This window comes from Lepisma saccharinum, unplaced genomic scaffold (assembly GCF_977018435.1).
Source record: "Lepisma saccharinum unplaced genomic scaffold, izLepSacc3.1 HAP1_SCAFFOLD_459, whole genome shotgun sequence".
NCBI classification, from domain to species: domain Eukaryota; kingdom Metazoa; phylum Arthropoda; class Insecta; order Zygentoma; family Lepismatidae; genus Lepisma; species Lepisma saccharinum.
In genome coordinates this window covers 27,759-99,847 of record NW_028143154.1, presented here as the reverse complement: position 1 = coordinate 99,847, position 72,089 = coordinate 27,759, and the positions used below count along the sequence as shown (strand labels likewise).

General features: G+C 30.3%; 9 pseudogenes; 4 read left to right on the top strand and 5 right to left on the bottom strand.

The window, feature by feature from the left end:
• Positions 1-12,586: 12,586 nt before the first annotated feature.
• On the top strand, positions 12,587-14,090 carry LOC145982867 (NADH-ubiquinone oxidoreductase chain 5 pseudogene; annotated as a pseudogene).
• A 10,447-nt stretch (positions 14,091-24,537) lies between these two features.
• Positions 24,538-28,955, top strand: LOC145982866 (NADH-ubiquinone oxidoreductase chain 5 pseudogene; annotated as a pseudogene).
• A 2,324-nt stretch (positions 28,956-31,279) lies between these two features.
• LOC145982864 (NADH-ubiquinone oxidoreductase chain 5 pseudogene) lies at positions 31,280-37,885 on the top strand (annotated as a pseudogene).
• A 1,060-nt stretch (positions 37,886-38,945) lies between these two features.
• LOC145982857 (cytochrome c oxidase subunit 3 pseudogene) lies at positions 38,946-39,715 on the bottom strand (annotated as a pseudogene).
• A 995-nt stretch (positions 39,716-40,710) lies between these two features.
• Positions 40,711-42,209, bottom strand: LOC145982863 (cytochrome c oxidase subunit 2 pseudogene; annotated as a pseudogene).
• Positions 42,208-44,494, top strand: LOC145982862 (NADH-ubiquinone oxidoreductase chain 5 pseudogene; annotated as a pseudogene).
• A 1,060-nt stretch (positions 44,495-45,554) lies between these two features.
• LOC145982858 (cytochrome c oxidase subunit 3 pseudogene) lies at positions 45,555-46,324 on the bottom strand (annotated as a pseudogene).
• A 995-nt stretch (positions 46,325-47,319) lies between these two features.
• On the bottom strand, positions 47,320-50,256 carry LOC145982861 (cytochrome c oxidase subunit 2 pseudogene; annotated as a pseudogene).
• A 21,348-nt stretch (positions 50,257-71,604) lies between these two features.
• The window catches only part of LOC145982860 (cytochrome c oxidase subunit 2 pseudogene), an 856-nt pseudogene continuing 371 nt past the window's right edge, over positions 71,605-72,089 (bottom strand).

The window sequence follows — 72,089 nt, the reverse complement described above, 5'->3', positions numbered from 1 at the left end:
GCTTCAAATCCGAAGTGATGTGTTGGTGAAAAATGGCATAAGATGTGTCGAGCTAAACATACCCCTAGGAATGTTGATCCAATAATAACATGTAACCCATGAAATCCTGTTGCTATAAAGAATGTGGATCCATATACTGCATCAGCGATAGTAAAGGGGGATTCATAATATTCATATGCCTGAAGAATAGTAAAATATATTCCTAATATTAGTGTTAATATAAGGGCTTGCGTTGTATGTGAGTGGTTTTTTTCTAATAACCCATGATGGGCTCATGTTACTGTTACTCCTGAGGCTAGTAAAATTGCTGTATTTAATAAAGGTACTTGTATTGGGTTAAATGGAGTAATTCCCCTTGGTGGTCATAATATCCCCAGTTCAATTGTTGGGGATAATCTTCTATGGAAAAATGCTCAAAAGAAGGATACAAAAAATAATACCTCTGAGATAATAAATAGAATTATGCCCCATCGTAGTCCTATTATAACTTGATATGTTCCCTCTCGTGAAATATCTCGTCATCATTGAATTATTGTAAGAAGTATAGTTGTTATTCCTATTGATAATAGAATTATATTTTGTTGGTGAAATCATCTAATTATCCCTGTTGTTAATATTATTGCTCTAATAGCTCCTGTTGCTGGTCATGGGCTTTGATCTACTAGGTGATATGGGTGGTTTTGGTTTGCTGACATTGTTTATTTTGATTCTCTAGAATAAATAGCAATTAATAAGGCAAATACATAAGATTGGATAAATGCTACGGCTGTTTCTATAATAATTAATATAATTTGTGCTAAAATTAATATTGAAAGTCCAATAATTTCTAATATTGTTCCTGTATTTCCAATTATTGATATTATTAAATGTCCAACTATTATGTTTGCTGCTAGTCGCACTGATAGAGTTATTGGACGAATTAGATTTCTAATTATTTCAATACCTACTATAATTGGTATTAATAGTGCTGGCACACCTTCCGGTACTAGGTGTGCTAATATATGTTTTGTATTATTGATTCACCCAAATAATATAAATGATAATCATATTGGTAGGGCCAGGGTTAGGGTAAATACTAAGTGACTTGATCTAGTAAATACATAGGGTAGTAATCCTATTGAATTATTAAATAAGATTATTGAAAATATACTAATAAATATTAGGGTTCTTCCCTGGTGACTAATTATCCCTAAAAATGTTTTAAATTCTTCATGTAACTTTATTATTATTATGTTATATAATATAGAGGTTCGTGATTGTATTAATCAAAATGGGGCTGGGATTATTAATAATCCCAGGAATGTTCTTATTCAATTTAGTGATATATTTATAATTGATGATGTTGGATCGAATGATGAAAATAATCTTGTTATCATTTTCAGTATTTAATTTTTGGTTTATTTTCTATTTTAAAGTTGTTACTATTTAATAATTTATTATAATTATAATAATTGATGATTATAAATAGAAAATAAATTGATATAAATATTATAAATAGAATAATTCAATTTAATGGGTATATTTGTGGAATAAAAAAGTATCTATAAAGATAATTTAGGTTTGACATTCCTATGTTATAGATTAACTAACTCTTTTCATTAGAAGTAGTTGTTATATTACTATTTTGTGGTTTAAGAGACCATTACTTACTTTTCAGTCATCTAATGATTCTTGTATAATTTTTATTAGTCAATTAATAAAAGATTTGTGAGTTGTAGTTTCAACAATAATTGGTATGAATCTATGATTAGAACCACAAATTTCTGAACATTGTCCGAAAAATAAGCCAATTCGACTAATATTTACTCCTGCCTGGTTAAGTCGTCCTGGGGTGGCATCTATTTTAATCCCTATGGATGGTATGGCTCATGAGTGTAATACATCTGCAGATGTAGTTAGTACTCGGATATCTATGTTAATTGGTAATACTGTTCGATTATCTACATCTAATAATCGAAATGAGTCTATAGATATTTCATTTGTTGGGGATATATATGAGTCAAATTCTGCCCTTATAAAATCGGAGTATTCATAACTTCAATATCATTGATGTCCAATAGTTTTAAGGGTCAATGAAGGTTGATTAATTTCATCTAATAAGTATAATAAACGTAGAGAGGGTAGGGCAATAAAAACTAGGGTAATTGCTGGTATAATTGTTCATATTGTTTCTAATGTTTGTCCTTCTAAAAGTATTCGGTTTGTTAATTTGTTATTAAATAATGATGCTATTAAGTATCCTACTAATACTGTAATTATAATTAAAATTAATATTGTGTGGTCATGGAAAAATATTATTTGTTCTATTAATGGGGAGGATCTATCTTGTAATCCTACTTGATTTCAGGTTGCCACTTTTAAGTAAGGGATATTCCTTATATTTGAAGCTTAAATTCAATGCACTTCTCTGCCACCTTAAAAATTAGTTGTTAGTAAGTAGTATTGGGAGTTCTGAATATGTATGTTCAGAGGGAGGTGACATTTGATACCATTCAATTGATGATGCTTGTTGTAGATTAAATAATGTTGGTCGGGCACTTGTCATACCTTCTCAGGTAATAAATATTATAATAATTACTGCTGTAAATGATAAGATTGATCCTAATCTTGAAACAACATTTCATATTGTATATGCATCTGGATAATCCGAATATCGTCGCGGTATTCCTCTTAATCCTAGAAAATGTTGTGGGAAGAATGTTAAGTTAACTCCAATAAATATTGAGATAAATTGAATTTTTAATCAATCTGGATTACTCCTGTAAATAATGGAAATCAATGTACTAGTCCTGCTATAATAGCAAATACTGCTCCTATAGATAATACATAATGAAAATGTGCTACAACATAGTATGTGTCATGCAGCACAATGTCTAGTGATGAATTTGCTAATACTACTCCTGTTAATCCCCCTATTGTAAATAAGAAAATAAATCCTAATGCTCATAATATTGATGGAGAGTAATTAATTTGTGTTCCATGTAGTGTTGCAATTCATCTAAATACCTTAATTCCTGTTGGTACAGCGATAATTATTGTAGCTGCAGTAAAATATGCTCGAGTATCAACATCTATTCCTACAGTAAATATATGATGTGCTCATACAATAAATCCTAGGAACCCAATTGCTATTATTGCATAAATTATTCCAAGAACTCCAAATGTTTCTTTTTTACCTCTTTCTTGAGTTACAATATGTGAAATTATTCCAAATCCCGGTAGAATTAGAATATATACTTCTGGGTGTCCAAAGAATCAGAATAGGTGTTGATATAAGATTGGGTCTCCACCACCAGATGGGTCAAAAAATGAGGTATTTAAATTTCGATCTGTTAATAGCATTGTAATTGCTCCTGCTAGAACTGGTAGTGATAATAATAGTAGAACTGCAGTGATTACTACTGACCATACGAATAATGGTACTCGTTCTATGGATATTCCTATAGTTCGTATATTAATTACTGTTGTAATAAAATTTACTGCCCCTAGAATAGAGGATACTCCTGCTAAATGTAATGAAAAAATTGATAAATCTACAGAGGCTCCGGCATGTGCAATTCCTGCAGATAGGGGAGGATATACTGTTCAACCAGTTCCTGCACCACTCTCTACAATTCTTCCTGATAATAGTAGAGTTAATGATGGAGGTAGTAATCAAAATCTTATATTATTTAATCGTGGGAAGGCTATGTCTGGGGCTCCAATTATTAAAGGTACTAGTCAGTTTCCAAATCCCCCAATTATAATAGGTATTACTATGAAAAAAATTATAATAAATGCGTGTGCAGTTACAATCACATTGTAGATCTGATCATCTCCAATTAAACTTCCTGGTTGGCCTAATTCTATACGGATTAAGATACTTAATGATGTTCCAACTATTCCTGATCATACTCCGAAAATTAAATATATTGTACCAATATCTTTATGGTTAGTAGAAAATAATCATCGTTGCAAGAATGAGATGACTGAAGTTATAGGTGATAAACTGTAAATTTATGTATGAGTTTAAAACTCTCTCATTAAATTTTGGCTTTATAGTTAAGAATAATAATTTTGAACTGCAATTTCAGGGTGATACATATATGTATTAAGGCCTAAAAGAGTACCCCTTATTTATGACTTTGAAGGTCATTAGTTTAAAATTAACTTAAGACCTTATAAAGATTTTATAGAGATATGTAAATTGGTTGGATTATAGGTAGTCCACATACTGAGAGAAAAATTGTAACTACTGATAATACTTGTTCTTTTAATTTTAAGTAATGATATTCCATATATTAGTTTTATAATTTATTAAAATTGATGTAAGTGAGGTTCGTAAGTAATAATATAAGGTTAGCAACGATATGCTAATTAGGATTATAATTATAATTAATTGCTTAAAGTTGGTTGTTTGGATAATGACTATCCATTTTGGTAAAAACCCTAGTAGAGGTGGTAGTCCACCAAGAGATAATATTGATATGAATAAAGATATTTTTTTAATGGGCGGAAGTTTTAATATAAACAGTTGATGGACGTAGTATGTTTTGTTTATTGAAAATAACATAATGGTAGAGGTAGTTATAAGGATGTATAGTAGTAAATATGTTAACCAGGTATTATCTTCTGATGTTATTCTTAGAATAATTCATGATATGTGGTTAATTGATGAAAAGGCTATAATTTTTCGTAACGAGGTTTGATTTAATCCTCCAATTGCTCCAATAATTGCTGATGTTCTAATTGTTAAAATTAAAATTATGTTTAAATTGTCAATTACATAACTAAGCAATGTTGATGGAGCAATTTTTTGAATAGTTGTTATTACTAGGCAGTTAATTCATGTTATTCCTTCTATAACTTCTGGTATTCAAATGTGAAATGGAGCAGCTCCTATTTTTATTAATAAAGCTATGGTTAAAAGCTGGATCTGTATATTGAAGTTTGCAGCATTAATTATAATTAATGCTGCAGCCAAAATTATTGATGATGCTAATGCTTGAATTAGGAAGTATTTAAGTGATGCTTCTGTATTTCGTTGATTATTTGGTGTAGAAATTAATGGGATAAAAGATATTAGATTAATTTCAAAGCCTATTCAGGCTGCATATCATGAGGTGGAAGAAATAGAAAGGAGGGTTCCTATTGTGAGGGTCAATAGGAATATTATTTTCTTGGGGGTTGTGAGCATTAAAAAGGGAAGGATTAATTATAGACCTTCATATGTGGGGTATGAGCCCTCTAGCTTAATTAGCTTACCTTTTTATTATATTTTGGTGTATGATGCACTATGGGGTTTGATACCATTGGAGAAAGTTTAATTCTTTCAATTATAAAAATTCATTTTTGTTACAAATAAATTAATAAGAACATGTTAAATTTCATGTATACTTTACCCTATCATGGTAATCCTTTTTCAGACATCTTATTTATATATAAGTTATAATAGTGGGTTAATAATACTATTTATTAGACTTTTATTGTTATGATCAATAAGTAGAACCTATTTATTAAATAATATAAAATACTTCAGAATCCTTTTTAATTTTATCCAATTTTTTTTAAGTTTTTGTAGTCTAACTTAAAGTAATTGACTTAATTAACATGTCATTTTAATACTTATTGAGTCTAGAGAAAAAAGAAGTTAATATATCTATATAGAACACAATTTTGAGGGAAAAAAAAATGTGTTCTATATAGTATGGGAAAGTGAGTAAAAATAAAAAGGGAGGAAATTTTCGTGAGATAATTTCTAATTATAATTTAATTTAATATAATACATACTATATAATAATAAAGAACCTCTCTTTATATTTTAGAACTAAAGTTTTATTCTAGCTTAAAATTCCCTAGTTAAATTTTACATATGTATTTATTAAAGAGAGGGAAAATTTCCGCCAATTTTTTATGGGTTGAGACGGTGTATTTGAATTTAGTTCGCAGTGTGTGGTTTTGTTTAATTTTAATGTAAATTAGATTACAGGATTTTAAATTTTAATATTTATTTTGTCCGGCTAAATTCGTGCCAGCTGCCGCGGTTAGACGTGGGGACATAAGTGGAGAGTTGTTGGCTTAATTGTAGTAATAATTGATTTTTGGTTGTTTATATTTTATTTATTAGGTGAAATTTTTAATATAATTTGTTCTTTATTTTTATTAATTCTATAAAGGTGATATGTTAAACTAGGATTAGATACCCTATTATTATCATTGTAAATTTGGTTTGAGTAGTATTAGTTATGATCTTGAAACTCAAAGAATTTGGCGGTGCTTTATTCTATTTAGAGGAACCTGTCCCGTAATCGATATTCCGCGTTTTATTTGACCTATTATTGTAAAGTATCAGTTTGTATACCACCGTAATTTGAATATTTAAATATATATATTCTTTTTTTCTGTTGAAATATATTTCAGGTCAAGGTGCAGCTTATTAGTGGGTGGAGATGGTTACATTATGTTGATTTGGATAATATATTGAAATTATATTTGAAATTGGATTTAATTGAAATTTTGTTTTAGAATAACATTTTGGTTTATTAGCTCTAGGGCATGCACACATCGCCCGTCGCTCTCATTTATATAGGTGAGATAAGTCGTAACATAGTAGGTGTACCGGAAGGTGTACCTAGTTTGAATATAATATCAAAATATTTCTGTTAGTTAGAATATTCATTTACATTGAGTAGTTAGTCGTGCAATTCGACATATTTTGATAGAAATTTTATTACTATTTGAATTTAGTTTATAAGTTGATTTTATATGAAAAGTAATTTTATTGGGGTTGGTTATATACTTAGTGTATATGAATTAGTTTGTTATAGGTTATTAGTACAGTGTTGGGATTTATTAAATATATGAAATATTGATTTTTATTATAGGAGATGTCAATAATCGTACCTTTTGTATCAGGGAGGATTAAATTTTAATTGAATATTCTATTTTCTCGAAGGGTGAGGAGCTAGTAGACTAATTTTAAGGTAAAAGTGTTATATTTTTCTGTTAAAATTGTTATTTGTAATAAAATGTTATTCGACTTACCTTATATCTAGTTATTAGGGAATTATATTTAATATAGCTTTGCATTTTAATATTTTTTATATTAATATATATATATTATAATATTAATGTTTAGTTATGACTAGGGGGATGTGCTTCTGGTTAATATGTTGGTTATAACTTTATATTAAACTATTATATTTATTGGTTTGGAGATTGCTAATTTTTGTAATTTTGTTATAATTTATTTGAAATTTTATTAAAAATTTAGTTTGGTTTTACTTGCTTACTTAATTATATGTTTTAATTGATTTTATTTTGAAATTATGATTCTATTAGTATATTTACTTAATTAATTAAAGGAATTAGGCAAAATTTATTCTCGCCTGTTTATCAAAAACATCTTTTCATGATTTTTTATATGAAGTATAACCTGCCCAATGACATTTGTTTAATGGCCGCGGTATTTTGACCGTGCGAAGGTAGCATAATCATTAGTCTTTTAATTGGGGGCTAGAATGAATGGTTGGACGAGGAATAGACTGTCTTTAGTTAATTAATATATAATTTTACTTTAGAGTGAAAAGGCTTTATTTTTTTAAGGGGACGATAAGACCCTATAGATCTTTATATTATTTTAATGATGTTTTGATTAGTAATATAATTATATATATTATTAAATAGTATTTTGTTGGGGTGATGGGAAGATAATAATTAGCTCTTTTTTATTTAATATTCAATAATTTTTGTTATTTGGATCCATTTTTAGTGATTTAAAGAATAAGTTACCTTAGGGATAACAGCATAATCTTTCTTGAGAGATCATATCGACAGGAGGGGTTGCGACCTCGATGTTGGATTAAGATATCATTTGGGGGTAGCATTTCAAATTTGATGGTCTGTTCGACCTTTAATTTCTTACATGATCTGAGTTCAAACCGGCGTGAGCCAGGTTGGTTTCTATCTCTTAATATTAAAAGTGTTTTAGTACGAAAGGACCAAATACTTATATTATATATATAATATTGATTAATAATAATTACTATTATGGCAGAGAAGTGCATTGAATTTAGAATTCAATAATGAAGATAAATTTCTTTTTATAGTAGATGATATCAGATTTATTTATTGGAGTTATTTCTTTTATTATTTTAGTTGTATGTGTTTTAATTAGAGTTGCTTTTTTTACTTTATTTGAGCGCAGGGTTTTAGGTTATATTCAAATTCGTAAGGGGCCTAATCGGGTTGGGATTTGTGGTATTTTTCAGCCTTTTGCTGATGCAGTTAAATTATTTACTAAGGAGCAAACATTACCTACTTTGAGAAACTATTATCCATATTATATATCTCCAGTTTTTAGTTTATTTTTGTCTTTGGTTGTTTTTCCATATCACACCTTATTATTTAATTTTTATTTGGGGGTATTTTTCTTTTTATGTTGTATGAGAATAGGAGTGTATAGAGTAATATCTGCTGGGTGGGCATCTAATTCTAATTATGCGTTACTTGGGGGTCTTCGAGCCGTTGCTCAAACTATTTCTTATGAGGTTAGATTAGTATTAATTTTACTATCTTTTATTTTTTTAATTGGTGGCTATAATTTACTTTTATTTAATGTTTTTCAGGATTATTTATGGTTTATCTTTATTGCTTTACCGTTGGCGTTAGCCTGATTGAGTTCTTGTTTAGCTGAAACTAACCGGACTCCTTTTGATTTTGCTGAGGGGGAATCTGAACTTGTTTCTGGGTTTAATGTTGAGTATAGCGCTGGTGGATTTGCTTTAATTTTTATATCTGAATATGCTAGTATTTTATTTATAAGTGTTTTATTTAGAATTTTATTGTTGGGGGGATACCACTTTTCTTATTTTTTTTACTTAAGGGTTATTTTTTTAGGATTTATTTATATTTGAATTCGAGGGACACTACCACGATTTCGTTATGATAAACTTATATATTTAGCTTGAAAAGTTTTCTTCCGGTTTCTTTAAATTTTTTTTTTTTTTTTTGGTTTTAGGGGGTTGATTGTATCAATTTATATTTAGTTGCATAATAATTAGAATGTGAAGACTTCTAGAATATTTATATTCTATTTTATGTTTTCAAGACATACACTTAAAGTTTCAGTCAAGAAGTCATTTTTTTAAGATTTTATCTCATAGTAGTAGGGTTGCTGGGGATATAATGAAATATATAAAATATATAATTGTTAATACTTGCCCAGTAGTAATGTATGGAGTTTCTACGGGTCGGGCTCCAATTCAGGTTAATAAAATAAAGGTTGCAAATATTAATCAAAATAATACTTGATTTAATGGATAAAATTGTAGTCCACGAAAATTTCTTTTATGGTGTATTGGTATAATAAATAAAATTATAATAGATAATACTAGTGCTACTACTCCTCCAAGCTTATTTGGGATTGATCGTAGAATGGCGTATGCAAACAGAAAGTATCACTCTGGTTGAATGTGTACTGGGGTTACTAGTGGATTTGCAGGGGTAAAGTTTTCAGGGTCTCCTAGGGTTGTTGGAAATATTAATGAGAGTTGTATTAGTCTTAAAATTATAAGTATAAACCCTAATATATCTTTTATTGAGAAGTATGGGTGGAATGGAATTTTATCCATGTTGCTATTAATAGATAGTGGATTATTAGACCCAGCTTGATGCAAGAAAAGTAGATGAATTATGGATATTGCTATTAAAATAAATGGTAATAAAAAATGAAAGGCGAAGAATCGAGTTAGTGTAGCACTATCTACTGCAAATCCCCCCCAAATTCATTGGACTAACGTAGTCCCTAAATATGGAATTGCCGAGAGTAAATTAGTAATTACTGTGGCACCTCAAAATTATATTTGCCCTCATGGTAATACATATCCAACAAATGCTGTTGCTATTGTTGCTAATATAATTATAACCCCAATAGATCATGTGTGAAAATATAAGTAGGATCCATAATATATTCCTCGTCCAACATGTATATATATACAAATAAAAAATATGGAGGCGCCATTAGCATGAATAGTTCGTAGTATTCACCCATAATTCACATCTCGGCAGATGTGTATTACTCTAGAAAAGGCTAAATCTGTTCTTGAAATATAATGTATTGCTAAAAAAAAGACCTGTTAAGATTTGGATTGAAAGACATATTCCTATGAGTGAGCCAAAATTTCATCAATAGGAAATATTTAGTGGGGCTGGCAAGTCTACTAATGCATTATTTGCTAATTTGAGTAGAGGGTGATAAATCCGTGCTGGTTTTGTCATTTGTAATTATTTAATTATTTTTAGAGGCCCATGTGAAAGTCTAGTAATTTTTACAATTGCAATTAATGTAATAAATAGATATACTACTGTTATAGTAGTTATTATTATAATGGATTCATTGTATAATTTTATTCCTGGTAAGGGTGGTGTACTTCTTCAGGTTGTATAAGTATCTATATTTTGTAGTATTGAGGGGGTTAATAATGGGTCTATTATTATTAATATAAATAAACATAATAATATTAAAGTTACACTCATAATTATTATTTTTGTTCTTATTTTAAATATTTCATTTGGTGTAAGTCTTGTTGTATAAATAAATAGAACTAATATTCCTCCTAAAAATACTAGAAATAATACATAGGAAAGTCATGTGGATTTTAAGAATGTGGATATTGTTAGGCATGCAGTAATAGTTTGTATAATTAGTGTGATCCCCATAGACAGTGGATGTTTTATGTATAATATTATTAGTGCTAATAGTAATATAACAGTAATTAGTATTAATTTTATTTTAATATCAAGGGGTAGTTTAATAAAAATATTGGCTTTGGGAGCTAATGATGATGTAATTATATCTTCCTTGATGTTTTTAGAATTATTAATTCATTAATGATTTACAAGACCATTGTTTTTATTAAACTATAAAAACTTATGTTAAGAGTATTATTTATATTATTTATTTTATTTACTAGATTTTTATGCTATATTTCTCATCGTAGGCACTTATTAGTAACTCTATTAAGACTTGAATTTATTGTGTTATCCTTATATTTATATATAACTTATTATTTTATTAATAATCAGGAAGAAGCTTATTTTTGTTTATTATTTATTTCGTTTTGTGTATGTGAGGGGGCTCTTGGTCTATCTGTTATAGTATCAGTTACACGTACTCATGGTAAATATTATTTTAATTCTTTTGTATTATTGAAATGTTAAAATATATTTTTTATTTTATATTTTTAATCCTTTTGAGATTTAATAGTTCTTTATGAATGGTGGTTCAAATTTCTATTATTTTTGGTTGTTTTTTGTTTTTATTAATAGTATGATTTGGTATCGGAGTATGGGGGGCTGGTTATTTTATTGGCTTAGATGTGATGTCTTACTCTTTAATTTTGCTTAACATTTGAATTATTTTTTTAATAATAGTGGCTAGAAATAGTATTATATCTTTTTATTTTTATCCTTTTAGATTTATATTTTTGTTAATTATTTTATTATTATTGTTAATATTAACTTTTATAAGAATAATTTTTTTTTAATTTTATTTGTTTTTGAGGGATCATTAGTACCTACTTTATTTTTAATTTTAGGGTGAGGGTATCAGCCAGAACGAGTACAAGCGGGGGTATATTTACTTTTTTATACATTACTTGCTTCTTTACCTCTTTTGGTTGGTATTTTTATGTTAAATTATAAGGTGGGGGGTTTATATATTTATATATTTAGATATATTAATATTGATATATTAGAATGGTGTTTGCCTTTTTAGTAAAAATACCTATATTTTTGGTTCATTTGTGATTACCTAGGGCTCATGTTGAGGCTCCAGTTAGTGGGTCTATGATTTTGGCTGGGATTTTATTAAAGCTCGGAGGGTATGGGATTTTGCGAATTATTTCTTGTATTGAGAGATTAGCTGTTAAATATAATATTTTTTGATTTGGTATTAGCATTGTTGGAATTTGAATAATTAGTCTTGTTTGTATACGTCAAATTGATTTAAAGGCTTTGGTTGCATATTCATCTGTAGCACATATAGGTCTTGTTTTGATGGGGATTATAACTATAGGGGCATGAGGAATAAATGGTAGTCTTACTTTAATAGTAGCACATGGTCTTTGTTCTTCTGGAATATTTTGTCTAGTAAATATTACTTATGAACGATTAGGTAGTCGTAGTATATTAATTAATAGGGGGATAATTAGTTATATTCCTAGATTATCTTTATGATGATTTATATTGAGAATTACTAATATAGCTGCCCCCCTTCTATTAATCTGTTGGGTGAAATTAGTCTATTAAATAGAATTATTGGGTGATCCTACTTTAGTTTTGTAGGTGTTGCATTACTCTCCTTTTTAAGTGCTGGTTATACTTTACATTTATATTCTTACACTCGACATGGAATATACTACTCTGGTGTATTTTCTTGCTGAAGAAGTAACATTCGTGAATATTTATTATTATTTTGTCATTTATTTCCATTAAATTTTTTAATTGTTTTTTGTTCTCCAATATTTCATTGAATTTAAATTATTTAAGTAGTTTAAGTAGAATAGTAAGTTGTGGACTTACTGGTAGCTAAAAAGTTCTTAGATCAATGGTTTTTAATTTTTTTATTACAAGTATAGTATCAATTATTTTATTAATTAGTAGAATAATTTTATTATTATTAGGGATAATATTTTTAATTAGGGATATTACAATTTTTATTGAGTGAAATATTGTTAATTTGAATAGTTCTAGTATTATCATAACAATATTATTTGATTGAATATCTTTAATTTTTATAGGATTAGTTATATATATCTCTTCTATGGTTATTAATTATAGAGGTTCTTATATAGAAGGGGATTATAATATAAATCGATTTATTATTTTAGTTTTATTATTTGTCGGGTCTATAATGTTTTTAATTATTTCTCCTAATATTATTAGAATTATTTTAGGATGGGATGGTCTAGGACTAGTTTCTTACTGCCTAGTAATTTATTATCAGAATGTTCGTTCCTATTCTGCTGGAATATTAACTGCTTTGTCTAACCGAATTGGTGATGTATTTATTTTATTATCTATTGCTTGAATATTAAATTATGGTAGCTGAAATTATATCTATTATTTATGATTAGTTTCTGACTTTGATATAATATTAATTACTAGATTTATTATTATTGCTGGGATAACAAAGAGTGCACAAATTCCATTTTCTGCATGATTGCCGGCAGCTATGGCTGCACCCACCCCAGTTTCTGCATTAGTTCATTCTTCTACTTTGGTTACTGCTGGAGTTTATTTATTAATTCGTTTTGGAGATATACTGATATATATATACTGTTTTTGGTAGGATACTCTTATTACTGTCAGGGTTAACTATATTTATAGCTGGGGTTGGTGCTAATTTTGAATATGATTTGAGGAAAATTATTGCTTTATCTACATTAAGACAACTTGGGTTAATAATGTTAACATTATCTGTGGGGTTAAAGGAGTTATCATTTTTCCATTTATTGACACATGCTATATTTAAGTCTTTATTGTTTTTATGTGCCGGTGTAGTTATTCATGTAATAGGGGATGTTCAGGATATTCGTTGTATGGGGGGTCTAATTAATAAAATACCAATAACTATTTCTTGTATAATAATTTCTAGTCTTGCCTTATGTGGAATACCGTTTTTGGCTGGGTTTTATTCTAAGGATTTAATTTTGGAAATATTAAGTATATCTTCTTTTAATTTAGTAATATTTGTTTTATTATGAGTTTCTACGGGTATAACTATAGCCTATAGTTTTCGATTAAATTATTATTTAGTTGGTAAATCTTATAGAGGTATATCATTTCAATTCTTTTCAGATGATGGGGGATGAGGCATATTTAAAGGTATGTTAGGCCTATTATTCTTATCTATTGTAGGTGGTTCTGGGTTAATATGATTAATATTTCCTTCTGTTTTTGTTATTATTATCCCACTTAGTTTGAAAATAGGGGCAATTATATGTATTTTATTGGGAGGGTGAATTGGGTATAATATTACATCTTTCTTGTTCGAAATTTATCCATTTTTTAATAATAAAATAATATATTATTTATTAGGGGGGATATGATTTTTACCTTATTTATCCTCTGGTGGATTAATTGGTAGTTCATTTATTACTGGAGGTCTATATATTAAGGCTGTTGATTATGGATGAAGTGAACTTATGGGGGGACAGGGAGTCTATAAATATATAAGGAGTGGTTCTTTAAATATCCAATTAATACATTCTAATTATTTTAATATTTATTTTATATTTTCATTTTTAATAGTAATTTTATTAATAATTTATATGTGTTTATATAGCTTATAATAAAGCATAATATTGAAGTTATTAGGAAGGATAAAATAATTCTATAGGCATTTCTTGAACTTATTTAAAGTTCAGCTTTATCATGAAAAGATAATGTAATTTTATACTAAAGAAATAGTGTGAGAGTATTAATGGAGTTTCACCACTAAAGATGGAAGTTAGCAGCCCCCACTTAATAATATACCCCTTAACTGAGGAGATAATCCTAATTTTATTATTAACATTAATATGCCGCCTTCCTTTGGCTTCAGTCAAATAAGCAAGGGTAATATATACCAATTTATTCAGGTCGAAGCTGATTGCTTTTGCTTCTTGCTCAATAAAGTAAATTGAACTATTCAATACCTTTTGAATGCAACTCAAATATTATTATTAACTATTACTCTAGCATGCTCATTCTAGTGATCCTTGGGTTCATTCATGATATAAACCTAAAAGCAAGATTAATAGGAATAGGAGTCTAACACATATTCAATATATTAGTTTTGAATTAGTAATAATAACTGTTATTGGTAATAGTAATACAATTTCTACATCAAAAATTAGAAAAATTACTGCAATTAGAAAGAATTTTATAGAGAATGGAATTCGTGCTGAGGATTTTGGGTCAAATCCACACTCAAACGGTGATCTTTTTTCTCGGTCTGTAATTATTTTTTTTGATAGTAATGTGGATAATATTATTACAATTGAGGTAATTATTATAATTAATAATGAGGTACTTATGATTATATTAATTATTTACTTTATTTTATTATAATCTTTTTAATTGGAAGTTAAGCGTACTTTAAATATACTAAGTAAATTATCTACCTCATCAGTAAATTGAAATATAAAGGAATAATCATACTACATCTACGAAATGTCAATATCAGGCTGCTGCTTCAAATCCGAAGTGATGTGTTGGTGAAAAATGGCATAAGATGTGTCGAGCTAAACATACCCCTAGGAATGTTGATCCAATAATAACATGTAACCCATGAAATCCTGTTGCTATAAAGAATGTGGATCCATATACTGCATCAGCGATAGTAAAGGGGGATTCATAATATTCATATGCCTGAAGAATAGTAAAATATATTCCTAATATTAGTGTTAATATAAGGGCTTGCGTTGTATGTGAGTGGTTTTTTTCTAATAACCCATGATGGGCTCATGTTACTGTTACTCCTGAGGCTAGTAAAATTGCTGTATTTAATAAAGGTACTTGTATTGGGTTAAATGGAGTAATTCCCCTTGGTGGTCATAATATCCCCAGTTCAATTGTTGGGGATAATCTTCTATGGAAAAATGCTCAAAAGAAGGATACAAAAAATAATACCTCTGAGATAATAAATAGAATTATGCCCCATCGTAGTCCTATTATAACTTGATTTGTATGTAATCCTTGATATGTTCCCTCTCGTGAAATATCTCGTCATCATTGAATTATTGTAAGAAGTATAGTTGTTATTCCTATTGATAATAGAATTATATTTTGTTGGTGAAATCATCTAATTATCCCTGTTGTTAATATTATTGCTCTAATAGCTCCTGTTGCTGGTCATGGGCTTTGATCTACTAGGTGATATGGGTGGTTTTGGTTTGCTGACATTGTTTATTTTGATTCTCTAGAATAAATAGCAATTAATAAGGCAAATACATAAGATTGGATAAATGCTACGGCTGTTTCTATAATAATTAATATAATTTGTGCTAAAATTAATATTGAAAGTCCAATAATTTCTAATATTGTTCCTGTATTTCCAATTATTGATATTATTAAATGTCCAACTATTATGTTTGCTGCTAGTCGCACTGATAGAGTTATTGGACGAATTAGATTTCTAATTATTTCAATACCTACTATAATTGGTATTAATAGTGCTGGCACACCTTCCGGTACTAGGTGTGCTAATATATGTTTTGTATTATTGATTCACCCAAATAATATAAATGATAATCATATTGGTAGGGCCAGGGTTAGGGTAAATACTAAGTGACTTGATCTAGTAAATACATAGGGTAGTAATCCTATTGAATTATTAAATAAGATTATTGAAAATATACTAATAAATATTAGGGTTCTTCCCTGGTGACTAATTATCCCTAAAAATGTTTTAAATTCTTCATGTAACTTTATTATTATTATGTTATATAATATAGAGGTTCGTGATTGTATTAATCAAAATGGGGCTGGGATTATTAATAATCCCAGGAATGTTCTTATTCAATTTAGTGATATATTTATAATTGATGATGTTGGATCGAATGATGAAAATAATCTTGTTATCATTTTCAGTATTTAATTTTTGGTTTATTTTCTATTCCAATTCGACTAATATTTACTCCTGCCTGGTTAAGTCGTCCTGGGGTGGCATCTATTTTAATCCCTATGGATGGTATGGCTCATGAGTGTAATACATCTGCAGATGTAGTTAGTACTCGGATATCTATGTTAATTGGTAATACTGTTCGATTATCTACATCTAATAATCGAAATGAGTCTATAGATATTTCATTTGTTGGGGATATATATGAGTCAAATTCTGCCCTTATAAAATCGGAGTATTCATAACTTCAATATCATTGATGTCCAATAGTTTTAAGGGTCAATGAAGGTTGATTAATTTCATCTAATAAGTATAATAAACGTAGAGAGGGTAGGGCAATAAAAACTAGGGTAATTGCTGGTATAATTGTTCATATTGTTTCTAATGTTTGTCCTTCTAAAAGTATTCGGTTTGTTAATTTGTTATTAAATAATGATGCTATTAAGTATCCTACTAATACTGTAATTATAATTAAAATTAATATTGTGTGGTCATGGAAAAATATTATTTGTTCTATTAATGGGGAGGATCTATCTTGTAATCCTACTTGATTTCAGGTTGCCACTTTTAAGTAAGGGATATTCCTTATATTTGAAGCTTAAATTCAATGCACTTCTCTGCCACCTTAAAAATTAGTTGTTAGTAAGTAGTATTGGGAGTTCTGAATATGTATGTTCAGAGGGAGGTGACATTTGATACCATTCAATTGATGATGCTTGTTGTAGATTAAATAATGTTGGTCGGGCACTTGTCATACCTTCTCAGGTAATAAATATTATAATAATTACTGCTGTAAATGATAAGATTGATCCTAATCTTGAAACAACATTTCATATTGTATATGCATCTGGATAATCCGAATATCGTCGCGGTATTCCTCTTAATCCTAGAAAATGTTGTGGGAAGAATGTTAAGTTAACTCCAATAAATATTGAGATAAATTGAATTTTTAATCAATCTGGATTACTCCTGTAAATAATGGAAATCAATGTACTAGTCCTGCTATAATAGCAAATACTGCTCCTATAGATAATACATAATGAAAATGTGCTACAACATAGTATGTGTCATGCAGCACAATGTCTAGTGATGAATTTGCTAATACTACTCCTGTTAATCCCCCTATTGTAAATAAGAAAATAAATCCTAATGCTCATAATATTGATGGAGAGTAATTAATTTGTGTTCCATGTAGTGTTGCAATTCATCTAAATACCTTAATTCCTGTTGGTACAGCGATAATTGTTGTAGCTGCAGTAAAATATGCTCGAGTATCAACATCTATTCCTACAGTAAATATATGATGTGCTCATACAATAAATCCTAGGAACCCAATTGCTATTATTGCATAAATTATTCCAAGAACTCCAAATGTTTCTTTTTTACCTCTTTCTTGAGTTACAATATGTGAAATTATTCCAAATCCCGGTAGAATTAGAATATATACTTCTGGGTGTCCAAAGAATCAGAATAGGTGTTGATATAAGATTGGGTCTCCACCACCAGATGGGTCAAAAAATGAGGTATTTAAATTTCGATCTGTTAATAGCATTGTAATTGCTCCTGCTAGAACTGGTAGTGATAATAATAGTAGAACTGCAGTGATTACTACTGACCATACGAATAATGGTACTCGTTCTATGGATATTCCTATAGTTCGTATATTAATTACTGTTGTAATAAAATTTACTGCCCCTAGAATAGAGGATACTCCTGCTAAATGTAATGAAAAAATTGATAAATCTACAGAGGCTCCGGCATGTGCAATTCCTGCAGATAGGGGAGGATATACTGTTCAACCAGTTCCTGCACCACTCTCTACAATTCTTCCTGATAATAGTAGAGTTAATGATGGAGGTAGTAATCAAAATCTTATATTATTTAATCGTGGGAAGGCTATGTCTGGGGCTCCAATTATTAAAGGTACTAGTCAGTTTCCAAATCCCCCAATTATAATAGGTATTACTATGAAAAAAATTATAATAAATGCGTGTGCAGTTACAATCACATTGTAGATCTGATCATCTCCAATTAAACTTCCTGGTTGGCCTAATTCTATACGGATAAAGATACTTAATGATGTTCCACCTATTCCTGATCATACTCCGAAAATTAAATATATTGTACCAATATCTTTATGGTTAGTAGAAAATAATCATCGTTGCAAGAATGAGATGACTGAAGTTATAGGTGATAAACTGTAAATTTATTTGTGAGTTTAAAACTCTCTCATTAAATTTTGGCTTTATAGTTAAGAATAATAATTTTGAACTGCAATTTCAGGGTGATACATATATGTATTAAGGCCTAAAAGAGTACCCCTTATTTATGACTTTGAAGGTCATTAGTTTAAAATTAACTTAAGACCTTATAAAGATTTTATAGAGATATGTAAATTGGTTGGATTATAGGTAGTCCACATACTGAGAGAAAAATTGTAACTACTGATAATACTTGTTCTTTTAATTTTAAGTAATGATATTCCATATATTAGTTTTATAATTTATTAAAATTGATGTAAGTGAGGTTCGTAAGTAATAATATAAGGTTAGCAACGATATGCTAATTAGGATTATAATTATAATTAATTGCTTAAAGTTGGTTGTTTGGATAATGACTATCCATTTTGGTAAAAACCCTAGTAGAGGTGGTAGTCCACCAAGAGATAATATTGATATGAATAAAGATATTTTTTTAATGGGCGGAAGTTTTAATATAAACAGTTGATGGACGTAGTATGTTTTGTTTATTGAAAATAACATAATGGTAGAGGTAGTTATAAGGATGTATAGTAGTAAATATGTTAACCAGGTATTATCTTCTGATGTTATTCTTAGAATAATTCATGATATGTGGTTAATTGATGAAAAGGCTATAATTTTTCGTAACGAGGTTTGATTTAATCCTCCAATTGCTCCAATAATTGCTGATGTTCTAATTGTTAAAATTAAAATTATGTTTAAATTGTCAATTACATAACTAAGCAATGTTGATGGAGCAATTTTTTGAATAGTTGTTATTACTAGGCAGTTAATTCATGTTATTCCTTCTATAACTTCTGGTATTCAAATGTGAAATGGAGCAGCTCCTATTTTTATTAATAAAGCTATGGTTAAAAGCTGGATCTGTATATTGAAGTTTGCAGCATTAATTATAATTAATGCTGCAGCCAAAATTATTGATGATGCTAATGCTTGAATTAGGAAGTATTTCGTTGATTATTTGGTGTAGAAATTAATGGGATAAAAGATATTAGATTAATTTCTAAGCCTATTCAGGCTGCATATCATGAGGTGGAAGAAATAGAAAGGAGGGTTCCTATTGTGGGGGTCAATAGGAATATTATTTTCTTGGGGGTTGTGAGCATTAAAAAGGGAAGGATTAATTATAGACCTTCATATGTGGGGTATGAGCCCTCTAGCTTAATTAGCTTACCTTTTTATTATATTTTGGTGTATGATGCACTATGGGGTTTGATACCATTGGAGAAAGTTTAATTCTTTTAATTATAAAAATTCATTTTTGTTACAAATAAATTAATAAGAACATGTTAAATTTCATGTATACTTTACCCTATCATGGTAATCCTTTTTCAGACATCTTATTTATATATAAGTTATAATAGTGGGTTAATAATACTATTTATTAGACTTTTATTGTTATGATCAATAAGTAGAACCTATTTATTAAATAATATAAAATACTTCAGAATCCTTTTTAATTTTATCCAATTTTTTTTAAGTTTTTGTAGTCTAACTTAAAGTAATTGACTTAATTAACATGTCATTTTAATACTTATTGAGTCTAGAGAAAAAAGAAGTTAATATATCTATATAGAACACAATTTTGAGGAAAAAAAAATTGTGTTCTATATAGTATGGGAAAGTGAGTAAAAATAAAAAGGGAGGAAATTTTCGTGAGATAATTTCTAATTATAATTTAATTTAATATAATACATACTATATAATAATAAAGAACCTCTCTTTATATTTTAGAACTAAAGTTTTATTCTAGCTTAAAATTCCCTAGTTAAATTTTACATATGTATTTATTAAAGAGAGGGAAAATTTCCGCCAATTTTTTATGGGTTGAGACGGTGTATTTGAATTTAGTTCGCAGTGTGTGGTTTTGTTTAATTTTAATGTAAATTAGATTACAGGATTTTAAATTTTAATATTTATTTTGTCCGGCTAAATTCGTGCCAGCTGCCGCGGTTAGACGTGGGGACATAAGTGGAGAGTTGTTGGCTTAATTGTAGTAATAATTGATTTTTGGTTGTTTATATTTTATTTATTAGGTGAAATTTTTAATATAATTTGTTCTTTATTTTTATTAATTCTATAAAGGTGATATGTTAAACTAGGATTAGATACCCTATTATTATCATTGTAAATTTGGTTTGAGTAGTATTAGTTATGATCTTGAAACTCAAAGAATTTGGCGGTGCTTTATTCTATTTAGAGGAACCTGTCCCGTAATCGATATTCCGCGTTTTATTTGACCTATTATTGTAAAGTATCAGTTTGTATACCACCGTAATTTGAATATTTAAATATATATATTCTTTTTTTCTGTTGAAATATATTTCAGGTCAAGGTGCAGCTTATTAGTGGGTGGAGATGGGTTACATTATGTTGATTTGGATAATATATTGAAATTATATTTGAAATTGGATTTAATTGTAATTTTGTTTTAGAATAACATTTTGGTTTATTAGCTCTAGGGCATGCACACATCGCCCGTCGCTCTCATTTATATAGGTGAGATAAGTCGTAACATAGTAGGTGTACCGGAAGGTGTACCTAGTTTGAATATAATATCAAAATATTTCTGTTAGTTAGAATATTCATTTACATTGAGTAGTTAGTCGTGCAATTCGACATATTTTGATAGAAATTTTATTACTATTTGAATTTAGTTTATAAGTTGATTTGTTATGAAAAGTAATTTTATTGGGGTTGGTTATATACTTAGTGTATATGAATTAGTTTGTTATAGGTTATTAGTACAGTGTTGGGATTTATTAAATATATGAAATATTGATTTTTATTATAGGAGATGTCAATAATCGTACCTTTTGTATCAGGGAGGATTAAATTTTAATTGAATATTCTATTTTCTCGAAGGGTGAGGAGCTAGCACAATAATTTTAAGGTATAAGTGTTATATTTTTCTGTTAAAATTGTTATTTGTAATAAAATGTTATTCGACTTACCTTATATCTAGTTATTAGGGAATTATATTTAATATAGCTTTGCATTTTAATATTTTTTATATTAATATATATATATTATAATATTAATGTCTAGTTATGACTAGGGGGATGTGCTTCTGGTTAATATGTTGGTTATAACTTTATATTAAACTATTATATTTATTGGTTTGGGGATTGCTAATTTTTGTAATTTTGTTATAATTTATTTGAAATTTTATTAAAAATTTAGTTTGGTTTTACTTGCTTACTTAATTATATGTTTTAATTGGTTTTATTTTGAAATTATGATTCTATTAGTATATTTACTTAATTAATTAAAGGAATTAGGCAAAATTTATTCTCGCCTGTTTATCAAAAACATCTTTTCATGATTTTTTATATGAAGTATAACCTGCCCAATGACATTTGTTTAATGGCCGCGGTATTTTGACCGTGCGAAGGTAGCATAATCATTAGTCTTTTAATTGGGGGCTAGAATGAATGGTTGGACGAGGAATAGACTGTCTTTAGTTAATTAATATATAATTTTACTTTAGAGTGAAAAGGCTTTATTTTTTTAAGGGGACGATAAGACCCTATAGATCTTTATATTATTTTAATGATGTTTTAATTAGTAATATAATTATATATATTATTAAATAGTATTTTGTTGGGGTGATGGGAAGATAATAATTAGCTCTTTTTTATTTAATATTCAATAATTTTTGTTATTTGGATCCATTTTTAGTGATTTAAAGAATAAGTTACCTTAGGGATAACAGCGTAATCTTTCTTGAGAGATCATATCGACAGGAGGGGTTGCGACCTCGATGTTGGATTAAGATATCATTTGGGGGTAGCATTTCAAATTTGATGGTCTGTTCGACCTTTAATTTCTTACATGATCTGAGTTCAAACCGGCGTGAGCCAGGTTGGTTTCTATCTCTTAATATTAAAAGTGTTTTAGTACGAAAGGACCAAATACTTATATTATATATATAATATTGATTAATAATAATTACTATTATGGCAGAGAAGTGCATTGAATTTAGAATTCAATAATGAAGATAAATTTCTTTTTATAGTAGATGATATCAGATTTATTTATTGGAGTTATTTCTTTTATTATTTTAGTTGTATGTGTTTTAATTAGAGTTGCTTTTTTTACTTTATTTGAGCGCAGGGTTTTAGGTTATATTCAAATTCGTAAGGGGCCTAATCGGGTTGGGATTTGTGGTATTTTTCAGCCTTTTGCTGATGCAGTTAAATTATTTACTAAGGAGCAAACATTACCTACTTTGAGAAACTATTATCCATATTATATATCTCCAGTTTTTAGTTTATTTTTGTCTTTGGTTGTTTTTCCATATCACACCTTATTATTTAATTTTTATTTGGGGGTATTTTTCTTTTTATGTTGTATGAGAATAGGAGTGTATAGAGTAATATCTGCTGGGTGGGCATCTAATTCTAATTATGCGTTACTTGGGGGTCTTCGAGCCGTTGCTCAAACTATTTCTTATGAGGTTAGATTAGTATTAATTTTACTATCTTTTATTTTTTTAATTGGTGGCTATAATTTACTTTTATTTAATGTTTTTCAGGATTATTTATGGTTTATCTTTATTGCTTTACCGTTGGCGTTAGCCTGATTGAGTTCTTGTTTAGCTGAAACTAACCGGACTCCTTTTGATTTTGCTGAGGGGGAATCTGAACTTGTTTCTGGGTTTAATGTTGAGTATAGCGCTGGTGGATTTGCTTTAATTTTTATATCTGAATATGCTAGTATTTTATTTATAAGTGTTTTATTTAGAATTTTATTGTTGGGGGGATACCACTTTTCTTATTTTTTTTACTTAAGGGTTATTTTTTTAGGATTTATTTATATTTGAATTCGAGGGACACTACCACGATTTCGTTATGATAAACTTATATATTTAGCTTGAAAAAGTTTTCTTCCGGTTTCTTTAAATTATTTATTTTTTTTGTTAGTTTTAGGGGGTTGATTGTATCAATTTATATTTAGTTGCATAATAATTAGAATGTGAAGACTTCTAGAATATTTATATTCTATTTTATGTTTTCAAGACATACACTTAAAGTTTCAGTCAAGAAGTCATTTTTTTAAGATTTTATCTCATAGTAGTAGGGTTGCTGGGGATATAATGAAATATATAAAATATATAATTGTTAATACTTGCCCAGTAGTAGCACTAGTATTATCTATTATAATTTTATTTATGGAGTTTCTACGGGTCGGGCTCCAATTCAGGTTAATAAAATAAAGGTTGCAAATATTAATCAAAATAATACTTGATTTAATGGATAAAATTGTAGTCCACGAAAATTTCTTTTATGGTGTATTGGTATAATAAATAAAATTATAATAGATAATACTAGTGCTACTACTCCTCCAAGCTTATTTGGGATTGATCGTAGAATGGCGTATGCAAACAGAAAGTATCACTCTGGTTGAATGTGTACTGGGGTTACAAGTGGATTTGCAGGGGTAAAGTTTTCAGGGTCTCCTAGGGTTGTTGGAAATATTAATGAGAGTTGTATTAGTCTTAAAATTATAAGTATAAACCCTAATATATCTTTTATTGAGAAGTATGGGTGGAATGGAATTTTATCCATGTTGCTATTAATAGATAGTGGATTATTAGACCCAGTTTGATGCAAGAAAAGTAGATGAATTATGGATATTGCTATTAAAATAAATGGTAATAAAAAATGAAAGGCGAAGAATCGAGTTAGTGTAGCACTATCTACTGCAAATCCCCCCCAAATTCATTGGACTAACGTAGTCCCTAAATATGGAATTGCCGAGAGTAAATTAGTAATTACTGTGGCACCTCAAAATGATATTTGCCCTCATGGTAATACATATCCAGCAAATGCTGTTGCTATTGTTGCTAATATAATTATAACCCCAATAGATCATGTGTGAAAATATAAGTAGGATCCATAATATATTCCTCGTCCAACATGTATATATATACAAATAAAAAATATGGAGGCGCCATTAGCATGAATAGTTCGTAGTATTCACCCATAATTCACATCTCGGCAGATGTGTATTACTCTAGAAAAGGCTAAATCTGTTCTTGAAATATAATGTATTGCTAAAAAAAGACCTGTTAAGATTTGGATTGAAAGACATATTCCTATGAGTGAGCCAAAATTTCATCAATAGGAAATATTTAGTGGGGCTGGCAAGTCTACTAATGCATTATTTGCTAATTTGAGTAGAGGGTGATAAATCCGTGCTGGTTTTGTCATTTGTAATTATTTAATTATTTTTAGAGGCCCATGTGAAAGTCTAGTAATTTTTACAATTGCAATTAATGTAATAAATAGATATACTACTGTTATAGTAGTTATTATTATAATGGATTCGTTGTATAATTTTATTCCTGGTAAGGGTGGTGTACTTCTTCAGGTTGTATAAGTATCTATATTTTGTAGTATTGAGGGGGTTAATAATGGGTCTATTATTATTAATATAAATAAACATAATAATATTAAAGTTACACTCATAATTATTATTTTTGTTCTTATTTTAAATATTTCATTTGGTGTAAGTCTTGTTGTATAAATAAATAGAACTAATATTCCTCCTAAAAATACTAGAAATAATACATAGGAAAGTCATGTGGATTTTAAAAATGTGGATATTGTTAGGCATGCAGTAATAATTTGTATAATTAGTGTGATCCCCATAGATAGTGGATGTTTTATATATAATATTATTAGTGCTAATATTAATATAACAGTAATTAGTATTAATTGTATTTTAATATCAAGGGGTAGTTTAATAAAAATATTGGCTTTGGGAGCTAATGATGATGTAATTATATCTTCCTTGATGTTTTTAGAATTATTAATTCATTAATGATTTACAAGACCATTGTTTTTATTAAACTATAAAAACTTATGTTAAGAGTATTATTTATATTATTTATTTTATTTACTAGATTTTTATGCTTTATTTCTCAACGTAGGCACTTATTAGTAACTCTATTAAGACTTGAATTTATTGTGTTATCCTTATATTTATATATAACTTATTATTTTATTAATAATCAGGAAGAAGCTTATTTTTGTTTATTATTTATTTCGTTTTGTGTATGTGAGGGGGCTCTTGGTCTATCTGTTATAGTATCAGTTACACGTACTCATGGTAATGATTATTTTAATTCTTTTGTATTATTGAAATGTTAAAATATATTTTTTATTTTATATTTTTAATCCTTTTGAGATTTAATAGTTCTTTATGAATGGTGGTTCAAATTTCTATTATTTTTGGTTGTTTTTGTTTTTATTAATAGTATGATTTGGTATCGGAGTATGGGGGGCTGGTTATTTTATTGGCTTAGATGTGATGTCTTACTCTTTAATTTTGCTTAGCATTTGAATTATTTTTTTAATAATAGTGGCTAGAAATAGTATTATATCTATTTACTTTTATCCTTGTAGATTTATATTTTTGTTAATTATTTTATTATTATTGTTAATATTAACTTTTATAAGAATACTTTTTTTTTAATTTTATTTGTTTTTTGAGGGATCATTAGTACCTACTTTATTTTTAATTTTAGGGTGAGGGTATCAGCCAGAACGAGTACAAGCGGGGGTATATTGACTTTTTTATACATTACTTGCTTCTTTACCTCTTTTGGTTGGTATTTTTATGTTAAATTATAAGGTGGGGGGTTTATATATATATATATATTTAGATATATTAATATTGATATATTAGAATGGTGTTTGCCTTTTTAGTAAAAATACCTATATTTTTGGTTCATTTGTGATTACCTAGGGCTCATGTTGAGGCTCCAGTTAGTGGGTCTATGATTTTGGCTGGGATTTTATTAAAGCTCGGAGGGTATGGGATTTTGCGAATTATTTCTTGTATTGAGAGATTAGCTGTTAAATATAATATTTTTTGATTTGGTATTAGCATTGTTGGAATTTGAATAATTAGTCTTGTTTGTATACGTCAAATTGATTTAAAGGCTTTGGTTGCATATTCATCTGTAGCACATATAGGTCTTGTTTTGATGGGGATTATAACTATAGGGGCATGAGGAATAAATGGTAGTCTTACTTTAATAGTAGCACATGGTCTTTGTTCTTCTGGAATATTTTGTCTAGTAAATATTACTTATGAACGATTAGGTAGTCGTAGTATATTAATTAATAGGGGGATAATTAGTTATATTCCTAGATTATCTTTATGATGATTTATATTGAGAATTACTAATATAGCTGCCCCCCATTCTATTAATCTGTTGGGTGAAATTAGTCTATTAAATAGAATTATTGGGTGATCCTACTTTAGTTTTGTAGGTGTTGCATTACTCTCCTTTTTAAGTGCTGGTTATACTTTATATTTATATTCTTACACTCAACATGGAATATACTACTCTGGTGTATTTTCTTGCTGAAGAAGTAACATTCGTGAATATTTATTATTATTTTGTCATTTATTTCCATTAAATTTTTTAATTGTTTTTTGTTCTCCAATATTTCATTGAATTTAAATTATTTAAGTAGTTTAAGTAGAATAGTAAGTTGTGGACTTACTGGTAGCTAAAAAGTTCTTAGATCAATGGTTTTTAATTTTTTTATTACAAGTATAGTATCAATTATTTTATTAATTAGTAGAATAATTTTATTATTATTAGGGATAATATTTTTAATTAGGGATATTACAATTTTTATTGAGTGAAATATTGTTAATTTGAATAGTTCTAGTATTATCATAACAATATTATTTGATTGAATATCTTTAATTTTTATAGGATTAGTTATATATATCTCTTCTATGGTTATTAATTATAGAGGTTCTTATATAGAAGGGGATTATAATATAAATCGATTTATTATTTTAGTTTTATTATTTGTCGGGTCTATAATGTTTTTAATTATTTCTCCTAATATTATTAGAATTATTTTAGGATAGGATGGTCTAGGACTAGTTTCTTACTGCCTAGTAATTTATTATCAGAATGTTCGTTCCTATTCTGCTGGAATATTAACTGCTTTGTCTAACCGAATTGGTGATGTATTTATTTTATTATCTATTGCTTGAATATTAAATTATGGTAGCTGAAATTATATCTATTATTTATGATTAGTTTCTGACTTTGATATAATATTAATTACTAGATTTATTATTATTGCTGGGATAACAAAGAGTGCACAAATTCCATTTTCTGCATGATTGCCGGCAGCTATGGCTGCACCCACCCCAGTTTCTGCATTAGTTCATTCTTCTACTTTGGTTACTGCTGGAGTTTATTTATTAATTCGTTTTGGAGATATACTGATATATATACTGTTTTTGGTAGGATACTCTTATTACTGTCAGGGTTAACTATATTTATAGCTGGGGTTGGTGCTAATTTTGAATATGATTTGAGGAAAATTATTGCTTTATCTACATTAAGACAACTTGGGTTAATAATGTTAACATTATCTGTGGGGTTAAAGGAGTTATCATTTTTCCATTTATTGACACATGCTATATTTAAGTCTTTATTGTTTTTATGTGCCGGTGTAGTTATTCATGTAATAGGGGATGTTCAGGATATTCGTTGTATGGGGGGTCTAATTAATAAAATACCAATAACTATTTCTTGTATAATAATTTCTAGTCTTGCCTTATGTGGAATACCGTTTTTGGCTGGGTTTTATTCTAAGGATTTAATTTTGGAAATATTAAGTATATCTTCTTTTAATTTAGTAATATTTGTTATATTATGAGTTTCTACGGGTATAACTATAGCCTATAGTTTTCGATTAAATTATTATTTAGTTGGTAAATCTTATAGAGGTATATCATTTCAATTCTTTTCAGATGATGGGGGATGAGGCATATTTAAAGGTATGTTAGGCCTATTATTCTTATCTATTGTAGGTGGTTCTGGGTTAATATGATTAATATTTCCTTCTGTTTTTGTTATTATTATCCCACTTAGTTTGAAAATAGGGGCAATTATATGTATTTTATTGGGAGGGTGAATTGGGTATAATATTACATCTTTCTTGTTCGAAATTTATCCATTTTTTAATAATAAAATAATATATTATTTATTAGGGGGGATATGATTTTTACCTTATTTATCCTCTGGTGGATTAATTGGTAGTTCATTTATTACTGGAGGTCTATATATTAAGGCTGTTGATTATGGATGAAGTGAACTTATGGGGGGACAGGGAGTCTATAAATATATAAGGAGTGGTTCTTTAAATATCCAATTAATACATTCTAATTATTTTAATATTTATTTTATATTTTCATTTTTAATAGTAATTTTATTAATAATTTATATGTGTTTATATAGCTTATAATAAAGCATAATATTGAAGTTATTTACTCTAGCATGCTCATTCTAGTGATCCTTGGGTTCATTCATGATATAAACCTAAAAGCAAGATTAATAGGAATAGGAGTCTAACACATATTCAATATATTAGTTTTGAATTAGTAATAATAACTGTTATTGGTAATAGTTATACAATTTCTACATCAAAAATTAGAAAAATTAATGCAATTAGAAAGAATTTTATAGAGAATGGAATTCGTGCTGAGGATTTTGGGTCAAATCCACACTCAAACGGTGATCTTTTTTCTCGGTCTGTAATTATTTTTTTTGATAGTAATGTGGATAATATTATTACAATTGAGACAAAGTTCACAAGAAACTATGGACGAAATCTTATCGAGTATCCGAGGTTCGTATATAAGTAATCTATAAATAAAGTATCCTATATGATTACTTTATATTAAGCCTTTTTTCAATCTTTGTAAGGTGGCGGAAAATGCGGTAAATATGTTTTTTTAACTTTTACTTCCTCGTTACGATACGCAGTTCACAAGAAATTATTTACCAGATATTATCGAATGTGTGGAGTTTGTATCTAAGTAATACTTAAATAAAATCTTCTACACAATTACTTACTATGAAGCCCGTTTTTTTGTACCGTCAACAAAACACGGGAAATATTTCTTAATTCTTATTTCTTCGCTGAGACACGAGGTTCAGAAGAAACTATGGACAAAATATTGTTGAGTGTGTAGGGTTTGTATCCAGTTAGTCTTGAAATAAAATCTTCCATATGATTACTTTCTATTAAACCCGTACTTTATTTTTGTACATCAGGGAAAACTCGGGAAATTTTTTTAAATTCTTACTTCTTGGCTGAGACATAGAATTCATAAGAAACTCTGGACCAATATCGAGTGTGTGAGGTTTGTATCTAGGTAATCTTTAAATAAAATCATTTATATGATTACTTTCTATTAAGTCCGTTTTTTATTTTTGTACGTACATTCAGGGAAAACCCTGGAAATATTTTTAAATTCTTACTTCCTCGCTGAATCACGAAGTTCACAAGAAATTATGGACCAAATCTTATCGACTGTGTAAGGGTTGTATCTAGGCAATCCATAAATAAAATCTCCTATATGACTACTTTCTCTTAAGCTCATTTTCAATTTTTGTACCATCACGGAAAACCAGGGAAATATATTTTAATTCTTACTTCTTCGCTGAGACACGAAATTCATAAGAAACTATGGACAAAATATTATCGAATGTGTGAGGTTTGTATCTAAGTAATCCTTAAATAAAATCGTCTATACGATTTCCTTGTATTAAGCCCGTCTTTGTTTTTTGTGCAGTCACAGAAAACTCGGAAAAATTTCATAATCCTTATTTCTTTGCTGAGACACGAAGTTCTCAAGAACCTAAGGACAAAATGTTATCTAATGTGAGAGGTTTGTATCTAAGTAATCCTTAAATGAAATATTTTATATGATTACTTTCGAATTTCTCGTCTCGTTTTCCAGACGAGACATTCGATTTTTTACGTCTGTTTGAAGATTATTTAGAATGCTTTTTTATGTATTTATTTCTTATTTAAGTTGAATACTATTCCTTGGATTGTAATAACGAAATACTGAGCCTGATATAGAATAGATTTCATATGAAGGAAGTGCACTAACTTCTGTATAATCGTCGTAGAAGGAAACTTTGTTCTTTTGGGACTCCCCGATGGTACAGTGGTAGCACTTCACCTTGTAATCAAGGGGTGCCGGGTTCGATAACCGGTGAAGGAACATAGTGATTTGAATCCCATTTTAAAGTGTGGGTCCAGTTCCGATTAGCTTTTCTGTGAATCAAATGAAGGAATGTTGTAACTGTTCTTTTTATTCTGTAAATTTAGCCTTCAAGTTTATTAGCAAAATACATGTAGTATCTACTGTCAACATTTTCAATCGTTACTAAACAAATTTCACAAAGTAGTTTTATCAAACTTCAGAGGGAAGCTGACAGCAATGTTAGGGTGGCGGGAGTCTGTTTACGGCCAGGGCGTTTTCCGTGACTATTTTTCGCCGCTTCCCACTGACAGAGGTTTTGCTTTAAACAATGGACACCGTTCATTCAGGGGGCAAACCTGCAGTAGCGGGTAAGTGCCATAAATCCAGGCCTAAAGTAGGAATGAAAGTTGATGCAAGGGAGGGGCAATAAAAATTCTGTAATTTGCTTTGCTTGCTGACAGGAAGTTTTGCAGGAAAAGCTGAAAAGGAAAACGGCAAACTTTGAATGCAAGAGGGACAGTGAACACAAGTTCTTTGTATTTTTCGCCGACACACAAGCTTCCATTTCGAAGGTGAGGCTATCAGCAGCGAAGTTATTAGAGGGTTGGAAGCAGTGACGACGCCAGAGGAGGCAGGGGGCGCCACTTCGCCCTCTCCCGGGCCCTCCAACTGAAGTTAATTAAATATCAAATAATAAAGAGAGTTCATTTATAAGTATATGACGATTTTCACCTTTTCAAAGTGGTGTATTCTGCATGATATCACTTTCCTGTTTATAATACCAACTTGATTAACAAATGTTAATTTGTTTAGTATATATGTAGCTATGTGTATGTGACTTTCGTTCAAGATTCGAGTGCCGACCTGGGCATAGGTGATTTCTCATTCATTTATGTCCTATAATCGTCGAGATTAACCTAAGTTTTAAAATGTTTTAAGAACTGGGAAAAAGTGTTGAATGTGGATGGTTTTAAAACATCACGAATATTTTCAGGACCACAAGACATCATCTGTAGTACGCGCAAATTATTCTAATCGTGGTCGTTAGTGACAACGCTAATTATTAAAATACATTCAAAGTTGATTCAAGATTTGATTGGTTGGTTGATTTTGTGTTTTAAGTCCATTTTATGCACAGAAAAGTCAATCGGGACTTAGCTTAAAGTGCCTCCACTGGGTATCGAACCTTGGAGCAAAGGTGATCGAAAAAACCCGGCACTAAATGTCAGTTGTTGTGGATTCATCGCGGTTTCTTACTATTCAGGGACTTGAATTTCGAGATGATGAGTCTGAGGAAACCTTAACAAAGGGAATTTCTTCGATACTCTTGAAGTTAATGAGGATATATTATTTCGAAATGTATTGAACATGAACCTTAAAATGCAAATTACACTTAAAATTCGAATCAAAACATATCGCGGGCACGTAAAATAACGCTATTTAGGATCTGCCACGCTTCAATCATTGGATACAGGTTCGCTCTTTCTCGAATATATCAAAATCGAAGAACATCTTCCCACGAACCCCATAGGTGCCTGTAATTGTTTAGCACAGACATACGTTGGAGTGGTAGGGTAAGAGTAAGTAATGCCAGGGTCAGAATATTTCTTGAATCGTGAGATAACTGTAATCTTTGTCTGATTTTTTTTTATCCTGTGATAACATTTCCCTGAAAAGTTTGCCCAAAACTCTTCAGCATTACGAAGATGGTTGTCCTTAAAATCTTTGAAAAGGCTTGCTCGAAACAGGATGCTGGATGCAAACTGCCTCATTTGGCTGTTCTTGAAATTGAGAAGAAATGTCAAGTCCTGGACGTAACAAAGGTGGCAATGTGTTCTCCAAACCACACAGAGCAGAATTCTCCAACAGGAGAAATACGCTTCACTAAATGCCTCACATTGTTTCTAATACTTAAGAAGATTAATTTGTTCCAACGTCACGTTTATTTTGCAAGAAAATTAAACTCTTCGAGGCATTTTTTCGTCATTTATATTATTATCTTATAACTTAAATATTTATATCAGTAGTTTCATCTCAAGAAAGACGATGAATTATAAAATTATGAATGTCTTTCAATACTGAAATAGGCTACTAGAGACAACGCAACTTACAAATAAAAAAGAATTAATGTCTTTATTAAAACGAATCATGTGGAGATAAACTAGTAAAAAAGAAGTAAATTTAGACAGTAAATGTCCACTCTAAATAAAAGACAAACACAAAACACCATACATGAATATAATAATAATAATAATTATTATAATTATTATTATAATTATTAAAATTGTCATTATTATAAGTATTATTATATATGTATATATATATATATATGTGTAGTGTTTTCTGGCTTTTTAATGTGACTACCCCCTTACATTATTTTGTTGCCAGAATTTCGCCCCCCCAGTCACATTTCCCTGGCGCCGTCACTGGTTGGAAGTAAATTTATTAGGACGAGGAAAGTAACATTAACTGTTGACAGTGTTGCACCAATGGACGTGATATGTGCTACTGTTTGTATAAATTATAGGAAATTTAAGCAAAAAATTATAATTGTTGAGACTTGAGAGTTGTTTCCTTCAGATAAAAAAGTTCAGATAAAACAAGAATTTAGCCTTACTGTTATGAAAAGAAATAACGCAGTACAGGGAAAGAATAACTCCTCACATGTGTCGCACCTGGTGGGATGCAACCCACATGCACAAGAGTATTGCAGGAAGTCTTTGAACGAGGATGAAAAGGGATGTGTGAAATTTGACTTAGCTGCGGGTGAATTAGTGGATTCTAATATTCTTAAGGTTGATATTGGGTTTCAAGTCCCCTTGATTCACAAATAGGCTAAATCGCGAATCGACCTACAGTTTAAAGTGTGATCCGATCCACTTTGTGCCTCCATTTGGTATCGAACGAAGGGACCCTTGATTACAAGACCTCGACGTTATTACTACGCCATCGGGGAGGCACCCAATTTACACAAATATGTTGATTTCAATAACACGTTTAATGCATAATCTGATAATGATGCACTTTTGGTGCATTTAAACATATTTTTTTCAACTATATCATGTCTAAAAGAATCATTGAAGTTGGGATTTTTGTAACTTCACGAGGCACGGCTCTGTAAATGTGTGATATAAAATATATGCAGGTTTGCGTTCCATACGTGGTGGTTTTGTCACGTTTCTTCGCTTCGTACAACATACACTTTTACAGGAACGGCTTCTTGCATCCTCCTGGGACCTTGCTCTAGCTAAACAAAAAATATATTTGTTTAGCATAATCGATGGTTAATTATTCCTGCCGAACAAGGATTTTATTGCGTCCATACGCTTTCTATTTGTAATATACTAAGTATTGAAATGTTTTCTTACTACACATTTAAAATCTCTTTTGTTGCTCCCGAGCGCCAAGCTTGTTGTATAAATAAATAGAACTAATATTCCTCCTAAAAATACTAGAAATAATACATAGGAAAGTCATGTGGATTTTAAGAATGTGGATATTGTTAGGCATGCAGTAATAGTTTGTATAATTAGTGTGATCCCCATAGACAGTGGATGTTTTATGTATAATATTATTAGTGCTAATAGTAATATAACAGTAATTAGTATTAATTTTATTTTAATATCAAGGGGTAGTTTAATAAAAATATTGGCTTTGGGAGCTAATGATGATGTAATTATATCTTCCTTGATGTTTTTAGAATTATTAATTCATTAATGATTTACAAGACCATTGTTTTTATTAAACTATAAAAACTTATGTTAAGAGTATTATTTATATTATTTATTTTATTTACTAGATTTTTATGCTATATTTCTCATCGTAGGCACTTATTAGTAACTCTATTAAGACTTGAATTTATTGTGTTATCCTTATATTTATATATAACTTATTATTTTATTAATAATCAGGAAGAAGCTTATTTTTGTTTATTATTTATTTCGTTTTGTGTATGTGAGGGGGCTCTTGGTCTATCTGTTATAGTATGAGTTACACGTACTCATGGTAATGATTATTTTAATTCTTTTGTATTATTGAAATGTTAAAATATATTTTTTATTTTATATTTTTAATCCTTTTGAGATTTAATAGTTCTTTATGAATGGTGGTTCAAATTTCTATTATTTTTGGTTGTTTTTTGTTTTTATTAATAGTATGATTTGGTATCGGAGTATGGGGGGCTGGTTATTTTATTGGCTTAGATGTGATGTCTTACTCTTTAATTTTGCTTAGCATTTGAATTATTTTTTTAATAATAGTGGCTAGAAATAGTATTATATCTTTTTATTTTTATCCTTGTAGATTTATATTTTTGTTAATTATTTTATTATTATTGTTAATATTAACTTTTATAAGAATAATTTTTTTTTAATTTTATTTGTTTTTGAGGGATCATTAGTACCTACTTTATTTTTAATTTTAGGGTGAGGGTATCAGCCAGAACGAGTACAAGCGGGGGTATATTTACTTTTTTATACATTACTTGCTTCTTTACCTCTTTTGGTTGGTATTTTTATGTTAAATTATAAGGTGGGGGGTTTACATATATATATATTTAGATATATTAATATTGATATATTAGAATGGTGTTTGCCTTTTTAGTAAAAATACCTATATTTTTGGTTCATTTGTGATTACCTAGGGCTCATGTTGAGGCTCCAGTTAGTGGGTCTATGATTTTGGCTGGGATTTTATTAAAGCTCGGAGGGTATGGGATTTTGCGAATTATTTCTTGTATTGAGAGATTAGCTGTTAAATATAATATTTTTTGATTTGGTATTAGCATTGTTGGAATTTGAATAATTAGTCTTGTTTGTATACGTCAAATTGATTTAAAGGCTTTGGTTGCATATTCATCTGTAGCACATATAGGTCTTGTTTAGATGGGGATTATAACTATAGGGGCATGAGGAATAAATGGTAGTCTTACTTTAATAGTAGCACATGGTCTTTGTTCTTCTGGAATATTTTGTCTAGTAAATATTACTTATGAACGATTAGGTAGTCGTAGTATATTAATTAATAGGGGGATAATTAGTTATATTCCTAGATTATCTTTATGATGATTTATATTGAGAATTACTAATATAGCTGCCCCCCCTTCTATTAATCTGTTGGGTGAAATTAGTCTATTAAATAGAATTATTGGGTGATCCTACTTTAGTTTTGTAGGTGTTGCATTACTCTCCTTTTTAAGTGCTGGTTATACTTTATATTTATATTCTTACACTCAACATGGAATATACTACTCTGGTGTATTTTCTTGCTGAAGAAGTAACATTCGTGAATATTTATTATTATTTTGTCATTTATTTCCATTAAATTTTTTAATTGTTTTTTGTTCTCCAATATTTCATTGAATTTAAATTATTTAAGTAGTTTAAGTAGAATAGTAAGTTGTGGACTTACTGGTAGCTAAAAAGTTCTTAGATCAATGTTTTTTAATTTTTTTATTACAAGTATAGTATCAATTATTTTATAAATTGTAGAATAATTTTATTATTATTAGGGATGATATTTTTAATTAGGGATATTACAATTTTTATTGAGTGAAATATTGTTAATTTGAATAGTTCTAGTATTATCATAACAATATTATTTGATTGAATATCTTTAATTTTTATAGGATTAGTTATATATATCTCTTCTATGGTTATTAATTATAGAGGTTCTTATATATAAGGGGATTATAATATAAATCGATTTATTATTTTAGTTTTATTATTTGTCGAGTCTATAATGTTTTTAATTATTTCTCCTAATATTATTAGAATTATTTTAGGATGGGATGGTCTAGGACTAGTTTCTTACTGCCTAGTAATTTATTATCAGAATGTTCGTTCCTATTCTGCTGGAATATTAACTGCTTTGTCTAACCGAATTGGTGATATATTTATTTTATTATCTATTGCTTGAATATTAAATTATGGTAGCTGAAATTATATCTATTATTTATGATTAGTTTCTGACTTTGATATAATATTAATTACTAGATTTATTATTATTGCTGGGATAACAAAGAGTGCACAAATTCCATTTTCTGCATGATTGCCGGCAGCTATGGCTGCACCCACCCCAGTTTCTGCATTAGTTCATTCTTCTACTTTGGTTACTGCTGGAGTTTATTTATTAATTCGTTTTGGAGATATACTGATATATATACTGTTTTTGGTAGGATACTCTTATTACTGTCAGGGTTAACTATATTTATAGCTGGGGTTGGTGCTAATTTTGAATATGATTTGAGGAAAATTATTGCTTTATCTACATTAAGACAACTTGTGTTAATAATGTTAACATTATCTGTGGGGTTAAAGGAGTTATCATTTTTCCATTTATTGACACATGCTATATTTAAGTCTTTATTGTTTTTATGTGCCGGTGTAGTTATTCATGTAATAGGGGATGTTCAGGATATTCGTTAATTAATTAATTAATTAATAAAATACCAATAACTATTTCTTGTATAATAATTTCTAGTCTTGCCTTATGTGGAGTACCGTTTTTGGCTGGGTTTTATTCTAAGGATTTAATTTTGGAAATATTAAGTATATCTTCTTTTAATTTAGTAATATTTGTTTTATTATGAGTTTCTACGGGTATAACTATAGCCTATAGTTTTTGATTAAATTATTTTTTAGTTGGTAAATCTTATAGAGGTATATCATTTCAATTCTTTTCAGATGATGGGGGATGAGGCATATTTAAAGGTATGTTAGGCCTATTATTCTTATCTATTGTAGGTGGTTCTGGGTTAATATGATTAATATTTCCTTCTGTTTTTGTTATTATTATCCCACTTAGTTTGAAAATAGGGGCAATTATATGTATTTTATTGGGAGGGTGAATTGGGTATAATATTACATCTTTCTTGTTCGAAATTTATCCATTTTTTAATAATAAAATAATATATTATTTATTAGGGGGGATATGATTTTTACCTTATTTATCCTCTGGTGGATTAATTGGTAGTTCATTTATTACTGGAGGTCTATATATTAAGGCTGTTGATTATGGATGAAGTGAACTTATGGGGGGACAGGGAGTCTATAAATATATAAGGAGTGGTTCTTTAAATATCCAATTAATACATTCTAATTATTTTAATATTTATTTTATATTTTCATTTTTAATAGTAATTTTATTAATAATTTATATGTGTTTATATAGCTTATAATAAAGCATAATATTGAAGTTATTAGGAAGGATAAAATAATTCTATAGGCATTTCTTGAACTTATTTAAAGTTCAGCTTTATCATGAAAAGATAATGTAATTTTATACTAAAGAAATAGTGTGAGAGTATTAATGGAGTTTCACCACTAAAGATGGAAGTTAGCAGCCCCCACTTAATAATATACCCCTTAACTGAGGAGATAATCCTAATTTTATTATTAACATTAATATGCCGCCTTCCTTTGGCTTCAGTCAAATAAGCAAGGGTAATATATACCAATTTATTCAGGTCGAAGCTGATTGCTTTTGCTTCTTGCTCAATAAAGTAAATTGAACTATTCAATACCTTTTGAATGCAACTCAAATATTATTATTAACTATTACTCTAGCATGCTCATTCTAGTGATCCTTGGGTTCATTCATGATATAAACCTAAAAGCAAGATTAATAGGAATAGGAGTCTAACACATATTCAATATATTAGTTTTGAATTAGTAATAATAACTGTCATTGGTAATAGTAATACAATTTCTACATCAAAAATTAGAAAAATTACTGCAATTAGAAAGAATTTTATAGAGAATGGAATTCGTGCTGAGGATTTTGGGTCAAATCCACACTCAAACGGTGATCTTTTTTCTCGGTCTGTAATTATTTTTTTTGATAGTAATGTGGATAATATTATTACAATTGAGGTAATTATTATAATTAATAATGAGGTACTTATGATTATATTAATTATTTACTTTATTTTATTATAATCTTTTTAATTGGAAGTTAAGCGTACTTTAAATATACTAAGTAAATTATCTACCTCATCAGTAAATTGAAATATAAAGGAATAATCATACTACATCTACGAAATGTAGGCTGCTGCTTCAAATCCGAAGTGCTGTGTTGGTGAAAAATGGCATAAGATGTGTCGAGCTAAACATACCCCTAGGAATGTTGATCCAATAATAACATGTAACCCATGAAATCCTGTTGCTATAAAGAATGTGGATCCATATACTGCATCAGCGATAGTAAAGGGGGATTCATAATATTCATATGCCTGAAGAATAGTAAAATATATTCCTAATATTAGTGTTAATATAAGGGCTTGCGTTGTATGTGAGTGGTTTTTTTCTAATAACCCATGATGGGCTCATGTTACTGTTACTCCTGAGGCTAGTAAAATTGCTGTATTTAATAAAGGTACTTGTATTGGGTTAAATGGAGTAATTCCCCTTGGTGGTCATAATATCCCCAGTTCAATTGTTGGGGATAATCTTCTATGGAAAAATGCTCAAAAGAAGGATACAAAAAATAATACCTCTGAGATAATAAATAGAATTATGCCCCATCGTAGTCCTATTATAACTTGATTTGTATGTAATCCTTGATATGTTCCCTCTCGTGAAATATCTCGTCATCATTGAATTATTGTAAGAAGTATAGTTGTTATTCCTATTGATAATAGAATTATATTTTGTTGGTGAAATCATCTAATTATCCCTGTTGTTAATATTATTGCTCTAATAGCTCCTGTTGCTGGTCATGGGCTTTGATCTACTAGGTGATATGGGTGGTTTTGGTTTGCTGACATTGTTTATTTTGATTCTCTAGAATAAATAACAATTAATAAGGCAAATACATAAGATTGGATAAATGCTACGGCTGTTTCTATAATAATTAATATAATTTGTGCTAAAATTAATATTGAAAGTCCAATAATTTCTAATATTGTTCCTGTATTTCCAATTATTGATATTATTAAATGTCCAACTATTATGTTTGCTGCTAGTCGCACTGATAGAGTTATTGGACGAATTAGATTTCTAATTATTTCAATACCTACTATAATTGGTATTAATAGTGCTGGCACACCTTCCGGTACTAGGTGTGCTAATATATGTTTTGTATTATTGATTCACCCAAATAATATAAATGATAATCATATTGGTAGGGCCAGGGTTAGGGTAAATACTAAGTGACTTGATCTAGTAAATACATAGGGTAGTAATCCTATTGAATTATTAAATAAGATTATTGAAAATATACTAATAAATATTAGGGTTCTTCCCTGGTGACTAATTATCCCTAAAAATGTTTTAAATTCTTCATGTAACTTTATTATTATTATGTTATATAATATAGAGGTTCGTGATTGTATTAATCAAAATGGGGCTGGGATTATTAATAATCCCAGGAATGTTCTAATTCAATTTAGTGATATATTTATAATTGATGATGTTGGATCGAATGATGAAAATAATCTTGTTATCATTTTCAGTATTTAATTTTTGGTTTTATTTTCTATTTTAAAGTTGTTACTATTTAATAATTTATTATAATTATAATAATTGATGATTATAAATAGAAAATAAATTGATATAAATATTATAAATAGAATAATTCAATTTAATGGGTATATTTGTGGAATAAAAAAGTATCTATAAAGATAATTTAGGTTTGACATTCCTATGTTATAGATTAACTAACTCTTTTCATTAGAAGTAGTTGTTATATTACTATTTTGTGGTTTAAGAGACCATTACTTACTTTTCAGTCATCTAATGATTCTTGTATAATTTTTATTAGTCAATTAATAAAAGATTTGTGAGTTGTAGTTTCAACAATAATTGGTATGAATCTATGATTAGAACCACAAATTTCTGAACATTGTCCGAAAAATAAGCCAATTCGACTAATATTTACTCCTGCCTGGTTAAGTCGTCCTGGGGTGGCATCTATTTTAATCCCTATGGATGGTATGGCTCATGAGTGTAATACATCTGCAGATGTAGTTAGTACTCGGATATCTATGTTAATTGGTAATAGTGTTCGATTATCTACATCTAATAATCGAAATGAGTCTATAGATATTTCATTTGTTGGGGATATATATGAGTCAAATTCTGCCCTTATAAAATCGGAGTATTCATAACTTCAATATCATTGATGTCCAATAGTTTTAAGGGTCAATGAAGGTTGATTAATTTCATCTAATAAGTATAATAAACGTAGAGAGGGTAGGGCAATAAAAACTAGGGTAATTGCTGGTATAATTGTTCATATTGTTTCTAATGTTTGTCCTTCTAAAAGTATTCGGTTTGTTAATTTGTTATTAAATAATGATGCTATTAAGTATCCTACTAATACTGTAATTATAATTAAAATTAATATTGTGTGGTCATGGAAAAATATTATTTGTTCTATTAATGGGGAGGATCTATCTTGTAATCCTACTTGATTTCAGGTTGCCACTTTTAAGTAAGGGATATTCCTTATAATTGAAGCTCAAATTCAATGCACTTCTCTGCCACCTTAAAAATTAGTTGTTAGTAAGTAGTATTGGGAGTTCTGAATATGTATGTTCAGAGGGAGGTGACATTTGATACCATTCAATTGATGATGCTTGTAGTAGATTAAATAATGTTGGTCGGGCACTTGTATGTTATCACAGGATAAAAAAAATCAGACAAAGATTACAGTTACTCACGATTCAAGAAATATTCTGACCCTGGCATTACTTACTCTTACTCCTTTATGAATGGTGGTTCAAATTTCTATTATTTTTGGTTGTTTTTTGTTTTTATTAATAGTATGATTTGGTATCGGAGTATGGGGGGCTGGTTATTTTATTGGCTTAGATGTGATGTCTTACTCTTTAATTTTGCTTAGCATTTGAATTATTTTTTTAATAATAGTGGCTAGAAATAGTATTATATCTTTTTATTTTTATCCTTGTAGATTTATATTTTTGTTAATTATTTTATTATTATTGTTACTATTAACTTTTATAAGAATAATTTTTTTTTAATTTTATTTGTTTTTGAGGGATCATTAGTACCTACTTTATTTTTAATTTTAGGGTGAGGGTATCAGCCAGAACGAGTACAAGCGGGGGTATATTTACTTTTTTATACATTACTTGCTTCTTTACCTCTTTTGGTTGGTATTTTTATGTTAAATTATAAGGTGGGGGGTTTACATATATATATATTTAGATATATTAATATTGATATATTAGAATGGTGTTTGCCTTTTTAGTAAAAATACCTATATTTTTGGTTCATTTGTGATTACCTAGGGCTCATGTTGAGGCTCCAGTTAGTGGGTCTATGATTTTGGCTGGGATTTTATTAAAGCTCGGAGGGTATGGGATTTTGCGAATTATTTCTTGTATTGAGAGATTAGCTGTTAAATATAATATTTTTTGATTTGGTATTAGCATTGTTGGAATTTGAATAATTAGTCTTGTTTGTATACGTCAAATTGATTTAAAGGCTTTGGTTGCATATTCATCTGTAGCACATATAGGTCTTGTTTAGATGGGGATTATAACTATAGGGGCATGAGGAATAAATGGTAGTCTTACTTTAATAGTAGCACATGGTCTTTGTTCTTCTGGAATATTTTGTCTAGTAAATATTACTTATGAACGATTAGGTAGTCGTAGTATATTAATTAATAGGGGGATAATTAGTTATATTCCTAGATTATCTTTATGATGATTTATATTGAGAATTACTAATATAGCTGCCCCCCCTTCTATTAATCTGTTGGGTGAAATTAGTCTATTAAATAGAATTATTGGGTGATCCTACTTTAGTTTTGTAGGTGTTGCATTACTCTCCTTTTTAAGTGCTGGTTATACTTTATATTTATATTCTTACACTCAACATGGAATATACTACTCTGGTGTATTTTCTTGCTGAAGAAGTAACATTCGTGAATATTTATTATTATTTTGTCATTTATTTCCATTAAATTTTTTAATTGTTTTTTGTTCTCCAATATTTCATTGAATTTAAATTATTTAAGTAGTTTAAGTAGAATAGTAAGTTGTGGACTTACTGGTAGCTAAAAAGTTCTTAGATCAATGTTTTTTAATTTTTTTATTACAAGTATAGTATCAATTATTTTATAAATTGTAGAATAATTTTATTATTATTAGGGATGATATTTTTAATTAGGGATATTACAATTTTTATTGAGTGAAATATTGTTAATTTGAATAGTTCTAGTATTATCATAACAATATTATTTGATTGAATATCTTTAATTTTTATAGGATTAGTTATATATATCTCTTCTATGGTTATTAATTATAGAGGTTCTTATATAGAAGGGGATTATAATATAAATCGATTTATTATTTTAGTTTTATTATTTGTCGGGTCTATAATGTTTTTAATTATTTCTCCTAATATTATTAGAATTATTTTAGGATGGGATGGTCTAGGACTAGTTTCTTACTGCCTAGTAATTTATTATCAGAATGTTCGTTCCTATTCTGCTGGAATATTAATTGCTTTGTCTAACCGAATTGGTGATATATTTATTTTATTATCTATTGCTTGAATATTAAATTATGGTAGCTGAAATTATATCTATTATTTATGATTAGTTTCTGACTTTGATATAATATTAATTACTAGATTTATTATTATTGCTGGGATAACAAAGAGTGCACAAATTCCATTTTCTGCATGATTGCCGGCAGCTATGGCTGCACCCACCCCAGTTTCTGCATTAGTTCATTCTTCTACTTTGGTTACTGCTGGAGTTTATTTATTAATTCGTTTTGGAGATATACTGATATATATACTGTTTTTGGTAGGATACTCTTATTACTGTCAGGGTTAACTATATTTATAGCTGGGGTTGGTGCTAATTTTGAATATGATTTGAGGAAAATTATTGCTTTATCTACATTAAGACAACTTGGGTTAATAATGTTAACATTATCTGTGGGGTTAAAGGAGTTATCATTTTTCCATTTATTGACACATGCTATATTTAAGTCTTTATTGTTTTTATGTGCCGGTGTAGTTATTCATGTAATAGGGGATGTTCAGGATATTCGTTAATTAATTAATTAATTAATAAAATACCAATAACTATTTCTTGTATAATAATTTCTAGTCTTGCCTTATGTGGAATACCGTTTTTGGCTGGGTTTTATTCTAAGGATTTAATTTTGGAAATATTAAGTATATCTTCTTTTAATTTAGTAATATTTGTTTTATTATGAGTTTCTACGGGTATAACTATAGCCTATAGTTTTTGATTAAATTATTTTTTAGTTGGTAAATCTTATAGAGGTATATCATTTCAATTCTTTTCAGATGATGGGGGATGAGGCATATTTAAAGGTATGTTAGGCCTATTATTCTTATCTATTGTAGGTGGTTCTGGGTTAATATGATTAATATTTCCTTCTGTTTTTGTTATTATTATCCCACTTAGTTTGAAAATAGGGGCAATTATATGTATTTTATTGGGAGGGTGAATTGGGTATAATATTACATCTTTCTTGTTCGAAATTTATCCATTTTTTAATAATAAAATAATATATTATTTATTAGGGGGGATATGATTTTTACCTTATTTATCCTCTGGTGGATTAATTGGTAGTTCATTTATTACTGGAGGTCTATATATTAAGGCTGTTGATTATGGATGAAGTGAACTTATGGGGGGACAGGGAGTCTATAAATATATAAGGAGTGGTTCTTTAAATATCCAATTAATACATTCTAATTATTTTAATATTTATTTTATATTTTCATTTTTAATAGTAATTTTATTAATAATTTATATGTGTTTATATAGCTTATAATAAAGCATAATATTGAAGTTATTAGGAAGGATAAAATAATTCTATAGGCATTTCTTGAACTTATTTAAAGTTCAGCTTTATCATGAAAAGATAATGTAATTTTATACTAAAGAAATAGTGTGAGAGTATTAATGGAGTTTCACCACTAAAGATGGAAGTTAGCAGCCCCCACTTAATAATATACCCCTTAACTGAGGAGATAATCCTAATTTTATTATTAACATTAATATGCCGCCTTCCTTTGGCTTCAGTCAAATAAGCAAGGGTAATATATACCAATTTATTCAGGTCGAAGCTGATTGCTTTTGCTTCTTGCTCAATAAAGTAAATTGAACTATTCAATACCTTTTGAATGCAACTCAAATATTATTATTAACTATTACTCTAGCATGCTCATTCTAGTGATCCTTGGGTTCATTCATGATATAAACCTAAAAGCAAGATTAATAGGAATAGGAGTCTAACACATATTCAATATATTAGTTTTGAATTAGTAATAATAACTGTCATTGGTAATAGTAATACAATTTCTACATCAAAAATTAGAAAAATTACTGCAATTAGAAAGAATTTTATAGAGAATGGAATTCGTGCTGAGGATTTTGGGTCAAATCCACACTCAAACGGTGATCTTTTTTCTCGGTCTGTAATTATTTTTTTTGATAGTAATGTGGATAATATTATTACAATTGAGGTAATTATTATAATTAATAATGAGGTACTTATGATTATATTAATTATTTACTTTATTTTATTATAATCTTTTTAATTGGAAGTTAAGCGTACTTTAAATATACTAAGTAAATTATCTACCTCATCAGTAAATTGAAATATAAAGGAATAATCATACTACATCTACGAAATGTAGGCTGCTGCTTCAAATCCGAAGTGCTGTGTTGGTGAAAAATGGCATAAGATGTGTCGAGCTAAACATACCCCTAGGAATGTTGATCCAATAATAACATGTAACCCATGAAATCCTGTTGCTATAAAGAATGTGGATCCATATACTGCATCAGCGATAGTAAAGGGGGATTCATAATATTCATATGCCTGAAGAATAGTAAAATATATTCCTAATATTAGTGTTAATATAAGGGCTTGCGTTGTATGTGAGTGGTTTTTTTCTAATAACCCATGATGGGCTCATGTTACTGTTACTCCTGAGGCTAGTAAAATTGCTGTATTTAATAAAGGTACTTGTATTGGGTTAAATGGAGTAATTCCCCTTGGTGGTCATAATATCCCCAGTTCAATTGTTGGGGATAATCTTCTATGGAAAAATGCTCAAAAGAAGGATACAAAAAATAATACCTCTGAGATAATAAATAGAATTATGCCCCATCGTAGTCCTATTATAACTTGATTTGTATGTAATCCTTGATATGTTCCCTCTCGTGAAATATCTCGTCATCATTGAATTATTGTAAGAAGTATAGTTGTTATTCCTATTGATAATAGAATTATATTTTGTTGGTGAAATCATCTAATTATCCCTGTTGTTAATATTATTGCTCTAATAGCTCCTGTTGCTGGTCATGGGCTTTGATCTACTAGGTGATATGGGTGGTTTTGGTTTGCTGACATTGTTTATTTTGATTCTCTAGAATAAATAACAATTAATAAGGCAAATACATAAGATTGGATAAATGCTACGGCTGTTTCTATAATAATTAATATAATTTGTGCTAAAATTAATATTGAAAGTCCAATAATTTCTAATATTGTTCCTGTATTTCCAATTATTGATATTATTAAATGTCCAACTATTATGTTTGCTGCTAGTCGCACTGATAGAGTTATTGGACGAATTAGATTTCTAATTATTTCAGTACCTACTATAATTGGTATTAATAGTGCTGGCACACCTTCCGGTACTAGGTGTGCTAATATATGTTTTGTATTATTGATTCACCCAAATAATATAAATGATAATCATATTGGTAGGGCCAGGGTTAGGGTAAATACTAAGTGACTTGATCTAGTAAATACATAGGGTAGTAATCCTATTGAATTATTAAATAAGATTATTGAAAATATACTAATAAATATTAGGGTTCTTCCCTGGTGACTAATTATCCCTAAAAATGTTTTAAATTCTTCATGTAACTTTATTATTATTATGTTATATAATATAGAGGTTCGTGATTGTATTAATCAAAATGGGGCTGGGATTATTAATAATCCCAGGAATGTTCTAATTCAATTTAGTGATATATTTATAATTGATGATGTTGGATCGAATGATGAAAATAATCTTGTTATCATTTTCAGTATTTAATTTTTGGTTTTATTTTCTATTTTAAAGTTGTTACTATTTAATAATTTATTATAATTATAATAATTGATGATTATAAATAGAAAATAAATTGATATAAATATTATAAATAGAATAATTCAATTTAATGGGTATATTTGTGGAATAAAAAAGTATCTATAAAGATAATTTAGGTTTGACATTCCTATGTTATAGATTAACTAACTCTTTTCATTAGAAGTAGTTGTTATATTACTATTTTGTGGTTTAAGAGACCATTACTTACTTTTCAGTCATCTAATGATTCTTGTATAATTTTTATTAGTCAATTAATAAAAGATTTGTGAGTTGTAGTTTCAACAATAATTGGTATGAATCTATGATTAGAACCACAAATTTCTGAACATTGTCCGAAAAATAAGCCAATTCGACTAATATTTACTCCTGCCTGGTTAAGTCGTCCTGGGGTGGCATCTATTTTAATCCCTATGGATGGTATGGCTCATGAGTGTAATACATCTGCAGATGTAGTTAGTACTCGGATATCTATGTTAATTGGTAATAGTGTTCGATTATCTACATCTAATAATCGAAATGAGTCTATAGATATTTCATTTGTTGGGGATATATATGAGTCAAATTCTGCCCTTATAAAATCGGAGTATTCATAACTTCAATATCATTGATGTCCAATAGTTTTAAGGGTCAATGAAGGTTGATTAATTTCATCTAATAAGTATAATAAACGTAGAGAGGGTAGGGCAATAAAAACTAGGGTAATTGCTGGTATAATTGTTCATATTGTTTCTAATGTTTGTCCTTCTAAAAGTATTCGGTTTGTTAATTTGTTATTAAATAATGATGCTATTAAGTATCCTACTAATACTGTAATTATAATTAAAATTAATATTGTGTGGTCATGGAAAAATATTATTTGTTCTATTAATGGGGAGGATCTATCTTGTAATCCTACTTGATTTCAGGTTGCCACTTTTAAGTAAGGGATATTCCTTATAATTGAAGCTCAAATTCAATGCACTTCTCTGCCACCTTAAAAATTAGTTGTTAGTAAGTAGTATTGGGAGTTCTGAATATGTATGTTCAGAGGGAGGTGACATTTGATACCATTCAATTGATGATGCTTGTAGTAGATTAAATAATGTTGGTCGGGCACTTGTATGTTATCACAGGATAAAAAAAATCAGACAAAGATTACAGTTACTCACGATTCAAGAAATATTCTGACCCTGGCATTACTTACTCTTACTCTACCACTCCAACGTATGTCTGTGCTAAACAATTACAGGCACCTATGGGGTTCGTGGGAAGATGTTCTTCGATTTTGATGTGTTCGAGAAAGAGCGAACCTGTATCCAATGATTGAAGCGTGGCAAATCCTAAATTGCGTTATTTTACGTGCCCGCGATATGTTTTGATTCGAATTTTAAGTGTAATTTGCATTTTAAGGTTCATGTTCAATACATTTCGAAATAATATATCCTCATTAACTTCAAGAGTATCGAAGAAATTCCCTTTGTTAAGGTTTCCTCAGACTCATCATCTCGAAATTCAAGTCCCTGAATAGTAAGAAACCGCGATGAATCCACAACAACTGACATTTAGTGCCGAGTTTTTTCGATCACCTTTGGTCCCAGGTTCGATACCCAGTGGAGGCACTTTAAGCTAAGTCCCGATTGACTTTTCTGTGCATAAAATGGACTTAAAACACAAAATCAACCAACCAATCAAATCTTGAATCAACTTTGAATGTATTTTAATAATTAGCGTTGTCACTAACGACCACGATTAGAATAATTTGCGCGTACTACAGATGATGTCTTGTGGTCCTGAAAATATTCGTGATGTTTTAAAACCATCCACATTCAACACTTTTTCCCAGTTCTTAAAACTTTTTAAAACTTAGGTTAATCTCGACGATTATAGGGCATAAATGAATGAGAAATCACCTATGCCCAGGTCGGCGCTCGAATCTTGAACGAAAGTCACATACACATAGCTATATATATATATACTAAACAAATTAATATTTGTTAATCAAGTTGGTATTATAAACAGGAAAGTGATATCATGCAGAATACACCACTTTGAAAAGGTGAAAATCGTCATATACTTATAAATGAACTCTCTTTATTATTTGATATTTAATTAACTTCAGTTGGAGGGCCCGGGAGAGGGCGAAGTGGCGCCCCCCTGCCTCCTCTGGCGTCGTCACTGCTTCCAATCCTCTAATAACTTCGCTGCTGATAGCCTCACCTTCGAAATGGAAGCTTGTGTGTCGGCGAATAATACAAAGAACTTGTGTTCACTGTCCCTCTTGCATTCAAAGTTTGCCGTTTTCCTTTTCAGCTTTTCCTGCAAAACTTCCTGTCAGCAAGCAAAGCAAATTACAGAATTTTTATTGCCCCACCCTTGCATCAACTTTCATTCCTACTTTAGGCCTGGATTTATGGCACTTACCCGCTACTGCAGGTTTGCCCCCTGAAGGAACGGTGTCCATTGTTCAAAGCAAAACCTCTGTCAGTGGGAAGCGGCGAAAAATAGTCTCGGAAAACGCCCTGGCCGTAAACAGACTCCCGCCACCCTAACATTGCTGTCAGCTTCCCTCTGAAGTTTGATAAAACTACTTTGTGAAAATTGTTTAGTAACGATTGAAAATGTAGACAGTAGACACTACATGTATTTTGCTAATAAACTTGAAGGCTAAATTTACAGAATAAAAAGAACAGCTACAACTTTCCTTCATTTGATTCACAGAAAAGCTAATCGGAACTGGCCCCTCACTTTAAAATGAGATTCAAATCACTATGTTCCTTCACCGGTTATCGAACCCGGCACCCCTTGATTACAAGGTGAAGTGCTACCACTGTACCATCGGGGAGTCCCAATAGAACAAAGTTTCCTTCTACGACGATTATACAGAAGTTAGTGCACTTCCTTCATATGAAATCTATTCTATATCAGGCTCAGTATTTCGTTATTACAATCCAAGGAATAGTATTCAACTTAAATAAGAAATAAATACATAAAAAAGCATTCTAAATAATCTTCAAACAGACGTAAAAAAATCGAATCCAACCACCTGTAGAATGCCTGAGGGAAACAACAAGGATTTTCTCAACAAAGACATTTCCGAAACTTCCATAACATTCTAATAATTTCGCAACACGTGCAAATAATCATGTGGTAAAATCTTGTCATGGTTCCATGTAAACACGAAAATCACCAAATTACTTCTTTCCATATTTCCTGTATTTTCTCCTCCTCTTTAGCTCTCAGAAGTTCGGAGTGGGATAATGCAAGATTATTTGTCCTTAATTATCTCCTTCTCTTAGTCTTGCTTATATCTTGGACTCCTTAATAACTTTAACAACAACTCCTTATCAATTTGTACTGCCATGTTTCCTACAATGCTTTTCCTACTTCCTAATAACAATCACTTCTGTACACCCTTTGATGTAAAAATTAATTAATAAAAATAAACCATATCCGTCGGTCCGTTTATCCTTCCAACCTATGGAGCTGAGACTATTTTTACAAGATAAACCTCGGACGCAGACATTCCACGATCTTTTGGCCCCTCCTTCCACCTTCTCTACCTGCCCTTTTACTTGATGTTATTCAGAATTGTATTAGTATAAGGAGTACTATCGTAACATAATGTTATTAACCTGGATTGAATTGAAAAACAAAAATGGGGAGTAATGCTGTGTTTCGAAAGAGTATTAAAAATAAGTTTAGGTTTTCATTCATTACTCTCTCTAGAATAGTCTTATTTCGACTTAATACACGCTTATCAAAGTTTCTAATTGAAATCCTTTATTCCAAGCAAACAACTATTTGCAACTGATAAAATTTTTGCTCTTATTTTTTTTTCGAGACATTCGAGACGAGACGAGACTTTACAAAAGCCGTCCCGTCCCGTCTCGTATCTCGTCTCGAAAACGAGACGAGAAAGGCATTCCGTCTGGTCCCGTCTCGAATTTCAAAAGGCTTGTCCCGTCTCATGTCTCGTCTCCTTTTCGAGACGAGACAGGAGACGAGACGGGACATGTCCCGTCCCATGAGCAACACTATTTTCCGTCAAGGTACAAAAATGAAAAACGAGCAAAATAGAAAGTAATCATATAAAATATTTTATTTAAGGATTACTTAGATACAAACCTCTCACATTAGATAATATTTTGTCCATAGGTTCTTGAGAACTTCGTGTCTCAGCAAAGAAATAAGAATTATGAAATTTTTCCCAGTTTTCAGTGACCGCACAAAAAACAAAAACGGGCTTAATACAAGGAAATCGTATAGACGATTTTATTTAAGGATTACTTAGATACAAACCTCACACATTCGATAATATTTTGTCCATAGTTTCTTATGAATTTCGTGTCTCAGCGAAGAAGTAAGAATTAAAATATATTTCCCTGGTTTTCCGTGATGGTACAAAAATTGAAAATGAGCTTAAGAGAAAGTAGTCATATAGGAGATTTTATTTATGGATTGCCTAGATACAACCCTTACACAGTCGATAAGATTTGGTCCATAATTTCTTGTGAACTTCGTGATTCAGCGAGGAAGTAAGAATTTAAAAAAATTTCCCTAGTTTTCCCTGTAGTACAAAAATAAAGTACGGGTTTAATAGAAAGTAATCATATATCATATTTTATTTAAAGACTAACTGGATACAAACCCTACACACTCAACAATATTTTGTCCATAGTTTCTTCTGAACCTCGTGTCTCAGCGAAGAAATAAGAATTAAGAAATATTTCCCGTGTTTTTTTGACGGTACAAAAAAACGGGCTTCATAGTAAGTAATTGTGTAGAAGATTTTATTTAAGTATTACTTAGATACAAACTCCACACATTCGATAATATCTGGTAAATAATTTCTTGTGAACTGCGTATCGTAACGAGGAAGTAAAAGTTAAAAAAACATATTTACCGCATTTTCCGCAACCTTACAAAGATTGAAAATAGGCTTAATATAAAGTAATCATATAGGATACTTTATTTATAGATTACTTATATACGAACCTCGGATACTCGATAAGATTTCGTCCATAGTTTCTTGTGAACTTTGTGTCTCAGCGAAGAAGTGATATTTAAGACATATTTCACGGGTTTTCCGTGATGGTACAAAAATAAAAATCGTGCTTAATAGAAAGTAATCACATAGAAGATTATATTTAAAGATTACTTAGATACAAATCTCTCACACTCGATAATATTTGGTGCATAGTTTCTTGTGAATTTCGTGTATCAACGCGGACGTAAGAATTATAATTTCCCTAGTTTTCCCTGATTTACCAAAATAAAATACGGGCTTAAAAGAAAGTAATCATAGAGAAGATTTTATTCAAAGATTAACTGGATACAAACCCTACACACTAGATAAAATTTGGTTCATAGTTTCTTGTGAAATTCGTGTTTCAGCGAGGAAGTAAGAACAAAAATATATTTCCCGGGTATTCCTTGATGGTACAAAAATTAAAAATGTTCTGAATTGAGACTAACCATATAGGAGATATTATATAATAATTCCTCGATACAAATCTCACACATTCGACAATGTGTTTCTTATGAATTCTATGTCTCAGCCAAGAAGTAAGAATTTAAAAAAAATTCCCGAGTTTTCCCTGATGTACAAAAATAAAGTACGGGTTTAATAGAAAGTAATCATATAGAAGATTTTATTTAAAGACTAACTGGATACAAACCCTACACACTCAACAATATTTTGTCCATAGTTTCTTGTGAACTTTGTATCTGAGCGAGGACGTAAGAATTATAAAATATTTCCCTGAATTTATCTAACGGAACAAAAATAAAAAAACTGGCTCAATAGAAATTAATCACATAGAAGATTTTATTTATAAATTACCTCGTTACAGGTCATACACACTCGATAAGATATGGTCCAGTTTCTTAATATTTTCAAAGAATAAGTAAGAATTGATAAATATTTCAAGGATTTTCCCTGGTGGTACAAAAATAAAAAAACGGACTTAGATGATTTTATTTAAAAATTCGCTAGATACAAACCTTACATAATCGATAAGATTTCGTCCATAGTTTCATTTGAACTTCGTGTCTCAGCGAAGAAGTTAGAACTAAAATATATTTCCCGGGTTTTCCGTGATGGTCCAAAATCGAAAATAAGCTTAAGAGAAAATAATCATGTAGGAGATTTTATTTAAAGTTTGCTTAGATACAAACTTCACACAGTCGATAGGATTTCATCCAAAAATTTCTTTTGAACTTCGAGCCTCAGCCAAGAAGTAAAGGTTTAAATATATTTCCGGGTTTTCCGTGACGGTACAAAAAAACGGGCTTAATAAAAAGTAATCATATAGAAGATTTTATTTATAGATTACCTAGTTACAGGCCCTTTTCTTATAAATTTCGTGTCTCAGGGAAGAGGTAACAATTGAAAGAAAATCATCTCTGGCTTGGTCTGTAGAGAAAAAGAGTTTCAAACGAGTATTAGCATTGAACGCGAATTTCTCGAAAACTCAAGTTTTGATCCTATAGTCGAAATGTCAGAATTAAAACGCTTCTCAGGCGCTGAAAAGCTTAATAAGACAACATTTTAATGAAAATCATTTCTGGCTAGGTCTGTAGAGAAAATGAGTTTCAAACGTGTACCAGCATTGTACGCGTATTTCTACAAAAATCAACTATTCATTCTATAGTCCAAATGTCATAATTAAAACACTTTTCAGGCTCTACGTAGCTTAATATTTCAACATTTTAAGGAAAATCATCTCTGACTAGCTCTGTAGAGAAAATGAGTTTCGAACGAGTACTAACATTAAAAGCGTATTTCTCGAAAAATTAACTATTCATTTTAAAGTCCAAATGTCTTAATTAAAACGCTTTACAACCTCTGAAAAGCATAAAACTTCAACATTTTAAAGAAAATCATTTCTGGCTTGGTCTGTATAGAAATGAGTCTCATGTGAGTATTAACATTGAACGCAAACTTCTCGAAAAATCAAATTTTGATCCTTAGTCGAAATGTCAGAATTATAACGCTTTTCAGCCTCTGAAAAACTCAATAATTCAACATTTTAAAAAAAATCATCTCAGGTTAGGCCTGTAGAGAAAATGAGTTTCAAACGAGTACTAGCTTTGAACGCGTATATCTCGAAAAATCAGATATTAATCCTATAGTCCAAATGTCAGAATTAAAACGATTTTCAGGCTCTGAAAAGATTAATAATTCAACATTTTAATGAAAATCATCACTAGCTAGGTCTGTAGAGAAAATAAGTTTCAAACCTGTACCAGCATTGAACGCGTATTTCTCCAAAAATCAAATATTCATTCCATAGTCCAAATGTATTAATTAAAACGCTTTTCAGGCTCTGTAAAGCTTAATAATTCAACGTTTTAGAGAAAATCATCTCTGACTAGCTCTGTAGAGAAAATGAGTTTCGAACGAGTACTTGCATTGAACGCGTATTTCTCGAAAAATCAACTATTAATCCCATAGTTAAAATGTCATAATTAAAACGCTTTTCAGCCTCTGAAAAGCATAATAATTTAACATTTTGAAGTAAATCATCCCTTTTCATCCTCGTTCATAGACTTCCTGCAATACTCTTGTGCATGTGGGTTGCATCCCACCAGGTGCGACACATGTGAGGAGTTATTCTTTCCCTGTACTGCGTTATTTCATTTCATAACAGTAAGGCTAAATTCTTGTTTTATCTGAACTTTTTTATCTGAAGGAAACAACTCTCAAGTCTCAACAATTAAAATTTTTTGCTTAAATTTCCTATAATTTATACAAACAGTACCACATATCAAGTCCTTTGGTGCAACACTGTCAACAGCTAATGTCACTTTCCTCGTCCTAATAAATTTACTTCCAACCAGTGACGGCGCCAGGGAAATGTGACTGGGGGGGTGGGGGCGAAAGGCTTGCAACAAAATATTGTAAGGGGGTAGTCACAATTAAAACGCCAGAAAACACTACACATTTATATATATATACATATATAATAATACTTATAATAATGACTATTAAAATAATTATAATAATAATAATAATAATTATTATTATTATTATATTCATGTATGGTGTTTTGTGTTTGTCTTTTATTTAGAGTGGACGTTTACTGCCTAAATTTACTTCTTGATTACTAGTTTATCTCCACATGATTCGTTTTAATAAAGACATTAATTCTTTTTTATTGGTAAGTTGCGTTGTCTCCAGTAGCCTATTTCAGTATTAAAAGACATTCATAATTTTATAATTCATCGTCTTTCTTGAGATGAAACTACTGATATAAATATTTAAGTTATAAGATAATAATATAAATGACGAAAAAATGCTTCGAAGAGTTTAATTTTCTTGCAAAATAAACGTGACGTTGGAAGAAATGAATCTTCTTAAGTATTAGAAACAATGTGAGGCACTTAGTGAAGTGTATTTCTCCTGTAGGAGAATTCTGCTGTGTGTGGTTTGGAGAACACATTGCCACCTTTGTTACGTCCAGGACTTGACATTTCTTCTCAATGGCAAGAATAGCCAAATGAGGCAGTTTGCATCCAGCATTCTGTTTCGAGCAAGCCTTTTCAAAGATTTTAAAGACAACCATCTTCGTAATGCTGAAGAGTTTTGGGCAAAATTTGTATTTCACCTTTCAGGGAAATGTTATCACAGGATAAAAAAAATCAGACAAAGATTACAGTTACTCACGATTCAAGAATTATTCTGACCCTGGCATTACTTACTCTTACTCTACCACTCCAACGTATGTCTGTGCTAAACAATTATAGGCACCTATGGGGTTCGTGGGAAGATGTACTTCGATTTTGATGTGTTCGAGAAAGAGCGAACCTGTATCCAATGATTGAAGCGTGGCAAATCCTAAATAGCGTTATTTTACGTGCCCGCGATATGTTTTGATTCGAATTTTAAGTGTAATTTGCATTTTAAGGTTCATGTTCAATACATTTCGAAATAATATATCCTCATTAACTTCAAGAGTATCGAAGAAATTCCCTTTGTTAAGGTTTCCTCAGACTCATCATCTCGAAATTCAAGTCCCTGAATAGTAAGAAACCGCGATGAATCCACAACAACTGACATTTAGTGCCGAGTTTTTTCGATCACCTTTGGTACCAGGTTCGATTCCCAGTGGAGGCACTTTAAGCTAAGTCCCGATTGACTTTTCTGTGCATAAAATGGACTTAAAACACAAAATCAACCAACCAATCAAATCTTGAATCAACTTTGAATGTATTTTAATAATTAAAAAAAAGGGCCCGGGAGAGGGCGAAGTGGCGCCCCCCTGCCTCCTCTGGCGTTGTCACTGCTTCCAACCCTCTAATAACTTCGCTGCTGATAGCCTCACCTTCGAAATGGAATCTTGTGTGTCGGCGAATAATACAAAGAACTTGTGTTCACTGTCCCTCTTGCATTCAAAGTTTGCCGTTTTCCTTTTCAGCTTTTCCTGCAAAACTTCCTGTCAGCAAGCAAAGCAAATTACAGAATTTTTATTGCCCCACCCTTGCATCAACTTTCATTCCTACTTTAGGCCTGGATTTATGGCACTTACCCGCTACTGCAGGTTTGCCCCCTGAAGGAACGGTGTCCATTGTTCAAAGCAAAACCTCTGTCAGTGGGAAGCGGCGAGAAATAGTCTCGGAAAACGCCCTGGCCGTAAACAGACTCCCGCCACCCTAACATTGCTGTCAGCTTCCCTCTGAAGTTTGATAAAACTACTTTGTGAAAATTGTTTAGTAACGATTGAAAATGTAGACAGTAGACACTACATGTATTTTGCTAATAAACTTGAAGGCTAAATTTACAGAATGAAAAGAACAGCTACAACTTTCCTTCATTTGATTCACAGAAAAGCTAATCGGAACTGGCCCCTCACTTTAAAATGGGATTCAAATCACTATGTTCCTTCACCGGTTATCGAACCCGGCACCCCTTGATTACAAGGTGAAGTGCTACCACTGTACCATCGGGGAGTCCCAATAGAACAAAGTTTCCTTCTACGACGATTATACAGAAGTTAGTGCACTTCCTTCATGTGAAATCTATTCTATATCAGGCTCAGTATTTCGTAATTACAATCCAAGGAATAGTATTCAACTTAAATAAGAAATAAATACATAAAAAGCATTCTAAATAATCTTCAAACAGACGTAAAAAAATCGAATCCAACCACCTGTAGAATGCCTGAGGGAAACAACAAGGATTTTCTCAACAAAGACATTTCCGAAACTTCCATAACATTCTAATAATTTCGCAACACGTGCAAATAATCATGTGGTATAATCTTGTCATGGTTCCATGTAAACACGAAAATCACCAAATTACTTCTTTCCATATTTCCTGTATTTTCTCCTCCTCTTTAGCTCTCAGAAGTTCGGAGTGGGATAATGCAAGATTATTTGTCCTTAATTATCTCCTTCTCTTAGTCTTGCTTATATCTTGGACTCCTTAATAACTTTAACAACAACTCCTTATAAATTTGTACTGCCATGTTTCCTACAATGCTTTTCCTACTTCCTAATAACAATCACTTCTGTACACCCTTTGATGTAAAAATTAATTAATAAAAATAAACCATATCCGCCGGTCCGTTTATCCTTCCAACCTATGGAGCTGAGACTATTTTTACAAGATAAACCTCGGACGCAGACATTCCACGATCTTTTGGCCCCTCCTTCCTCCTTCTCTACCTGCCCTTTTACTTGATGTTATTCAGAATTGTATTAGTATAAGGAGTACTATCGTAACATAATGTTATTAACCTGGAATGAATTGAAAAACAAAAATGGGGAGTAATGCTGTGTTTCGAAAGAGTATTAAAAATAAGTTTAGGTTTTCATTCATTACTCTCTCTAGAATAGTCTTATTTCGACTTAATACACGCTTATCAAAGTTTTTAATTGAAATCCTTTATTCCAAGCAAACAACTATTTGCAACTGATAAAATTTTTGCTCTTATTTTTTTTTTCGAGACATTCGAGACGAGACGAGACTTTACAAAAGCCGTCCCGTCCCGTCTCGTATCTCGTCTCGAAAACGAGACGAGAAAGGCATTCCGTCTGGTCCCGTCTCGAATTTCAAAAGGCTTGTCCCGTCTCATGTCTCGTCTCCTTTTCGAGACGAGACAGGAGACGAGACGGGACATGTCCCGTCCCATGAGCAACACTATTTTCCGTCAAGGTACAAAAATGAAAAACGAGCAAAATAGAAAGTAATCATATAAAATATTTTATTTAAGGATTACTTAGATACAAACCTCTCACATTAGATAATATTTTGTCCATAGGTTCTTGAGAACTTCGTGTCTCAGCAAAGAAATAAGAATTATGAAATTTTTCCCAGTTTTCAGTGACCGCACAAAAAACAAAAACGGGCTTAATACAAGGAAATCGTATAGACGATTTTATTTAAGGATTACTTAGATACAAACCTCACACATTCGATAATATTTTGTCCATAGTTTCTTATGAATTTCGTGTCTCAGCGAAGAAGTAAGAATTAAAATATATTTCCCTGGTTTTCCGTGATGGTACAAAAATTGAAAATGAGCTTAAGAGAAAGTAGTCATATAGGAGATTTTATTTATGGATTGCCTAGATACAACCCTTACACAGTCGATAAGATTTGGTCCATAATTTCTTGTGAACTTCGTGATTCAGCGAGGAAGTAAGAATTTAAAAATATTTCCAGGGTTTTCCCTGAATGTACGTACAAAAATAAAAAACGGACTTAATAGAAAGTAATCATATAAATGATTTTATTTAAAGATTACCTAGATACAAACGTCACACACTCGATATTGGTCCATAGTTTCTTATGAATTCTATGTCTCAGCCAAGAAGTAAGAATTTAAAAAAATTTCCCTAGTTTTCCCTGTAGTACAAAAATAAAGTACGGGTTTAATAGAAAGTAATCATATAGAAGATTTTATTTAAAGACTAACTGGATACAAACCCTACACACTCAACAATATTTTGTCCATAGTTTCTTCTGAACCTCGTGTCTCAGCGAAGAAATAAGAATTAAGATATATTTCCCGTGTTTTTTTGACGGTACAAAAAAACGGGCTTCATAGTAAGTAATTGTGTAGAAGATTTTATTTAAGTATTACTTAGATACAAACTCCACACATTCGATAATATCTGGTAAATAATTTCTTGTGAACAGCGCATCGTAACGAGGAAGTAAAAGTTAAAAAAACATATTTACCGCATTTTCCGCAACCTTACAAAGATTGAAAATAGGCTTAATATAAAGTAATCATATAGGATACTTTATTTATAGATTACTTATATACGAACCTCGGATACTCGTTAAGATTTCGTCCATAGTTTCTTGTGAACTTTGTGTCTCAGCGAAGAAGTGATATTTAAGACAGATTTCACGGGTTTTCCGTGATGGTACAAAAATAAAAATCGTGCTTAATAGAAAGTAATCACATAGAAGATTATATTTAAAGATTACTTAGATACAAATCTCTCACACTCGATAATATTTGGTGCATAGTTTCTTGTGAATTTCGTGTATCAACGCGGACGTAAGAATTATAATTTCCCTAGTTTTCCCTGATTTACCAAAATAAAATACGGGCTTAAAAGAAAGTAATCATAGAGAAGATTTTATTCAAAGATTAACTGGATACAAACCCTACACACTAGATAAAATTTGGTTCATAGTTTCTTGTGAAATTCGTGTTTCAGCGAGGAAGTAAGAACAAAAATATATTTCCCGGGTATTCCTTGATGGTACAAAAATTAAAAATGTTCTGAATTGAGACTAACCATATAGGAGATATTATATAATAATTCCTCGATACAAATCTCACACATTCGATAATGTGTTTCTTATGAATTCTATATCTCAGCCAAGAAGTTAGAATTTAAAAACAATTCCCGAGTTTTCCCTGATGTACAAAAATAAAGTACGGGTTTAATAGAAAGTAATCATATAGAAGATTTTGTTTTTCAATTCATTCCAGGTTAATTCCTTTAACCCCACAGATAATGTTAACATTATTAGCCCAAGTTGTCTTAACGTAGATAAAGCAATAATTTTCCTTTACGATAGTACTCCAGATACTAATACAATTCTGAATAACATCAAGTAAAAGGGCAGGTAGAAAAGGTGGAAGGAGGGGCCAAAAGATCGTGGAATGTCTGCGTCCGAGGTTTATCTTGTAAAAATAGTCTCAGCTCTATAGGTTGGAAGGATAAACGGACCGACAGATGTGGTTTATTTTTATTAATTAATTTTTACATCAAAGGGTGTACAGAAGTGATTGTTATTAGGAAGTAGGAAAAGCATTGTAGGAAACATGGCAGTACAAATTGATAAGGAGTTGTTGGGAAAGTTATTAAGGAGTCCAAGATATAAGCAAGACTAAGAGAAGGAGATAATTAGGGACAAATAATCTTGCATTATCCCACTCCGAACTGCTGAGAGCTAAAGAGGAGGAGAAAATACAGGAAATATGGAAAGAAGTAATTTGGTGATTTTCGTGTTTACATGGAACCATGACAAGATTTTACCACATGATTATTTGCACGTGTTGCGAAATTATTAGAATGTTATGGAAGTTTCGGAAATGTCTTTGTTGAGAAAATTCTTGTTGTTTCCCTCAGGCATTCTACAGGTGGTTGGATTCGATTTTCTTACGTCTGTTTGAAGATTATTTAGAATGCTTTTTTAATATTTATTTCTTATTTAAGTTGAATACTATTTCTTGGATTGTAATAACGAAATACTGAGCCTGATATAGAATAGATTTCATATGAAGGAAGTGCACTAACTTCTGTATAATCGTCGTAGAAGGAAACTTTGTTCTATTGGGACTCCCCGATTGTACAGTGGTAGCACTTCACCTTGTAATCAAGGGGTGCCGGGTTCGATAACCGGTGAAGGAACATAGTGATTTGAATCCCATTTTAAAGTGTGGGTCGAGTTCCGATTAGCTTTTCTGTGAATCAAATGAAGGAATGTTGTAGCTGTTCTTTTTATTCTGTAAATTTAGCCTTCAAGTTTATTAGCAAAATACATGTAGTATCTACTGTCTACGTTTTCAGTCGTTACTAAACAAATTTCACAAAGTAGTTTTATCAAACTTCAGAGGGAAGCTGACAGCAATGTTAGGGTGGCGGGAGTCTGTTTACGGCCAGGGCGTTTTCCGAGACTATTTTTCGCCGCTTCCCACTGACAGAGGTTTTGCTTTGAACAATGGACACCGTTCCTTCAGGGGGCAAACCTGCAGTAGCGGGTAAGTGCCATAAATCCAGACCTAAAGTAGGAATGAAAGTTGATGCAAGGGAGGGGCAATAAAAATTCTGTAATTTGCTTTGCTTGCTGACAGGAAGTTTTGCAGGAAAAGCTGAAAAGGAAAACGGCAAACTTTTAATGCAAGAGGGACAGTGAACACAAGTTCTTTTTATTATTCGCCGACACACAAGCTTCCATTTCGAAGGTGAGGCTACCAGCAGCGAAGTTATTAGAGGGTTGGAAGCAGTGACGACGCCAGAGGAGGCAGGGGGGCGCCACTTCGCCCTCTCCCGGGCCCTCCAACTGAAGTTAATTAAATATCAAATAATAAAGAGAGTTCATTTATAAGTATATGACGATTTTCACCTTTTCAAAGTGGTGTATTCTGCATGATATCACTTTCCTGTTTATAATACCAACTTGATTAACAAATATTAATTTGTTTAGTATATATATATATAGCTATGTGTATGTGACTTTCGTTCAAGATTCGAGCGCCGACCTGAGCATAGGTGATTTCTCATTCATTTATGTCCTATAATCGTCGAGATTAACCTAAGTTTTAAAAAGTTTTAAGAACTGGGAAAAAGTGTTGAACGTGGATGGTTTTAAAGCATCACGAATATTTTCAGGACCACATGACATCATCTGTAGTACGCGCAAATTATTCTAATCGTGGTCGTTAGTGACAACGCTAATTATTAAAATACATTCAAAGTTGATTCAAGATTTGATTGGTTGGTTGATTTTGTGTTATAAGTCCATTTTATGCACAGAAAAGTCAATCGGGACTTAGCTTAAAGTGCCTCCACTGGGTATCGAACCTGGGACCAAAGGTGATCTAAAAACCCGGCACTAAATGTCAGTTGTTGTGGATTCATCGCGGTTTCTTACTATTCAGGGACTTGAATTTCGAGATGATGAGTCTGAGGAAACCTTAACAAAGGGAATTTCTTCGATACTCTTGAAGTTAATGAGGATATATTATTTCGAAATGTATTGAACATGAATCTTAAAATGCAAATTACACTTAAAATTCGAATCAAAACATATCGCGGGCACGTAAAATAACGCTATTTAGGATTTGCCACGCTTCAATCATTGGATACAGGTTCGCTCTTTCTCGAACACATCAAAATCGAAGAACATCTTCCCACGAACCCCATAGGTGCCTGTAATTGTTTAGCACAGACATACGTTGGAGTGGTAGAGTAAGAGTAAGTAATGCCAGGGTCAGAATATTTCTTGAATCGTGAGTAACTGTAATCTTTGTCTGATTTTTTTTATCCTGTGATAACATTTCCCTGAAAGGTGAAATACAAATTTTGCCCAAAACTCTTCAGCATTACGAAGATGGTTGTCCTTAAAATCTTTGAAAAGGCTTCCTCGAAACAGGATGCTGGATGCAAACTGCCTCATTTGGCTGTTCTTGCCATTGAGAAGAAATGTCAAGTCCTGGACGTACCAAAGGTGGCAATGTGTTCTCCAAACCACACAGAGCAGAATTCTCCTACAGGAGAAATACACTTCACTAAGCGCCTCACATTGTTTCTAATACTTAAGAAGATTCATTTCTTCCAACGTCACGTTTATTTTGCAAGAAAATTAAACTCTTCGAAGCATTTTTTCGTCATTTATATTATTATCTTATAACTTAAATATTTATATCAGTAGTTTCATCTCAAGAAAGACGATGAATTATAAAATTATCAATGTCTTTCAATACTGAAATAGGCTACTGGAAACAACGCAACTTACCAATAAAAAAGAATTAATGTCTTTATTAAAACGAATCATGTGGAGATAAACTAGTAATCAAGAAGTAAATTTAGGCAGTAAACGTCCACTCTAAATAAGAGACAAACACAAAACACCATACATGAATGTAATAATAATAATAATTATTATAATTATTATTATAATTATTATAATAGTCATTATTATAAGTATTATTATATATGTATATATATATATATATATGAGTAGTGTTTTCTGGCGTTTTAATGTGACTAGCCCCTTACAATATTTTGTTGCCAGCCTTTCGCCCCCCCCCAGTCACATTTCCTTGGCGCCGTCACTGGTTGGAAGTAAATTTATTAGAACGAGGAAAGTAACATTAGCTGTAGACAGTGTTGCACCAAAGGACGTGATATGTGGTACTGTTTGTATAAATTAAAGGAAATTTAAGCAAAAAATTATAATTGTTGAGACTTGAGAGTTGTTTCCTTCAGATAAAAAAGTTCAGATAAAACAAGAATTTAGCCTTACTGTTATGAAAAGAAATAACGCAGTACAGGGAAAGAATAACTCACCACATGCGTCGCACCTGGTGGGATGCAACCCACATGCACAAGAGTATTGCAGGAAGTCTATGAACGAGGATGAAAAGGGATGATGAAATTTGACTTAGCTGCGGGTGAATTAGTGGATTCTAATATTCTTAAGGTTGATATTGGGTTTTAAGTCCACTTGATTCACAAATAGGCTAAATCGCGAATCGACCTACAGTTTAAAGTGTGATCCGATCCACTTTGTGCCTCCATTTGGTATCGAACGAGGGGACCCTTGATTACAAGACCTCGACGTTATTACTACGCCATCGGGGAGGCACCCAATTTACACAAATATGTTGATTTCAATAACACGTTTAATGCATAATCTGATAATGATGCACTTTTGGTGCATCTAAACATATTTTTTTCAACTATATCATGTCTGAAAGAATAATTGAAGTTGGGATTTTTGTAACTTCAGGAGGCACGGCTCTGTAAATGTGCGATATAAAATATATGCAGGTTTGCGTTCCATACGTGGTGGTTTTGTCACGTTTCTTCGCTTCGTACAACATACACTTTTGCAGGAACGGCTTCTTGCATCCTCCTGGGACCTTGCTCTAGCTAAACAAAAAATATATTTGTTTAGCATAATCGATGGTTAATTATTCCTGCCGAACAAGGATTTTATTGCGATCATACGCTTTCTATTTGTAATATACTAAGAATTGAAATGCTTTCTTACTACACATTTAAAATCTCTTTTGTTGCTCCCGAGCGCCAAGCTTAGAATTTAAAGAAGAAATGTACATTTTCATAGAGCACGGAAGTTCGACATTCAGAAAGAAAGAAGGTCTAGTGGAAAACATTTCAAAACTTCCAAAAGGTATAGCAGTAATGAAAAGAACACTCTTGTGTGGAAGCCAGAAAAACCACAAGGTAGATTTCATAAGATACCTAGCAATCAGTAACCAACAAACGACATTTTTAGTACTAATGTCCTCATTATTAACGAACCTTATTTATTCTCACCGCGCAATGGGTAAAATATTTGGAGCTTTATCCCACTTTCCGGAAAAAAATATTTTGTGTTTCGAGAAATTCGCGTTTAATGCTAATACCCACTTCAAAACCCATTTTCTAAACAGACCAAGCCAGAGATGATTTACTTCAAAATGTTAAATTATTATGCTTTTCAGAGGCTGAAAAGCGTTTTAATTATGACATTTTAACTATGGGATTAATAGTTGATTTTTCGAGAAATACGCGTTCAATGCTAGTACTCGTTCGAAACTCATTTTCTCTACAGAGCTAGTCAGTGATGATTTTCTCTAAAACGTTGAATTATTAAGCTTTACAGAGCCTGAAAAGCGATTTTATTAATACATTTGGACTATGATTTTTAGAGAAATACGCGTTCAATGCTGGTACAGGTTTGAAACTTATTTTCTCTACAGACCTAGCTAGTGATGATTTTCATTAAAATGTTGAATTATTAAGCTTTTCAGAGCCTGAAAAGCGTTTTAATTCTGACATTTCTACTATAGGATCAAAGTTAATTTTTCGAGAAATTCGCGTTCAATGCTAATACTCACTAAGACTCATTTTCTATACAGACCAAGCCAGAGATGATTTACTCTAAAATGTTAAATTATTATGCTTTTCAGATATTGAGAAGCGTTTTGATTAAGACATTTGGACTATAGGATTAATATCTGATTTTTCGAGATATTCGCGTTCAAAGCTATTACTCGTTTAAAACTCATTTTCTCTACAGACCTAACCTGAGATGATTTTCTTTAAAATGTTGAATTATTAAGATTTTCAGAGGCTGAAAAGCGTTATAATTCTGATATTTCGACTAAGGATCAAAACTTGATTTTTCGAGAAATTTGCGTTCAATGTTAATACTCACATGAGACTCATTTCAATACAGACCAAGCCAGAAATGATTTTCTTTAAAACGTTGAATTATTATGCTTTTCAGAGGTTGAAAAGCGTTTTAATTAAGACATTTGGACTTTAAAATGAATAGTTGATTTTTCGAGAAATATGCTTTTAATGTTAGTACTCGTTCGAAACTCATTTTCTCTACTTACCTAGCCAGAAATGATTTTCATTAATATGTTGATGAATTATTAAGATTATAAGAGCCTGAAAAGCGTTTTAATTATGACATTTCGCCTATAATATCAAAACTTGATTTTTCGAGAAATTCACTTTAAATGATGATTTTCGTTTGAAACTCATGTTCTCTTCACACCATGCCAGAGATGATTTTCTTTAAAATGTTGAATTAATATGCTTTTCAGAGCGTGAAAAGCGTTTTAATTAAGACATTTGGACCATAGAATGAATAGTTGATTTTTGTAGAAATACGCGTACAATGCTGGTACACGTTTGAAACTCTTTTTCTCTACAGACCTAGCCACAAATGATTTTCATTACAACGTTGTCTTATTAAGATTTTCAGCGCCTGAGAAGCGTTTTAATTCTGACATTTCGACTATAGGATCAAAACTTGAGTTTTCGAGAAATTCGCGTTCAATGCTAATACTCGTTTGAAACTCTTTTTCTCTACAGACCAAGCCAGAGATGATTTTCTTTCAAACGTTGCCTCTTCCCTGAGACACGAAATTTATAAGAAAAGGGCCTGTAACTAGGTAATCTATTAATAAAATCTTCTATATGATTACTTTTTATTAAGGGCGTTTCTTTGTACCGTCACGGAAAACCCGGAAATATATTTAAACTTTTACTTCTTGGCTGAGGTTCGAAGTTCAAAAGAAATTTTGGATGAAATCCTATCGTCTGCGTGAGGTTTGTATCTAAGCAAACTTTAAATAAAATCTCCTACATGATTATTTTCTCTTAAGCTTATTTCCGATTTTGGACCATCACGGAAATCCCGGGAAATAAATTTTAGTTCTTACTTCTTCGCTGAGACACGAAGTTCAAATGAAACTAAGGACGAAATATTGTTGAGTGTGTAGGGTTTGTATCCAGTTAGTCTTTAAATAAAATCTTCTATATGATTACTTTCTATTAAACCCGTACTTTATTTTTGTACATCAGGGAAAACTCGGGATTTTTTTTTAAATTCTTACTTCTTGGCTGAGACATAGAATTCATAACAAACACATTATCGAATGTGTGAGATTTGTATCGTGGAATTATTATATAATATCTCCTATATGGTTAGTCTCAATTCAGAACATTTTTAATTTTTGTACCATCAAGGAATACCCGGGAAATATATTTTTGTTCTTACTTCCTCGCTGAAACACGAACTTCACAAGAAACTATGAACCAAATTTTATCTAGTGTGTAGGGTTTGTATCCAGTTAATCTTTCAATAAAATCTTCTCTTCTTTTAAGCCCGTATTTTATTTTGGTAAATCAGGGAAAACTAGGGAAATATTTTATAATTCTTACGTCCGCGTTGATACACGAAATTCACAAGAAACTATGCACCAAATATTATCGAGTGTGTGAGTTTTGTATCTAAATAATCTTTAAATATAATCTTGTATGTGATTACTTTCTATTAAGCACGATTTTTATTTTTGTGCCATCACGGAAAACCCGTGAAACATGTCTTAATTATCACTTCTTTGCTGAGACACAAAGTTCACAAGAAACTATGGACGAAATATTATCAAGTATCCGAGGTTCGTATATAAGTAATCTATAAATAAAGTATCCTATATGATTACTTTATATTAAGCCTATTTTCAATTTTTGTAAGGTGGCGGAAAATGCGGTAAATATGTTTTTTTAACTTTTACTTCCTCGTTAAGATACGCAGTTCACAAGAAATTATTTACCGGATATTATCGAATGTGTGGAGTTTGTATCTAAGTAATACTTAAATAAAATCTTCTACACAATTACTTTCTATGAAGCCCGTTTTTTTGTACCGTCAACAAAACACGGAAAATATTTCTTAATTCTTATATCTTCGCTGAGACACGAGGTTCAGAAGAAACTATGGACAAAATATTGTTGAGTGTGGGGTTTGTATCCAGTTAGTCTTTAAATAAAATCTTCTATATGATTACTTTCTATTAAACCCGTACTTTATTTTTGTACATCAGGGAAAACTCTGGAAATTTTTTTAAATTATTACTTCTTGGCTGAGACATAGAATTCATAAGAAACTATGGACCAATATCGAGTGTGTGAGGTTTGTATCTAGGTAATCTTTAAATAAAATCATTTATTTGATTACTTTCTATTAAGTCCGTTTTTTATTTTTGTACGAATTATTTTAGGATGGGATGGTCTAGGGCTAGTTTCTTACTGCCTAGTAATTTATTATCAAGATGTTCGTTCCTATTCTGCTGGAATATTAACTGCTTTGTCTAACCGAATTGGTGATGTATTTATTTTATTATCTATTGCTTGAATATTAAATTATGGTAGCTGAAATTATATCTATTAATTATGATTAGTTTCTGACTTTGATATAATATTAATTACTAGATTTATTATTATTGCTGGGATAACAAAGAGTGCACAAATTCCATTTTCTGCATGATTGCCGGCAGCTATGGCTGCACCCACCCCAGTTTCTGCATTAGTTCATTCTTCTACTTTGGTTACTGCTGGAGTTTATTTATTAATTCGTTTTGGAGATATACTGATATATATACTGTTTTTGGTAGGATACTCTTATTACTGTCAGGGTTAACTATATTTATAGCTGGGGTTGGTGCTAATTTTGTATGGGGGGTCTAATTAATAAAATACCAATAACTATTTCTTGTATAATAATTTCTAGTCTTGCCTTATGTGGAATACCGTTTTTGGCTGGGTTTTATTCTAAGGATTTAATTTTGGAAATATTAAGTATATCTTCTTTTAATTTAGTAATATTTGTTTTATTATGAGTTTCTACGGGTATAACTATAGCCTATAGTTTTCGATTAAATTATTATTTAGTTGGTAAATCTTATAGAGGTATATCATTTCAATTCTTTTCAGATGATGGGGGATGAGGCATATTTAAAGGTATGTTAGGCCTATTATTCTTATCTATTGTAGGTGGTTCTGGGTTAATATGATTAATATTTCCTTCTGTTTTTGTTATTATTATCCCACTTAGTTTGAAAATAGGGGCAATTATATGTATTTTATTGGGAGGGTGAATTGGGTATAATATTACATCTTTCTTGTTCGAAATTTATCCATTTTTTAATAATAAAATAATATATTATTTATTAGGGGGGATATGATTTTTACCTTATTTATCCTCTGGTGGATTAATTGGTAGTTCATTTATTACTGGAGGTCTATATATTAAGGCTGTTGATTATGGATGAAGTGAACTTATGGGGGGACAGGGAGTCTATAAATATATAAGGAGTGGTTCTTTAAATATCCAATTAATACATTCTAATTATTTTAATATTTATTTTATATTTTCATTTTTAATAGTAATTTTATTAATAATTTATATGTGTTTATATAGCTTATAATAAAGCATAATATTGAAGTTATTAGGAAGGATAAAATAATTCTATAGGCATTTCTTGAACTTATTTAAAGTTCAGCTTTATCATGAAAAGATAATGTAATTTTATACTAAAGAAATAGTGTGAGAGTATTAATGGAGTTTCACCACTAAAGATGGAAGTTAGCAGCCCCCACTTAATAATATACCCCTTAACTGAGGAGATAATCCTAATTTTATTATTAACATTAATATGCCGCCTTCCTTTGGCTTCAGTCAAATAAGCAAGGGTAATATATACCAATTTATTCAGGTCGAAGCTGATTGCTTTTGCTTCTTGCTCAATAAAGTAAATTGAACTATTCAATACCTTTTGAATGCAACTCAAATATTATTATTAACTATTACTCTAGCATGCTCATTCTAGTGATCCTTGGGTTCATTCATGATATAAACCTAAAAGCAAGATTAATAGGAATAGGAGTCTAACACATATTCAATATATTAGTTTTGAATTAGTAATAATAACTGTTATTGGTAATAGTAATACAATTTCTACATCAAAAATTAGAAAAATTACTGCAATTAGAAAGAATTTTATAGAGAATGGAATTCGTGCTGAGGATTTTGGGTCAAATCCACACTCAAACGGTGATCTTTTTTCTCGGTCTGTAATTATTTTTTTTGATAGTAGTGTGGATAATATTATTACAATTGAGGTAATTATTATAATTAATAATGAGGTACTTATGATTATATTAATTATTTACTTTATTTTATTATAATCTTTTTAATTGGAAGTTAAGCGTACTTTAAATATACTAAGTAAATTATCTACCTCATCAGTAAATTGAAATATAAAGGAATAATCATACTACATCTACGAAATGTCAATATCAGGCTGCTGCTTCAAATCCGAAGTGATGTGTTGGTGAAAAATGGCATAAGATGTGTCGAGCTAAACATACCCCTAGGAATGTTGATCCAATAATAACATGTAACCCATGAAATCCTGTTGCTATAAAGAATGTGGATCCATATACTGCATCAGCGATAGTAAAGGGGGATTCATAATATTCATATGCCTGAAGAATAGTAAAATATATTCCTAATATTAGTGTTAATATAAGGGCTTGCGTTGTATGTGAGTGGTTTTTTTCTAATAACCCATGATGGGCTCATGTTACTGTTACTCCTGAGGCTAGTAAAATTGCTGTATTTAATAAAGGTACTTGTATTGGGTTAAATGGAGTAATTCCCCTTGGTGGTCATAATATCCCCAGTTCAATTGTTGGGGATAATCTTCTATGGAAAAATGCTCAAAAGAAGGATACAAAAAATAATACCTCTGAGATAATAAATAGAATTATGCCCCATCGTAGTCCTATTATAACTTGATATGTTCCCTCTCGTGAAATATCTCGTCATCATTGAATTATTGTAAGAAGTATAGTTGTTATTCCTATTGATAATAGAATTATATTTTGTTGGTGAAATCATCTAATTATCCCTGTTGTTAATATTATTGCTCTAATAGCTCCTGTTGCTGGTCATGGGCTTTGATCTACTAGGTGATATGGGTGGTTTTGGTTTGCTGACATTGTTTATTTTGATTCTCTAGAATAAATAGCAATTAATAAGGCAAATACATAAGATTGGATAAATGCTACGGCTGTTTCTATAATAATTAATATAATTTGTGCTAAAATTAATATTGAAAGTCCAATAATTTCTAATATTGTTCCTGTATTTCCAATTATTGATATTATTAAATGTCCAACTATTATGTTTGCTGCTAGTCGCACTGATAGAGTTATTGGACGAATTAGATTTCTAATTATTTCAATACCTACTATAATTGGTATTAATAGTGCTGGCACACCTTCCGGTACTAGGTGTGCTAATATATGTTTTGTATTATTGATTCACCCAAATAATATAAATGATAATCATATTGGTAGGGCCAGGGTTAGGGTAAATACTAAGTGACTTGATCTAGTAAATACATTGGGTAGTAATCCTATTGAATTATTAAATAAGATTATTGAAAATATACTAATAAATATTAGGGTTCTTCCCTGGTGACTAATTATCCCTAAAAATGTTTTAAATTCTTCATGTAACTTTATTATTATTATGTTATATAATATAGAGGTTCGTGATTGTATTAATCAAAATGGGGCTGGGATTATTAATAATCCCAGGAATGTTCTTATTCAATTTAGTGATATATTTATAATTGATGATGTTGGATCGAATGATGAAAATAATCTTGTTATCATTTTCAGTATTTAATTTTTGGTTTATTTTCTATTTTAAAGTTGTTACTATTTAATAATTTATTATAATTATAATAATTGATGATTATAAATAGAAAATAAATTGATATAAATATTATAAATAGAATAATTCAATTTAATGGGTATATTTGTGGAATAAAAAAGTATCTATAAAGATAATTTAGGTTTGACATTCCTATGTTATAGATTAACTAACTCTTTTCATTAGAAGTAGTTGTTATATTATTATTTTGTGGTTTAAGAGACCATTACTTACTTTTCAGTCGTCTAATGATTCTTGTATAATTTTTATTAGTCAATTAATAAAAGATTTGTGAGTTGTAGTTTCAACAATAATTGGTATGAATCTATGATTAGAACCACAAATTTCTGAACATTGTCCGAAAAATAAGCCATTTCGACTAATATTTAGTCCTGCCTGGTTAAGTCGTCCTGGGGTGGCATCTATTTTAATCCCTATGGATGGTATGGCTCATGAGTGTAATACATCTGCAGATGTAGTTAGTACTCGGATATATATGTTAATTGGTAATACTGTTCGATTATCTACATCTAATAATCGAAATGAGTCTATAGATATTTCATTTGTTGGGGATATATATGAGTCAAATTCTGCCCTTATAAAATCGGAGTATTCATAACTTCAATATCATTGATGTAAAATAGTTTTCAGGGTCAATGAAGGTTGATTACTTTCATCTAATAAGTATAATAAACGTAGAGAGGGTAGGGCAATAAAAACTAGGGTAATTGCTGGTATAATTGTTCATATTGTTTCTA